General features: G+C 40.8%; 3 protein-coding genes across 3 annotated transcripts; 2 read left to right on the forward strand and 1 right to left on the reverse strand.

Annotated features, from left to right (window-relative positions):
• Nucleotides 1-977: 977 nt before the first annotated feature.
• Nucleotides 978-4850, reverse strand: LOC147904658 (uncharacterized). Its single transcript, XM_087395747.1, has 8 exons — nucleotides 3296-4850; nucleotides 3085-3151; nucleotides 2552-2731; nucleotides 2332-2451; nucleotides 2151-2249; nucleotides 1897-1956; nucleotides 1690-1784; nucleotides 978-1494 (listed from the first exon to the last, which is right to left on the reverse strand). The coding sequence occupies exons 1-8, from the start codon at nucleotides 4828-4830 to the stop codon at nucleotides 1410-1412; spliced, it is 2241 nt and encodes a 746-aa protein (XP_087251873.1). The 5' UTR covers nucleotides 4831-4850; the 3' UTR covers nucleotides 978-1409.
• A 19055-nt stretch (nucleotides 4851-23905) lies between these two features.
• Nucleotides 23906-34960, forward strand: LOC147904659 (N-(5'-phosphoribosyl)anthranilate isomerase 1, chloroplastic-like). Its single transcript, XM_087395104.1, has 5 exons — nucleotides 23906-24280; nucleotides 24808-24919; nucleotides 25038-25437; nucleotides 34276-34433; nucleotides 34543-34960. Exons 1-5 carry the CDS (start codon nucleotides 24238-24240, stop codon nucleotides 34790-34792), a joined length of 963 nt encoding a protein of 320 aa, XP_087251230.1. The 5' UTR covers nucleotides 23906-24237; the 3' UTR covers nucleotides 34793-34960.
• Nucleotides 34961-52797: 17837 nt separating this feature from the next.
• On the forward strand, nucleotides 52798-61161 carry LOC147904660 (potassium transporter 11-like). The gene is made up of 9 exons (XM_087387838.1): nucleotides 52798-53139; nucleotides 53343-53565; nucleotides 53721-53966; nucleotides 56145-56195; nucleotides 56276-56536; nucleotides 56650-56702; nucleotides 59422-59536; nucleotides 59673-59927; nucleotides 60029-61161. Exons 1-9 carry the CDS (start codon nucleotides 53026-53028, stop codon nucleotides 61102-61104), a joined length of 2394 nt encoding a protein of 797 aa, XP_087243964.1. The 5' UTR covers nucleotides 52798-53025; the 3' UTR covers nucleotides 61105-61161.
• The last annotated feature ends 10928 nt before the right edge of the window (nucleotides 61162-72089 follow it).

Genomic DNA, 72089 nt, shown 5'->3' on the forward strand with positions numbered 1-72089 from the left:
ATCATTTCTTCAGTGGGAAGTAGCACACAAGCATTTGAATGGGTCTTCTCAAAGCAAAAGAGTGTTTCGGTGTTGCCAGTTTACAAGGCTCAAGTTGATTGTTGTGAAAATCGCAACTAGTGTGTTGTCTAGCATAGTATGAGATTGTCCGTGGAAAAGACAATTGCAGGGTGATAGTCTGAATTGACATGCAATAGAGCCATATGAAATTATTATTGATCATGATTATTCTTATAGCAACATGTCAGCCACTTTACCAATATTCCAGATTTTTTAATTCGGATAAGGTAACTTTCATACTTGCTCAAGCAAACACCGGTCTTTTGAAATCCTCTCCTATTGGACACTTTGAGCGTTTCTTTTTTCAATTGCAGGGAGGTGACCATTCTATCCCAACAACTCAAGAGTTCTAAGAACTCAGAGATCCTCCATTTGAAAAGATAAATGTGCCATTGTTTCACTAGCGTGGAAGAATAGTAACATTATGAGAAAGTTTTCCATTTGAATTTCAACTTAGTTTTTAACCAAAAACTTTCTCCTTGCAAGCCTGTGCTTCAAGTACCGATTGGCCTTCATGAAATGGAAAATGCACAAACAATGATTCAATGAATATCTAGTTAGCTTCATGCAGAAAATATTCCTTTTGAAATCCAAAGTGTCTAATTAACTTTGACAATAAGAGGGAGAGTGTAAAACTTGGTATAGACACATACAAGTACGAATTTGGAGGCATGCATGAAAGGTATGCCATTGAGACGCGGTTGACAATCTTGACCACTGAATGAATGTTAACTTATTTGGAAGTCGTTTTTTCTTAAATGTCCAACCTTATTAATATTTTATATTTCATTGGCTCTTACAAACAAAACGAGAGGTTGGGGCGAAAAATTCCTTATCGCAAAAAATCTTGGCATGAAAAAAAGTTAGATACATCTCTAATAGAGAACCAAATTTGTGTCCATGGTTAAGCCATCTTTTGGAAAAAACGCCTGATGTGACAATAGCAGTTTCAAGCTATACATGTTGAGTGGTTTTAGGTGCCTTGTACAAAATACTTTCCTCATAATACACCCAGGTGGTCTGAAGAAGCTCCCCTCCTGGAGAACTCTTACACTTATTTATAATTATGTACGAATCTATGTAAATGATGTGCAAGTAGTGGGAGTGCACTTTATTATGTGCAGCTGCCTCACAGGAGAGCTTCCCTTGAGATGCAGCTTAAAAATTTCTGAACCACACTCTCCCCTAATTGCATAGACTAAATCATATGTCTCAAAAAGCTTCAGGAGATCTGTTGGCATTATGGAAGAATTGGGGAGGTAGATTGAATAAGTAATCGAGCAGTCCTGCAAACTGTCAAGCAGGAATGGCCTGCTGTGGCATTCATCATAAAATCAGAAAGCTACCTACTAGTGGTTTTCCGTGCATTTTGCTCGTTTTGCCTGTGCATGATGGAATTGAGGCTCCTTTGGAATTGTGGGCCGCTTTGAGGACCTGCATTCATGCATACCACAAGTAGCCACAGATCCACAAATCAGGCAAAAACACTGAGCATATGAAATGCCATGTAGTAACGCTAGATGATCAGTACGGTGCCAGATTGATCTCATGTATGCTAATTAACATGGAGGAAAATGCAGAGAGAGAGAGAGAGAGAGAGAGAGAGAGAGAGAGAGGGAGAGAGAGAACCTTCTTGGCCTGAAAGGTCGATCAAAGTAAGGCATCACTTGTGCCTTGGGAACCATCTCCTGTCTCATCCTTTTGATCTCCTCTTCCTCAGCGATCTATGAAGATCATCCATCCAAAAGATGTGAGAAAAAAGGACATAACAGAGCAGACTAATGTGTGCATTGTATGTACTGCAATCAAAGCCAAAGTATGATGGAGATATTTTACCTTTTGAAGCCTTTCTTGTTCTATTCTTCGTTGCTCTAGATAGAGGAGCTTTTCAGTTATCTGTCAATAAGCCAAAACATCTAGAAAATGATTCCATCCTTGCTGGTTACATAAAAGCAGCATGATGAGGTAGACATAGTTCCAATTGAAATTTGACCATTGAAGGGGATGCTGGAAGCGAGTTGAATACCCCATTGTCAAAACACGGAAGTGTCAACGGTATGCATGAACAAATATTGCTGCGTTACACTTACAAAGCTATCGAACTCTGCTCGATCCATGGCTCTGATCTCAGTGTTGAGTTGGACATCAAATGGTTGTGTGGGCTCCTTCACGGGGGGTTTCAAAAGGACCTGCCAGGTCCAGACATTAGCAATCCTTCAATAAAAAAGTATTGGGCCTTTTTAAAACAATCAAGTACTGTTGATTACTCACTTCTGGCTCATCTGTAGTCCATGGTAGCCCTTGTGCCAGAGGAACCCGAGACCTCTCTTCCTCTTCTAACATCTTCTTGAGTTTCATCACAAATTCCTGTTCCTTCATTTGCCCCCTTTTCTGCACAGGGTTGTACGTGCAATAAAGTAACATTGTGATTCGAAATTGCCCTTCTTGAAAATGTGGCCTGTGGAAAGCATTGTTAAAAGTTGTGCATTACCTCAGTGCGCAGCTTGAAAGGCTGTGGCTTGCAGATGAAACCTTTCTGTTGTTTCGATTGCGACTCTGAATTGTGAGCTTTTGCTGTTATCAATTTGGAAGAAGAAGGTTCGTACGCTTTGGAATCTGGGCCCTTAGAAGTAGGATTGGTTTTGCATGATTTATTCGAACTTTTAGGGCCCTGATATAGGTCAGAATTGAGAACAATAAAGGCCAAGTGAGTACACATGCAAGAAACTACCGATCTCTAAAAGTCAGACTATCCGTCTACTAAAATTGGGAGCTACAGGGTACTGGTCTAGGCAGCTTTATTTATTTTATTTGTTATGGGTAGAAGTAGGTCGGACATACAGTGCTTCTGTTAAAAAAGCGACAGCAGAAGTATCCTTTTTTCTTGAAGCCAGGATTGCTGATTGCAACGACGTTCAACAACTGCCTTAAGGTGGAGTAGACAGGACCACGACAGAGGATAGATGATGAGACACAACTCAAGGAAAATCTAAGGATTTAAAGAAATTAGAGGAGATAACATACTTGCAAACTGGGATTCTTGTTGACGTATTGTTTTCGAGAACCGGGCTGTATGCCATTACCTTTCCTCCTGTAAGGGGAAACGCAATCATAAGCTAGATCAGGATGTGAAATGCCAGACATTTGAAATTTTGATTTTATACTTTGAGCAGTTCTTTAGCTGGGTGAATTCCACTAGTATTTTCAGCGAAAGGAAACGGGCCAAGTTACGAACTTCGAAACTCGAGATTTCAACTCGCCAATTGTGGATTCATCCTGTCGCTGCGCATGCTGAGAATATTTCTCAGTGCTGTTACTTCCCCCAATGGAGTCATCGTCAAAGAAGCTGCTCCTTGGCCCTGCAGAGTCATCATCACCGAAGCCTGGACCTTCAAACTTGGCTTCATGCGCTTCATTACTTTCTTCAATCCCAGTTTCAATTTCCGAAGCTGATACATCATGCGATTCCTCGTAATTTTCCTGAGCGTCACCTTCTGATTGTATTGGAGTAACCTGTCTGCCTTGATAGGAGTGATTTTCCTCCTGCGAATTTGGATTATGATAACTGAATTGGAGTGGCAGACGGCGTACTTTACGGTCTTGTTCCTGGTTCTCAGAAGTAGAGCACATCAGGCTCTCGAAAGCCTTTACCAAGGTCTTCACCCGACCTTCTCGAGTTGGGGACAGGTTTTGAAAAGCTTGTAGCACCGCTGCAAGTCTCCAATTCCCAGTTGTCCTGTCCTCTTCTTCCGGTTCCGGGTCAGAATCTTTCTGAGAAGATTGGAGGGAACCACTTCCTGTTGAGTCTGTATCATCTTCCTTATTCCTGCATTCGCGTTCTGAGATCTCAAGTCTTTCTGGAGATTTTGGCACATCGATTTGTTCATCTTCTAAACCGCTGCGCCCTGAGAGTTGTGGGTGTCCAGACACATGTGTATCGAGCTTCTGACTGTCAGCATCTGACGTTACGGGAACATCGAGGGTGCGAAGGCCAACCTGAAATGTTTCAGGATCCAGGTCGCGGCAATCTGGACGATCGTGGAGCTGGTGCAAAGTAACAGGGTGCAAATGGAGTCCTATGTCATTTGAAACGACATCATCGTGTGTCGTGTTGAGCGGAGTCTCGACCTCCTCACTGGCACAGACGTCCTCTTCTCCAGGAATAGAAGTTGACATTTCCCTGTCCCTTGCGGGCAGCTGAGCAGGGGAGCTGGACTGCAATCTCGTTGCTCTACAACGCGGATGGTGTTTCTTCTTATTGCTACTGTAGCCCGGTTTGTCGTTGTCCTCTGCTGCATCACGAAGACCACATTTGCATACAGAAGTGTCTTGTGGCAGCAAAGCATGTCTCTTCGATACGAAACACTTTCTTGGCTGCACTGAGACCTGTGCTGCATGATCGGGCCCGTTGGAGGCGCATCTTCTCGACCTGCATACAATTTTGGATGGAGGCGAGACGAGGTTGGAATCACGGTCTTCCTCTGCATGTTTGGATGCGCTATCGGTGTCGCAAGCTGAAGAGCGCTGCTCCGTGTGGACATTTTGCCGCTGCTTCCCAACATGGAGCTCAGCTCCGATGGTGGGCTTGCAGGTCCGCTCCCGCTCCCGTTTGAGAGAGGCAGGGGGGGCGGAGGCGAGGTTGGGATCGCAATTCTCGGAACAAGAGACGGGAGGGGAGGAGGAGGGGGGAGGAGGATCGAAGCCGGCGGGGTGGATGAGGGGAGGGGAGCTACGAAACAAAGAGGAGGGGGGGCTGGGGCAAGGAAGCATGGTGAAGGTTGGAAGAGGAGGCTGGCGATGGCGAGGATGAAGACGAAGAAGATGAAGCAGAATTTGAAGAAAATCATGAAGAAACATAGACAAGACACACACCCGTTTTTTTTTTTTTTTTTTTTTTTAAATTTAAAATTATCCTCCCCCAACGGCTCCTAACCTTCAAACTCATCACCCTTCTCTTTTCGCCAGTTTTGTGACCTCGAGTCTCCTTTTGCTCCCCCCTCTTCATCCCAAACACCAACGTGCATATCATGACTCCCCCTTTCACACCACCCCCGCCCGCCCCCCCTTCCCTCGAGGAGCAACAGAAAAAAGTAGTTCACACCAGCCTCTAATAGCCCCCCCCCCCCCCCCCCCCCCTAAAACAAGGAAACGGCACCCATTAATTATTTTTGTGCATGCGGCGTTCGCTTGATTCAGGCATTAACATAAGCTTCGAGGCGATGCGATAAGTATTAATGGAAGGTTCGAGAGTATACAAGCAGGGAGCTTCTTGCACAAGCTTCTGCTCTCCAGAAAGTTATGCTAAAGGGCTGCTGCTGTAATAAGTAGCATGACCCGTCTACGACGGGTTAGAGACCTGCTCTGTTGGGTCTCTAAATGTATTTAATTTCCAAATATAAAATTTCTAAGTTTCAAGACACGGTCCACCATAGGCACTGCTTGGCTTGGTTGTACACGCAGTTAACTAAATGATGAGTGGCCATTTGATGTTGATGACAACCCCACCTAGGGGAAGGTTTTGACTCAAGCAACTAAATAATAATCTACTGCTCAACAATATTTCTTAATTTTAGACTTCCTTTGGGCACAATGAGTTCCATTTTGTTGAATTAACAATTCAACAAATTGTTAGTTTTCCCTCTAGTTGCTATATTCACATTTCAGCAACCCAAGCCCTGATTTTAAGAAAACCCAAAAATCTATTTGGGGCATTTGAGTATAGAAAGTATTGTATTTTCTAATACGATATAACGATAAGAGGATCCTCCCAACAAATGTATATTCTCCTTGGCTACTATGATAAAACAACATGTTTGATACTTTGGACATTGGCTCAACCCCTTGTTGTCGATAGTCAAACTATTGCATCACTTTTCTCATCATTTTTGACCACGCTGTGTCTAACTAGACAATTTGTGGTGTTTTTGGTAGCCTGCCACATCAACTTTTTCCATCAAGTCTTTGTCCACACGCACCACATGTGTGTGTGTGTGTGTTTATAATTATATTATTTACATTTATGTTTATGTTTATATTTATATTTATATTTATGTATATTTATATCTATACATGTATATATATATATATATATATATATATATATATATATAGATATATACATATAATATATATCTCTCTCTATATGTGTGTGTGCGCGTGCGTGCGTGTGTGTGTACGTGCGTACGTATATATGTATGTCTGTAGTCTATGTATGTATGTAACAAAAGACTTTTAATTGCAAGCAACATACTTTAACAAAAATTCCGAGTGTATTTCAAAATGTTGCATCGGACAGTAGAATCACATATGCCAAGATACCATATCTAGATGATCCCTGTGATAAAGTCCCCCTGATGAAGTGGCTACATAAACCTTCCTAATCAAAAAGTCTACATCTATGTACTATCCCATGCATGCATCGGTGACGGGTGTATCCCGCACTACCAATAATTAGATTTGTATTTGCCCAAGGCAAAAATATTATTCTAAGAAAGACTTTTATAACTATATGTTAAAATACCTAACTCATCAGTTAGAGTACTTACTATCAAGCACAAAAGTGTGGAAAAGCTACAAAAAGCTAAATGTATAATCCTCATTAGCCCCTTGGTAAAAAACCTCCCAATCCATACGCTCTTGTATTCTAAGAAGGACATAGAGATGCTATGTGCTCGATTGATCCTAGCAACTCGCTAAGGAACCACATCATAAATCCTACGTATATCTATCCCCAAAAAGTAGCTTTCGGGTCCCTCATTGCAGACATGGAGATTTACTATAAGTGAAAATGTTGGCATTGAAAAGCCAACACTTGCCAACCGATAGGGAAGCTCCCACACTAAACCACCTAAGCATCTCTCTCTCTCTCTCTCTCTCTCTCTCTCTCTCTCTCTCTCTCTCTCTCTTCTAAAGCCGACATAATGCTTTATAGTTGCAAAATCCATTCATGGTATATTCATTCCCTCCTTAGAGAAGATAATGCAAATGGAAAGCAGAGACTCTTCCACAGGATATCCTATGCCTACTTTGCTTTGGCAATAAGGTGTAGGAGGTAAGACCTAAAAAGCTAAAGAGTTTTAGAGAGCTGTGTCTCTCGAGGAGATTTCTAGCACGATGTTTATCACGGATGGGGGGCTTAAGCATGGTTGGGGGGCAAGGTGGGCGGAATGGCATCCTTTTGGTAGAGTACCAATGCAAATGCTCTGTTCAAAGTAAACTTGCAATTGGACTGTAGCTACCATGGATACACCATTTTGGTTCTCCCCTTCTATGCTTAAGACCGCATATCCCCTTAACGCAATCGTACTCTATATATTATATGATAATATATATATATATATATATATTATAGTTTACAAGATATTATATATTATATATTATAATATCATATATTATACCTATTGCATTTGTTTTTATTTATTTATTTATATTTGTATACTTATATATTGATATGTATACATATTATGTTCATGCATGTGTGTGTGCGTGTGTGTGTGTGTGAGTAGTATATAATATATAATGTGTAATACATAATATATATTAAAGCAAAAGGAATATTCTAAGAAAAATTACACAAAAAAATAAATAACATATATATATAATTATAAAAATATAGATACTCTCTCTCTCTCTCTCCTCTCTCTAAGTTTATTGATAGATGTATATACTTATATATATAAATAAGTATATATGTTATATAAATAGATATATCTACTCTCTCTCTCTCTCTCTCTCTCTCTCTCTCTCTCTCTCTCTACTGATCGTACATATGTTGTGCCACCATGTGGCATGCGCCGTCGTATAGCGTTCACCCATTACTTGATTGCCACACGGACCACGGTTGCTGACGTGCTATCTTCGCAAGACTTGGGCTACTGTCTCACGATCCCCCACTGCATGCCTTTTCTGGACCTTTGGATCATATATTAATCCAATGCTCCAAAGCCGCCTCACAGTTTACCTCTGCGTGACAATTGCGCACAGTCTAACTTCGTGCGATTGTGCAAAGCCACGTAGTTAGCTGCTAGTCTACTATGAGGCACGTGCTAGACCCCGTTCCGTGCCACATCACTACGATCGTTGCCATTGTGCAACTTGTTGGTGCCATGTCAGCACGCTTGGTTTGCTTGGTCGCAGACTGCATACAACTCTGTTCACCATGTGGCAAAATCTCCTATATCTCCAGGCCTTGCTAGACTGTAGCTCCGTCACAACAGGCTGTCGCAAACCTCTGGGGTGACACATGGTGTGATAGCGTGCATCCCCCTTCAATGAACTCTTCCAAGAACCTTCACCTACCCTCGAACCTCCCACGAAGCTCCCCTTCCTCTTCTCGAACCTACAAAAATGCTCCACGTGGATCCTCTCCTTAATAAATAGTACAGAAGAATAGGCCAAGCTGAAGGGAGAAGGGTGGGGGAGCCTCCCAAACACAAGCAAGAAGAGCAAGGGAAGGGAGAGGAGGGAGGGAGAGAGGGGAGAGAATGGGAGGGAGAGGGAGAGGCAGAGAGGGGAAGGAACACAGGGAGAGGAGGAAGTAGGAGAGGCAACGGGAGCAGAGCGAAGGCAAAAGGAGAGGAAGCGAAGGCAGAGGAGGGTGGAGGGAGAGGCAAATAATTAACAGAGATGAGGGAGCGCATTAGATTAGGTGAATTGTGAGTCTATGAGGGGGGGAGTTGAGTGTGATTCTAGCAATGGCATTTCTGCACGCTCAACAATGAGTTGCTCCCATGTCTACTTGAATGCTCCATCATATATGATTGTGGGTTGTTGGAGACCTCTCCATTTTTAGCGAGACTCGATGGAACAATATGACTAGCAAACAACAAAAAAAGAAACTAATTAATTTCAATGAGCCCCGAGCAACAAGACGAATTTTCCATCTCCAATGGAACATTCAAATGCCCAATTTTGGCACCTAACATTGTGAAGCAATGGTGGGAACTTAGAGAAATTTAGGGAGCTAAGCAAGAACAACCTCTTACAAAACAAAGCAATGCCTGCTGGTGTTACGAAAATTGGAATTAAACATGATCATAATTTCATGATTTATGAAAACCATAGAAACCAAGAACAAGGAAACAAGTGGGAGAGAGAAGAGAAAGAGAGAGTGACACTGCATGGGCTCCAATCTGCCCCCCCTAGATGGTGGCTCTTGCTTCCCATCTAGAGTATCGATTACTCAACATAGCTCCACGCACTTAAAATATCACAAGGCTTAACATGCCCTCATCCACAATTAACTAAAATAAAGTAGCCCATGGCTTTAAATTCATTACTTAACAATATGGCCAATGGCTTTTGACAGCCATTAGATACTTCGATCAACCCAAATCACCTTCACCATCTCTATTCCTCATTATCCAGCTCATCATCTATACTCAAGCCACCAATTATGTTAGTTGTTACAATCAATTGATGAATCATCACACCAACTAATCCCAACACAATTGTACGCTTGATATACAAATATCAAAATACACTCCTTGCAACCAATTGCAATTACACTAGTAACACTAGTGACACTAGTATTAACATGGAATCACCCACAATACTAACCATCTAGCCTGGCAAAAACACAAGTAGTTAGGCATCCCCAACTAAACCCCACAAAGCATCCACTAGGACCCCCGCCAGGTCCGGTTTGCTCCTATGGAATACTTTGCCATAGTCACACTTGACTAAAATAAAATAGCAAGAAATATCAAAAATACAATTCCATAACATCCCTCTTGCTTGGATTGCAACTGACCTCAGTTATGTATTTGACTTTTTGAGTCAATGAGTAGATATGTGAAGAGTAATCTCTTGGATATTCATCAAGTATCATCATGGTCAAAAGAAATCTTCAAGAGATCTTAAGGTCTCATTAACCAAAAGATAATGAATTTAGCCAATTCAAAACTTATGAAATATTATTTTTATTCTTATCTTGTCCAAGAGAAGTACTATACCACATCTATTCATTGCTTATATTATTTTGTTACAAGTCCAAGCATTATATTTGTCATATTCCTCAATATCTATACCATCCCATACCAGTATGATATTGAGAAATAATAACAAATACAAAGCATAATTCTTTTTCCTTTTGATGTGAGTAGTAATAAGTGACATATACTATTATGTGATCAACAAAAGGGTATATTTACATCATTGTCTAATCACACGTCAAAGTTTTCGATTTAACTTGGTAGCTAGTAATGATCCAATATGTATTTTCTTTAGATGCTAGAAAATACATAGAAGATATTATTTGACATACCAACTATTTTTCATTATCTATAAAAACAATTCCATAAGGAAATTATCAAAGCAAAGAGCTTATCAGCAAACAATCATGCCTTCCCTCTTGCTTAGCAAAAATGTCATATGCTTTTTCTTCTCTTTAATTTTCTCTAATTTAGTTCACTTTAGCAGAACACTTTATCGAAGCATACCATATGTATCACACAATAATAGTTTTGTTTACAATTAAGCTAGGATTGGCATCTATTCAAGCAAGCTATGAGGATACTGGCCCTTTAAGTGATTGTATTTCTTATGATATACATCTTCTCATCCTTATCAATGCACATAATCATGCTTATTTAATCATTAAAAATCTTAGGTTACCTAGATTATCCTAGATCTTATATAGGCTATCATATTTTATTATCTTTTTCATGCTATTTTAATATGATTTATCACTCTAAGACTTCTTCAAATTCAATTATTCCCTTCCGTCGCCATACCATTCTTTCTTGTCTCTATATGAGTATTTCTATGAGAGTAAGAAAAACAAAAATATGTGAATAGATACGTATCTCCTTTGTCCTTTCAAATCTTTACTTGCTTGGTTGAGCCCCAATCAACTTTCTCTTACTTCTTATTCAATCGTCGGTTTGATAACTTTGTGGTTCAAAAGAGATTTCTTGCAGAGCCTCTCTTTCATATAGTAACCTCATCATATGCAACTTAAGAAAAGCAATTAAGTAAAACAAGGAAGAAAGATAAAAGATGTATCTAGAGATGCCTTAATTGTCTCATCACAATGCTTGTATGCTTGATTGTGTCTACTAAGCTGACAAGAGAAATTATTGATTGTTATCCAAGCAATAACATGTAATATTGTGCATATATTTGTCCTTGTTTCATCTGCAGCTATCGATTCTTAATTTAGTCCTATTGCTTTCTTCCATATAAAATAGTTGTGGTCTTTCGCTTAGGAGAGCGACATCTGAGTTGCGAGTTTCATACGACTTTCATTCTTGAAATTACATGATGCTACTATTACTTTAAATATCATTAATTATATAAGAATATGATTCTTTACTATCCTCATGTCCTAAGGTTAAGTCATCTCTGGTCATGGCTGTTCATCTTCCTATCCAAAGACTGCTTCTACCAATTCATTGACAGTAGGCAATGAAAAGAAACAACCATAAATTTCTTACCTGAAGCCAGAATAAATTGATCTAGCCATTCAAAGGAACCAACACATACCCTTTAAATAAGACTACATGGGCCGTTTTTGTCAATCGCAATTGTAGCATCTAATTTTGAAGCATCTTTGATAAATTTTGCACACAAACTCAAAACCTAGCAATCACGTAGTTGAAACAATCACAAAGAACATTATGAGAATGATTGTGTCATCAGATTGGAGAATATCATGTCGCTTTCCTCCTGCAGTTAGGCTAGAGCGTAGCTAGGCTCTGATACCACTGTTACGAAAATTGGAATTAGACATGATCACAAATTCATGATTTACGAAAACCATAGAAACCAAGAACAAGGAAACACATGGGAGAGAGAAGAGAAAGAGAGAGTGACACTGCATGGGGTCCAATCTACCCCCCTAGATGGTGGCTCTTGCTTCCCATCTAGAGTATTTATAATTGTAATTCCAAAAAGCAAAGAGCCAATAATAGTACATTCGAAATCATCCCTTGTCCATAATTAGACAGATTGCTCAACATAGCTCCACGAGCTTAAAATATTACAAGGCTTAATAGGCCCTCAGCCACAATTAATTAAAATAAATTAGCCCAAGGCTTAAAATTCGTTACTTTACAATATGGCCAATGGCCTCAGCCATTAGATACTTTGATCAATCCAAATCACCTTCATCATCTCCGTTCCTCGGTTATCCAACTCATCATCTGTACTCAAGCCACCAATTGTGTTAGTTGTTATAATCAATTGATGAATCATCACACCAACTAATCCCAACACATTATACGTTGATATACAGACATCAAAATACACACCTTGCAACCAATTGCAATTACACCAATAACACTAGTGATATTAGTATTAACATGGAATCACCCACAATACTAGCCATCTAGCCTAGCAAAAACACAGATAGTTAGGTGTCCCCAGCTAACCCCACAAAGCATCCACTAGGATCCACCATGTCCAGTGCACTCCTATGGAATACTTTGCCATAGTCACACTTGACTAAAATAAAATAATTTCCATAGCAAGAAATATCAGAAATACAATTCCGTAACAGCTGGCTTTCTGGCCGGTGGGTACACCCCCTTTACAGACCAAAGCAGCAACGTGAAGAAATTAGAGAAATGGCCTTCAAGATGGGGAGAGATCACTGGCCTCCAAAAATTGAAACCCACCACCCTCACTTTTCCACCCCTAGTGCATGCTTGGACAAGGGACCTTGGCTACCCATGGTGATGGGCACACATTTTTTGCCTGCTCGAATCCACGTATGCACGCAACCCTTCTCCTCACATTGATCTATAGACAGCTTAAGGTAGTTTCACAACCATCCCAGTGGCACATGATGCTAGACCACGCTGGGAGTGTTTGCAAAAAAAGAATTTGGTCCATCCTCAGGATGCCACCCCACATGACCTCTATGGACCCTATAATAATCAAGTTGTGTTTCATCCAATAAGAATTTTGTAATGCATGCTACAACCAGCAGGGTCCATACAACTTTCTATATGCTCAACGACCGTGTGTGGATCTCATTACTGCTTTGATGATGCACTTTTATAATGTAGTCATCTAGATGGTTGTGAATCTACCCTAAGAGGATCTCTCCTCGATGCCCATGATTTTGTGGTTTCCATAGAAAGATCAATGTGTGTAGGCTAATCGCCATGCTTGGCTTGCAAGCCTTCAAATAGAGTTGCTAGGTTGGCATTGTAGAGCTTGGGAAACATAGGGTGCAATAGTAGTGCAACCACCATGGGGTACTAGCTAGTGGGGTTGGGATAGCCTCACTAATGGCATCTATGGGGAGCTCCTCTAAGACAACATGCATTCCTACACATGGATTCCTTATGAACACATTGAGCTAGGGTAAGCTTGACAATCTATGTACGCATGCCATTTGAACATCAATTATTTGGTGTGCTCACTTGCATGCCAGCATTCCCTATCTACTAGACCTCTCCCCTATCAATTCTTTGGTGTGCTTGCTTGCATGCCCATATCCCTTATCTAAGAGACCTCAAAACATTTTAGTAAAGATTCCACCGTCCATGTTTGAAAGTCTAAAACTATACATTATAAATCATAATCCATATGTTTAGCACACGTGCGCACACACCCACACACACACACACTTATACATATATACATACATATACATATACATACACCCACACCCGCATACATGCGCGCACGTGTGCACACACACAACATGCATTCATATTCTTATCATAATAGATCAAATTCAAAAACTTTTGTGTCTATAAAACAGAACATAAAGAACCTCTTATTTCTTTCCTTATAGGTCATAAAATTTTATAATCTTAAAACATAGAGTTGCTAGGGACCTTCTTTTTAGCTGATGCTAAACTTGGGTTTTTTGTGAACAAATAGTTTTTGCCCAATCAACCTACATGCTTACCATGCTCTCATGTTCACTTGCCTACACATGCATGCTCTTTGTTAGCCTTGCATAGAGTAGTGTACGGCCAATGGCTCATCATCCAAAAGAGGTGTGGTTGATAATGTGGCCTGGGTACCCATTTGCTTGGTGCCTATAGTCTTGGTGCTAGTTGTGGCTACCATCTTGGAACCGATCATCTTAGTAGATGTAGGCAATATTTGGATGGATGCAGAGTGAGGGCCCTTGAGCCAACTTGGTCTTCTTGATCCTCCAAGCCATGTCGCTTAGTGTGGTGCCTTCATGGCCGCTTAGTGTGGTGCTTGTGTGGCACTAGCAACTTCCTCAATGCTCATCAAAGATTGCATCTACTCCTGGGTATCTACCTTCTCTCAGAGGAAAGCATTCTCTGCATGTAACTGTGTGAGCTCATCAAATGAGAGTTCTGTAGATGCAGTGGCTTGGCTGCCCCAAAGTCATGGATGACTTTGTTTTGTGACTTTATACATCTTCGTGTATCTTTGAGTTTATACATCTTTGAGTTTGACCTCTATAGTTTCTGAGGCATCTTGATGGCATGTTTAGACTATAGCATCTTGTGGGAGTCAATCAAGGTTGCAAAGGCCACCTTGAGTATGTCGAACCCCACATGGAGTTGGGCTATCTAGACCTAAATTTTAGACTCAAGGCTGGAGTAGTTAGTGATCAACGGATGCTCACGGTCTTAGGTCTTTTTGCAATTGTAACACAAAATTTGAGGGTTCACTCAATGCTTTACAATGTGATGTAGGGTGCAAAGGGCCATGCCACCTTCATCCTTAAGGGTTTATTGAGATTTATATATCAAGATGGCTAAATCTACTTCTGTGTGGTTGGAGGATGTAGAGATTTGATAGAATTTGGATGTGGATGATGGAGACTTGGATCCTATTTATAAATTCATAGCTATCAAACCATTGCTCGTCTTGAATTCAAATCAATTGAAATTTGATCCTAATTTCCTAGACAAAATTCCTATGACCCTTTGAGAGGCTATTACATCTTGAATGACAACAACCAAAGAGGGATGCAGAGAGCGACATTTAATCTAATGGTACATTTATGGAATGGCACGAGAAATGAAGGGAGAGAAAGAGGAAGGGAGGCTGAGCGGAAAGAGAGACAAAGAGAGAGAGAGAGAGAGAGAGAGAGAGAGAGAGAGAGAGAGAGAGAGAGAGAGAGAGAGAGAGAGAGAGAGGTTGAGAGGACATATGAGAGATGAAGGGAAAGAAAGAGGAAAGGAGATTCATAGAGTAGAAGGTGGTGAAGGAGGACGCAACCAGAAGCTTCATGGCATACTAAGATTTCCATGTGTCTTTCCACTCCATAGGTTAATTGTGCCTTGCACCCTAAGAGACTAAATAATACACAAATAAATTTCATCATTGGGACCTACTTAGTTGGTGGTCACCTTGTATGGTGTGGACCACTCTTAGCATTCCCTTTTGATGAACGTGATCATCAATACCAATCTTTATGTGTCTCCTATCTTATGTGGTCTTCCATATCGCTCCTCCGTTTGTGATATTTCCTCTCCATTGAGCACTCTCGTTTGGTTTCCAACATGGTATTAGAGCCATGGTGACTCTTCCTTCCTCCCCTTCTACTTGCCACTAGTAATCTTGTGATAGTGTGCTATTTCAGCCTATCTCTTTGAAGCTACATGTGTGCTTTCTTTTGAGGAAACTCTTTACTTGAAGTGCTAGAAGATCTCTCTAAAGGCATTTACATTTTCCATTGAGTTAGTGATAGACTATCTATGTAGAAGATCTGCATCTACATTCTCCATTGAGTTAGTGACAGGCTATATATGTATAACACTATTTGGTTTGCGAAGAGGAGTTGTGCAACATTTTTTTGGGGACATTTTCTAGAAAATTTATTTTCTTCAGTAACTTGCTAAGAAGCTTCGCAATGTGTTTGAAGGAGGCATAACTCTTATTTTAGCTACTAAATTTTTTATCCTATGTTGTCATTGTTGGTTCTTCAATCGACTATTGGTCATCAATGAGCCACATGTGAACATCTTCTAGCAAGACATTGTGCCTAGAGTTGCTTATAAATGTTGATACCAAGAGTGTTACTAGTATACATGAAGGCCTAGTAAAGAGCCTATCTTTTTCATCTTACTTTTCTCTGGAAAATCTTGTATTTTTTAAAATGTATGCACTAGAGACTATAGCAACATTGTATCTACAGTTTTGATTGGTAAAGAGGGCATTAATCTCTATCTACATGAAATTATATGTCATCGTGTTTCCAAAGGTGTGGCTGAAAGGCTACATTTAATTCCCATGCAAAGATGCATCTCCAATCGAGACTCGTACATTCGAATAAGGCACCCCCATGCATGTTCTTTTGACCCTCATGTGTGACGGGTGGCAAAACAAAGGAAAAATGTGTCTCTGAACATGTAGCTGAGATCCGATGGGCATGGTACTTTGTATGATCCTTCAAGTGCATTAGATTCAGTCCCATGCAAGGCGATGTATGCAACGGAGACTCGCACGTTGGAATGATACATGGCGATGCATGTGTTTTTGACCCTCTCTATGAGACGTGTGGAAAAACAAGGAAGAATAAGTCTCTAACCATGCAAATGAAATCTGAAGCGCATGTTGGTTTGCACAAGCCTTCAAGAAGATTATGTTAAGGCTCATGCAAAGCAACATTCCCATCAACAAGGGTAATTTCTAAGATACTAAGGTGGTTCAAATCTTAGGTTGATCAACCTATTTCAGGCGTGGTTTTTTACCCTTTTGGCATTCATGAAAGGCAAGTAGTACGACTCTCCTTCTATTTGGAATGTATGGCAAACCCATGTGTGTTCATGCAAGCATGTTCATATCCATGTGTACATTACTTAGGTATTGTGTGAGGATGACTTACGTATAATGCACACACATTTCGTGGAGATCAAGAAATTTATAGAGTCACATTAATCAATAGACAACTCTCTTGATGTTGTGTATTGTCACATTAACACCATGTCTTCTTTAAAATCCAAAAACTTGTAATAAGCGTGTAACTAATAAAGGCTACTCCCTTAGTTGATATCACGTGATGTTAGTGCAATACTCTATCCATTTTACATTAAGGGGGTGTTAAAAATTATATAGCAATGTGATTGGAGTGGTTAAATCTGCTTTTGTCTGATTGAACAATGTACATATTATGGATAGGGGCTAGATGTGGATGATGGAGACTTGCGTATTTAGTGGGTGGTCAACCCTCTTGTATGGGTGGTCACCCCCTTGTATGGTGTGGATCACTCTTAGCCTTCCCTTTTGATGAAGTTGATAGTCAATACAATCTTGATGTGGGCTCTTACTTTGTGTAGTCCTCCATCTCTCTCCTCCTGAGCTTTTGTCTTTGTTGAGCACCCTCATTGGGTTTCCAACAGGATTTGCAAATTCTCATGTGTTTGGTCCAACAGCAAATTAGAACATATCGCCCTTCGATGAGAAGAACGTGGTCAGTTGCCATATAAGTTGTGAGAAGAGCTTCTATTATAATAGATTCCTTGACGTCCTTCCATGGCATCTCTACAAATAGTTGGAGACGATTCTGGAATCATAGCACACATCACCATGGTCATTTTGATAAGATGAGGAAGTGCAATGCAGCAAGAGGCCTTCTTACATTGAATAAGGGCTACTTAATGTTGGATGTGGAGGAGGCCATGGAGCACATCACCATGGTCATTTTGATAGGATGAGGAAGTGCAATGAGGCAAGAGGCCTTCCTACATTGAACAAGGGCTACTCAATGCTGGATGTGGAGGAGGCCATTGTGGTGAAGACAAAGACTATGTTTGAGAGAGGAAGATGAAGCTAGTGGTGATGACAAAAATTCAGAAGCAATAATAGAAACTATGAGGTTGTAAAAGAACTAAATACACACTACAAAGTGAGACACAATAAATATTGTACTCTCTTTTCATCTTGCATGAAGAAATGGCTCATTTGGATTGATTCACTGTGTCAAAATTAATTAAGCATGACACTTTGGAATAGTGGACAATGCATCTTGGTTATGATATCCCTTAGTCACGATTTGATTTGGATAATCTTGTTGATGTGGAGAGACCCCATGCAAAGTGGTTCTAAACACTACGGTAAGGTAGGTGGCTTGACTAAGCTTCCATTGAGAAGCTCGAGTATCACTGGCCCTATAAATTAGGTAGTTGTGCCATCCCATTGTTGAAGACTTTGATGAGTTGATGAATCGATAGGGACCATTTCAACCAAGTTTGAGACTGGGTTTTAGAAGACCCAACTTGAAATTATACAACAAAATAAGCATTCCCTTCTCAAATCCCTTGGAACAAATGTGCCTTTCATGCTAAGCCTTCCGACACCGTTGAATGACTTGTTGTGACCAAGCTACTCAAATCCTAACTTCACCCAGCTCTGCAATTGTTGTAGGCACTTTTTGATAACTTTTGGTTCTTTAAATTGATGCACAGAAACCACTCATAGACTTGAAACAAGAATGTCCAAAGGACCCACACCTTGTAAATGTGATACGTCCACAATGCAACCTGCAATTTCTAAACCAAATGCCATTTTAAATGGAGTTAAGTTCATAGTCACCTTGTATGCCATGTGATATGCCCACAATGCTCCATGCAACATGGTGTCCCAATCTGGACAATGTGTGCTGACTATTTTTGCAAGAATGGACTTGAGTACTTTATTTATCCAATTGGCTTGGCCATTGTAGTAAGAATAATAGGTGGTTGCCACTTGGTGTATGACCATGAAATTGGTTGTCGAAGAATTGAAGACTTCATTTATAAAATGGGTTCCTTGGTCACTCGCAAGCTCAATTGGGCAACATACTTACAAATAATATACTCATAGATGAACTTGGCCATGCTTTGCGCTGATGATGAGTTGTCTCTTAGTGTCTTAGCTTCTACCCACTTAGTGTCATAATTTGTGGTAACAAAAATGTACTTATTTTGGGTGTACTGAGCCAAATTCTTAAATGGACCTATATAATCCAAGCCCCAAGGTTGACTCGGTTGGAGATACATGTAATGTTGTGACAACAAGCAGCTTGTTCTTTAGCATACATCACATTCTAGACAATGAGCATGAGCACCTTGGAATAAGGTACTCCACCACAATTCTACTTGGAATACTTTTGCGCTATGAGTTCTCCATTGAAAGGTCCTCTTACAAGCCTAGTGTGAAATGTCCTCCTTCAAGCCCATTGTGTGCATCGTTTAGCATAATTTCTCGTTCATGATGTGGAAGGACTCAATAGTGTAGAACTTCGTTTGCTCCTTAGCAATAAAGTTGACCTCTTATTAAGCTATACTTCCAAGCTTTCAAGGAAAGTTATCTACGCTTGGCTTGAGGCATATTCTTGGTAAACATGGCCTATGCAAATACTAAAGCATCTCATCACACTCAGCTTTAAATAAATCCACTACAAATAGTTGAGCATCCGGGAGCTTGGTTGTAATTCCTTGAGTTTGGTCTAGGGTAAGAAAACATGAGAGATAGTCTACATGTACATGTGATTTCCTTAATTGATGGATGATCGTGAAAAGTAATTCCTATAGCAACAATATCAACACACTAGCTTTCCTTGGATGACTATTTGTGTTAATCAAATATAAGAGATCCTGGTGATCAACATAGAATATGAAAGTATTTCCAAGCAAATAGTGTCAAATTTATGAATAGTATAAACCAGCGCAAGAGCTCTTGCTCAAGATTGCTATAATTGCACTTGGGTGGTGCCATAAGCCATATTTTGAATGGAGAGGGATTCAAATTAATGAGCTTTAAAATATTCATTATGGTCTCTAAGATGATATTTGTTCTTAAGCCACCATCCACAATGACACCTAGAATTTGTTGCTTTTTAGTCTTGGTAGTGATGACCAAGATTGCTGCATCAACCATAAGGGTATCAACCATTGGTGCAGAATTCCCCTCGACTTTGAGCTTCTTGATGAGAAATTCATGGCAGCAAGGAGAGTATTACAAGAGCTCAACCATTCCTATGCCCACCTTCATATTTTGAAATGTTTCCCATGTTTGTATTATTTTGGCCTAATTTAGGGTTTACCCTGCTTGTTGAGGCTTCACCCTTATCAATCTTTGCCTATAGAATACAATTCTACTCGGTTAGTAATTTGATGGTAGGAGCCTTATTCTTCAAATCCTCAGCCACCTTGGATGCCACCTATATCTACTCTTTCTAAATGATGTCTTTGGCTAGTGCGAGTCCTTTCTCAGGATTGGTTACCATCCCTTGAGACCAAGTGACCACAAAGATGTTAGCTACTTTCATCACTTCAGCAAGGACTACGCGGCACTATGTGTTAATCTCCTATCTTTTAGCATTACTCTTAAGTAGCTTCATGTGATCCAACCACAACTTACATTTAGCCTTTGTATGACCATCTTCTTCATAGAAAAAGCATCTAATACTGGGTGCTTGAGGTTAACCTTTGTCTTACCAAGCCTTGCTCAGGCCTTGGAGGGTGCTTGTCTTTTGTCTTGGGTTTTCATGCCACCTAATTGACTTTCATTAGTCTTAGGTATTCCTTGAATACCTAGTTCTTGCAAGGCCTTCTTAAGCTTAGACTTGAGTTTGTCTCTTTTATTGATGTCAAGGCATCATCTTGCTCACTTTTCTCACCTTCTTAGTTGACCTATGAGTACTTGGTTCCAGCTGTTTGATGGTGCTCGGTGCTTCCCAGAGTGCTTGGTTCATGAAGATGCCCTCTCTTGCAGTCCTTGATTATCTTAACACACAACATTCTATCAGTGCTTGGTTGCATAGAAATGAGCATTGTGTAAATGGGTTGTGGTAACTTTAGGAGGGTCATTGAAAAATATGTGAGTCTCACGTGAGTTCAATAGAAGGTATTATTAAATTCACTTTTGGGATGTACATTTATAAGAGATTTACAAAAATATAATCACATAAATGGTTTTTTAAATTATTTTGGAAAACGTTGTTTGTATAGAAAAAGGGGCCTTCTTATTTACTCTAAATTGTTAGATTAGGGATTTCTAATATACCTCTGAATGCACATGATTACTCTAGTTTCCTATAAACTGAACCGCTAAGGGTAAGCAATAAGTGTGGATAGAACTATATGAAGATGATTGAATGAGCAAAGAAATAAACAGTGTGAGAAAATGTGTAAGGAACAAACCACTTGTATTACTATTACCCATTACAAACAATAGCAACTGCAAAGGAAGCGCTTGTGCAGCAAGTTGTTGGTGTAGCAGACTTCACACACACTTGCTTCGGCTCGAGGCACTAGCCTACCTCTACCTTAAGCAACACTAGCTTGATAGCATTTCTAAGACTCTAACTCTCAAAGACCACTGATTAGAAGCCATTCTACATCAAGTTTTAACACTTGAATACTAAAAAGAAACATCTAGACTTGGTGCTGCTATTATATATGTTTCAAAGTCTACCCACAATCATTTGTGAACCGTCTTCACCAATTGGCTTGTCTACATAGTTTCCTCCTGCTCCTTCTACTCACCCATGCCACTTAAGAATTGCCATTTGGAGCCTGGTAGCTAATGCCTTGGTGCCTGCTTAACCAGTATTCAAGTTGGTCAGTCAAACAAACTAAGGGCTAAAATAAAACAATAGGATCTACGTCCCTCATTTGCAATAGGTCATTCCACCATAGTGCCTTGAGTCCCTCATTTACAATTGGTCATTCCATGATTCCCTCTCTTATTGAGTCCCTCTTCAGCCCCTTATTGGAAACATTTAAAATTAACTTATCTTTGGGATCCAATAAATATGCTTAAAAAATAACTAAAAGCCTACGAAGGCATATGATTGGTGATAAAGACACTATCAAAGCCCACAAAAAATGCAACAAGATAGGAATGAAGAGGATCTACTAGCCAAGAGTATCCAATGGTATCATGGTCTTACCAAAGATGCCATGGGTGTTCACTAGAATAGAGAAAATATATGTGAAAAATGTTATGGCATTCCCACTGATTGAGACTTTGGATGGACCATGACACCCCCATATTTCCAGTTGGCGTGAGCTAGATCTCTATATTTTGGAGTCTTCCTTATCGGAAACATTTAAAATTAACTTATCTTTGGGATCCAATGCATATGCTAAAAAAATAACTAAAAGCCTATGGAGGCATATGATTGGTGATAAAGACACTATTAAAGCCCACAAAAAATGCAACAAGATGGAAATGAAGAGGATCTACTAGCAAATAGTATCCAATGGCATGGTGGTGTTACCAAAGATGCCATGGGTGTTCACTAGAATAGAGAAAAGATATGTGAAAAATGTTATGGCCAGGCTAAAAATCCCATAAGATACATACACTCATTGAATAATGCCTTTACAATGGTAGATGGAAAAATTAGTAGTATCAAGCCACGTGATTGGCATAATCTATTGTAGGTTTTAGTATTTATCATACCATATGCTTTCATTTAAATTGATATCAGGGTATGAGCATATAATATTATCCATATAGAGGGCATTAGGCACGTCGCATTAGCTAATACATATCTTGTATACCTACATAGCCTACAATGCTTATGAAACATCACAGCAAGCTAATCATATCAATCGGCTGCTTACTCCTATACTAATCCTACTCCCTTTCTAGTACATATCTTGTATACCTACATAACCACAATGTTTATCAAAGAGCATAGCGAGTTAGTAATCGCAATCTTATATAGCTACGTAGCCTATGATGCTTGTCAAAGAGCAGTGTGAGTTAGTAATTGCAATCAATCACTTACTCCTATACTCATCCTACTCCCTTTCAAAAAATGGGGAATCGACTACGTTGGAACCATTGCTCTGACATCTCCATCAAGAAAGAAGTATACCTTGGTAGAAACTTTGTGAAATGGTTGGAAGCAGTGGCCACTACTAAGAGTGATGGAACTAACTCCTCCATTGTCTCCTCAAAATTTTGAATGCAGCAAGATGGGCTGGCCTCTGTGAATACAATAATGTATAGTGGTCTAGCAACAATGGGTAATACTAAGTTGTACAAATATTCTCTTTGCAACTTTTGCTCAACGAGCCTCATAACCACTCCGAAATGGTTGAGTGGTTATCCTCCCCGGATGTAGTCTTTTGGGCTCTAAGGCTCTCAACAATTGTTGAGTTGTTATCTCTTTTATTCAACTTTTGCTCCATGAGGCTCTTAGTAATTGCTGAGTTGGTAGTTTCTATAAACTATCCTTGGATGTAGATGTAACCTCTTTTGTTCAATTTTTGCTTGATAAGGCTTTCAGCAATTGTCAAGTTGTTGTAAATTATCTTTGTTTCTCGTTGGTATAATCTCTTTTAAGTTTCAACTTTAATATAAATAATACTATTTATCGCAATCATTGGTTGGTAGTGGTTGTTGCTGGTTGTAGTTATTGCATGAGCATTTGGTGCACAAGGAAATACATTTTCCTTGGTTTTAGGATTAACTACAAGCAGTACTAAACTAGTTCCAGGAACCAGTGCGGTGGTTAATAGGAAACACATTTTCCTTGGTTTAGGATTTAACAGCAACCTGCACTAAAATAGAACTGAATTCATGAAGGCCATTTTCGCCATGGATTCCATATTACTGGCCTCCTTACCCTAGCACATGGTGGAGAGAAAAACATTTGAACTTTTTGGCCTACCCCTAAGGAGGGCTTAGTTTCGATTCCTCTTTTTCCAAAGAGAAAATCAGCGTCTTCTATTTGCGAAATCAAGGCTGCCAACTCCCGCTTATTCAGCACCCACTTGCTATTTTCTTCCCTCCATCTCTCTCTCTCTCTCTCTCTCTCCCCCCCCTCCCCCCCCCTCTCTCTCTCTCACACACACACACACCTTTCAATTCATCATCTCAGCCAAGCCTTATGAATGATTTATTGTTTCTATACCCATCATATTTCCTCACGTGCTAAGACCCTAAGGATAGGTGTAGGTGATAGATGCTCATCAAGATATTCAAGACCCAAGTCGTAGAACAATGTGCAAAGTGAAGACCCAAGATTTGTAGAACAATTCAAGACCCAAGACGTTCACACACGTACGTAAGTCGGAATTTTTCGTGCTCGGGCCGAGTTTGTCTACAAGATTGTGCACATTTGAAATACCCAGAAATTCACACATACGTACTAGTCCGTATGCTGCTTGTGAGAAAAGGAGGGGTGAGAAGCCCAAAAGCTCTTTTCCTCACAAGCAGCACACCGAGGAGTGCTGTTGTAACTTCCAAAATTGTTCTTTCTCAGCATCGATCACCTTACCTTACCTTTACGCCATGCTAAGCGTTTATGAGCTCAATCCACCTCTGTTCTGGCCCAGTAAGTGATTCTGCTGCTGCTATCATTAGCGAGAGGAAAATTTAGGCGTGGTTTGCTTGATTACAGTCTAGACTTCCGAAATCGAGGTTCTTCGGCATGTGCATGTGCGTGCAGTCCTTAATCTATCCTTTCATATGCTGGCTTTTTATATAAGTCTCGTCTCCTCGGGCCCTGCCTCAACCATTTTGGCAACATCCTCGCAGTGGGTGATGCTTGCACGAGCCATTACGCTCTACTGCTTTCAAGACTAGACGCAACATGCTAACACGTCTAGAAAACACATTGTTATTTATTTTTTCCAATCCACTGCAGTCGAAGTCTCAGGCTTGGTGTCAAAGAAGAGGGCCGGGTCTGCTGGGATGCCCTATCCCCCATCTTAAACAATAGCACCCCTATCCCCCATCTTAAACAATAGCACCTCAGTACATTTTTGTATTTGGGAACTGTACAGATTGAATAGGGGGATGGTCGCATTTTCCCTACTTAACTTTTATTAAAAAAAGTCTTAAGTTCTGTGTTATTCGCAGTCACAAAAGGGAGAGTGGGAGATTTTATGTCATGGAAACAAAGGCAGACTATGCAAGAGAAGAACATATTTACTCTTTGGGGAAATGGAAAGTGGATGCTTCGTACCTCCAAGTAATTGGCTAATTCACATACACAAAATTTTTATTGACGTCTTCATCCGTAGCACTTCATTCTCCTTTCACGATCACACATTATTTCAGTGATGTAATCTTTATTAATGTTATTTCAGAAAAGGGGAATGCCAAAATTTGGAGTATTCTCTGCAGCATGACAATTTCAGAATATTGCACTTGCATATATCAAGGCAAATGAAAGCTGGAAGGGTGAAAAGACCCAAGGCCACTAGTGCCCTCCATGATGCAACATGCGATGATTTAGTTAATGTGCCTTTGGTTAAGGTTTGTGGAGTCACAAATGTCAGAGATGCCATCATGGCAGCAGAAGCAGGTGCTAAGTATGTTGGGATGATTTTATGGCCAAAGTCAAGGAGATCGATATCCTTGGATGTTGCTAAGGAAATTGCTCATGCAGTTAGAGAGCACCAAGCAGAACCTGTAGGTGTCTTTGTTGATGAGAATGCGGATACAATTGTGAAATGCTGTAAAGAAGCAGACATTCTCATTGCTCAGGTAAGTTTTCTGAATGGTTTGCGATCCTAATGATACGCAAAAGAAAATATCTGGATTGATAATGATTTAAAATGTAAAAGCTTTGAATGATTGTGTCAGGTACCAATGCCCTAAGAGGTTTGTAAAGGAAATTTGTTTTGAGCTGTCTAAACTGGTTTGAGTTTCTCTATGAAAGCATTGCTTGAGATGTAATGATTTTAGAAAATTTCGTACATCAAAGGAAAGGTACATATATTTATCTACCATATGACAATCATATGCTGCCAATGCTCATTGGATATGTGCATTCAAGTGTTCTAACTGTCGCAATGAGAAGCGGCATCAGAGGTTCCCTCCCTGTTTGAAACTATGAGCTCTACCTTTACCTGCATTCGGTGGCTGCAGAGCCACCAGGCATCTGCTCTCAGGGCCTTCATATAGGTGCTGCTCCCAACCTGGTTTGTCCTTTGGGTTGGGCTAGCCCCCACATGAAGACATTTGTATAAATGGATGCTCAAGTGTGTTTGCATGTGTTATGCATGTGTGTGAGCATCTGTTTATACTATGGTCTACACCCATGGTTGGGGGCTGATGATGTTATAATAGCTAATCATGACATTGAAACTGCACTGTTTGTTGTAGATGAATTTGGGTATGTTTCTGGATTCATCTAGATAAATATGGGTTGGACTAGTGCCGATGTACTTTACCTGACCAGGTTGGCCATGGTTAATTGGTTCCCCTCCAACTAGGAAGTTGATCGGACAGACCTTAGGAATAACTTTTCTGGGGCTTGCCCCTTAGGAGTCCCTCTTGAGCACAGTGCCAATTTCCCACTAACGGTCTTGATAGAGAATGAAAGAAACCAGCAAGGCCTCTAGATCTGGCTGGCCATGCAAGCCAGTACTGGTCTGTCGTGGAATGCTTCATCCCATGGCCATCGGGGTGGCTTTGCAGAAGGGCCAGGGCAGCAACCAGTCCACATAGTGCTGCAGGATGGCACATGGACACCCACACAGGCTGCCACATCAGCTCATATGCAGTGGCTGCTATGTAAGCCAGCTGCCACTTCAGCAGTCAGCATAGCAATCAGGCCACATCAGCAGTCCAGCAGCCTATAAAAGGCCCCCAGCCCCTTATTCTACAGCATCAGCTTAAGCAGTTTCAACAAGCCTTCAGTCTAGATAAGCAAGTAGCCCCATAGTCTTGAAGAGGAATAGGAGAGGAGGAGCACTCACAAGGAGGCCCATGCCATCACCTCTAGATAGAAGTTGCACCGAGTATTTCATGCCTTCACCCTCACTGTTCTGTACATGGATGCTAATCCTCAGATTAGTAGACTTAATCTAGCAGGTTATGGATCCCTGGGATTAAGGGAAGTAGACTAACGTCGGTCTCTACAAATCCAGCAGGGTGAGGGGGCCGTGGGATTAAGGGAAGCAGGCTAACTTGGATCTAGTGGATTTAGGCAATACCAAAGGGGTTAGGGGGCCCTGGGATTAGGAGAAGTAGGCTAACGTGGATCCAAATTTAAGCAATTGCAAAGGGCCAATTGGCTAAATATAACCAAGAATGCTTTCCATGAAGCGGTATGCGCTTCATATAAGGGTGACCAAGGCTATTGTGAGTTCATTCAGTGTGCACACACCACTGGATGATCTGGTTTGGATAGACTCCTGCCATCTATATGGTGGATCATGAGATGTTGTGCTGAAGGTTCCTTGGGGAACAGATGGTATGGGACCCCAGAGCTCTAGGCATGGACTTGTGGGAGTCTAATCTCTAGCCCACATGCTCTGGGATGGCTGGGAGATGAGTTGCCTACTGATTATCTTTTTGTTTTGTTGATTGGTGTCTTGGACTGTGTTTAGGGTCAGATCTCATAGGGGACTCTACAATTGGTATCAGAGCAGCCCTCAAACACGAAGAATCGTTGCATGGTTTGCAAGCATGAGGTGCCAGGTATGTGTTTCATATATTGAAGGTGCTTTTGCGAGTTGCTGTTGTGTGTTGAGTTAGAAGCTGCTTCAATTCATGGAGCAGTTGAGTTTGAGGTAGTGTGTGTGCAAACGCCAAGTGGTGATTGGACCTGCAGGGGGGGATGCATCAAATTACTTGTGCATTGTGTTGGAGAGTGATTTGTTTTGTTGGTCTGTTTGTTACCAGAGAGAATCATTGCTGTAATAGATCGTTAAATAAGAATAGCTTTCAAGGGCAGCAACTGGCTAGAAGAAGAAGGTGCTGGTCCAGAAGCGGATAGCGTTGAAGACGAAGAAGAAGAGGTGGTGATAAAAAAAGACACCAAAGTTGACGAGGAGCTCAAGAAGCTTCTAAAAGAAATGGGCATCAGAGGCAGCACAAAAAAGGGAGAGGCCTGGTGCCACAGGTACAAAACCAATGGTCACACAGTGAATGAGTGTCGGTTGGGCACGAATTACAACATCTGCAAACCAGTTGGGGCACACGACAGAGGTCTACTGATTTAACAAGCATAAACGAAAATCAGATGTCCACCAAGTGGAGCCAGAGGTGAGAAGACCCTATCAAGGGGAAAGAACGAAGAGCAACAAAAACCGCATGCTCCTTCTGTGTGGCAAAGAGGGCCACTGAAAGAGCGAATGCCAGTTTGGAAGACGCAACTTGACATGCTACCAAGATGACGTATTTGAAGTGGGTCCTACCAAGCTTGATTCAGTACCAAATTCCCCACATTCCAGATATGAAAGCCATTCAGCAGTGATAACGAATGAATCCCAACTATGCCGAATTGGTGAAGGCGGAGATCTACCAATTGCTCAAGGCAGGGTTCATCTGCCAAGTTGATCGAAGCGATTGATTGTTTCTAATCATTATCGTACCGAAGAAGAATTGCAAGTTGCGAGTCTATGTCGACCACAGAAAGCTAAACAAGCATACCATCAAGGACCCATTCCAATTACTGTTCACGGACACCATCCTAGACAAGGTAGTAGGGCACGAGATGTATTCGTTCATGGACGGATAGAGTGGGTACACTTGGATAACACTGGCCAAAAAGACTAGGAAAAGACCACCTTCATCACCCAATGAGGGGCATACTCAAGCAAAGTGATGCCATTCAGATTGAAGAAGGCACTGGTGACATTTCAGCACGTATGGTGAAAAGTTTGCAAGAGTACATCGATAAATTTCTCGCAATATTATGGATGATTTCTCAATCTACAACACAAAGCGAACACACTCGGAATGCTTGCAAATGTGTTTGAGAAATGTAAGGAGATGAGAATTTGCCTCAATTCATACAAGTGTGTTTTCTTAGGGGGGTGTTGTTGGGATGCACGATCTCCGCTGGAGGCATCATGACTGAAAAATCCAAGATAGATGCCATACAAACGATGAAAGAGCTGAACAACATTAAGTATGCTCGTTTGTGGGATTGCTTCTACCGACGCTTCATCAAGAGGTTCACAGAGTTGCCAAACCACGTCATCAGCTGACAAGAGTAGATATGAAGTGAGAATGGAGCAAAAAGTGAAGCAAAGTATTCCAAGTCCCCAGGCAATGGCGATCAAGGCACCAATCCTCTGAAAGCCCGACTTGAATTTGATATTCCACATGAATGTTGCTACATTGAGGATGGGGATTGGGTCCATCTTAGCTTAGCTTGGATTTTCCAATCTATTACGTGATGAACTATCCAACGATGAATCGGGAAGTCATGGGGATGGTGTACAATGGCACTACCTTCGAGGCAACCGTCTTTTACGTGGATCATAAAGGGATGTCGTACTTTATCAACAAGAAGCCACAATTAATCTGGTGGATACCATTGATCCAAGAATTCAACTTCAAGATCATTCGCAAGCCAAGTTCATAACACTGTGAGCCGAGTACGTGTCTTGCATTGAAGATAAGAAATTGAGTGAAGGGATCAATGACAATCTTCTCAATGCTATCCTTTTCGTGGTGTTGATGTACAAAGACAAGCATGAAGAGATCATCTGGTGTCTCTTGACGGTGACAGTCCCCAAAGATGCAAGCATGGACAAATGGAGTAGGATTTCAATGAAATCCTACTCATAGGCAGCTTCTTGTATAGAAAAGGGGGACGAGAATGCCATTTGCCGAGTTAGGTATCCCATTGAGATTGTGTCCGACCAAGGGGTTCACTTCATCAATTTGGTCATCGATGTGATGATGAAAGAATTCCTCATTCCGCACAAGAGATCAACGACATAGTATCCATGTGCGAATGGTCAGGCCAAAGCTACGAACAAATGTTCTGAAGATGATCTTCCACAAGATGGTGAATGGGCACTAAAACGATGGGGTCACAAGCTCAGGCAACACTCTGGGCCTACCAAACAACATTCAAGGTCACAACGATGCACACCCAAGTCCATTTGCATTTGGTCTCGAAACAGTCGTACCAATGGAATCTCTTGTGCCAAGCCTAAGGGTGGTTGCACAACACAAAATGGCCAAGAAGAAGCCATGGCGAAGAGACTGGACAAATTGTTCAGAATTGACAAAGTCAGGTTGAGGGCATTCTGGATGAAAGGCGCAATCCAGCTAAAGAGGAAAACATGGCACGACCGCCACGTCAAGGAACAAGTCCTCAAAGGTGGCATGTTCGTACCACTGCACAATGCTCCATTGGGATTGATGAAGCAAAATCAAAGGACCATATCGAATCAAAAGTGCTTTGACCATGGTACTGTCACACTGGAAGACCTAGAAGGTAATGAATTGCTGAAGCGAATCAACGGGATTGATGAAGCAAAATCTACATGACCATATCGAATTAAAAGTGCTTTGACAATGGGACCGTCATAACGAATTGCAGCTGTAGTTCGTGTAGGCGAAATTGGCTGAGGAAGTCTCGGAGTGCCGAATTGTGGGCATCTGATCCAGAGAAGTCGTTACATGTCAAATTGGGATTAATGGCTAGATCATGCAGAATCATGATTAGGCATAGACTTAAAAAAAATACGTCCTCAAATGTCTGCGATTTCGTGTGGGAGTGCCTAATCATGGAAAGGAGGGGGATAAACTGACCATCAACAAACTGTTGGCGAGGCAAGCCCTGGAAGTCTGCATATATAAACCCCACAAGCCGAGCAATAGCTTCCTCCACAACCCTCAAACACCATCCTGCACTCTCTAGCCTCCCACCCAGAACTGACATGACTACAAGCCAGCCATTGAAGCATGAGGGTGTGAGGGCCGGAGGGCTTGCGCCGAAGAAGCGGAAGTCAGAAAAGCTGAGCTAAACCCACCTGCAGTTTGCCAATGGCCGACAATGTCACTTAACTGGCTACAATTCACCAGGATCAATGGACTCCACGAGCTATCTAGAGTGGAGCATTCAATGGAAGCCTCATTATCTAGGTCATTGAGTCCTACAATAGCCAAACGAAGATGTTCTGCACAAAGAGGCACACGGTACCACTTAGTGACAACGAAGTCACGCGAGTCGTCAAGCTCTCGAAGATTGACGATGACACACCCGACCCTATAGCAATCGATTGTGATGCCTTGTTTAACAATGATGCATGGCTGCAAGGACGAGGCTATGTGACCAGCAATGCGAAAGATGCAGACATGAATACATTCTTCCGGTTTTCATTGGAACAAATTCAATTGAAGACACTTGCCATGGATGCTCGTCTAGAAGGCATTGGGAGGAGCACAAGTAAATTGGGCGAAGCTCATGGCTTCACAAATCGACGACTAGGTGACGAAGACCAATTGGGATGGTAGAAGGTAGGACAAGGTAGGCCTACCTCTGTTTGCTTGCAAGAAGCACAAAGGAGCTCAAGAGCCCCAATCGTCACCCCCACCCGCGAATGGATTGGATGACCTGCTCGGGTGATGCCGAAAAGGAATCGACAAACGAACGACGATCCCACCTGTCGAACCAAGGCCAGAGAAGTAGCAACAAGCACCGCCAGCACCACAAGCACGTCTAGCGGCACAACAGCCCTCACTGCCAAGCCGTAAAGACAAGAAAGGGAATTGCCTAAAGTAGAACGAGCAAATCAAGCTGCAAGAGAAGGTCATCAGAGCGGCATCTTGAAACCAAATACTGACCAACAATTCTACCAACTGAGCATGAGTGGTTCCCCTATGAAGTGTCGATGACTCTCCTTCTCCCCAACTTCACACATCAACATGGGCAACTTGGTTGAGCTGAATCAATATAGCAACATGTACACATTGAAGGTTCGCCACGCAATAAAACATGGTGTGCTACATTGTTGGAACTTCCTACCTCCTAGAGCTACAACTACCGATCTCAAAGGCTCGAGGAGGATAGCGAATCGCTCAGGTTGCAAGCAATAAAACATGGTGTGCTACATTGTTGGAACTTCCTACCTCCTAGAGCTACAACTACTGATCTCAAAGGCTCGAGGAGGATGACAAATTACTCTGTGCAACTTGTGTGCCCTTTGAAGAGGACCAAATGTCATGGAAAGCCGAAACAACGAAGGCCATTGAGTAGAGAGTCGCCGCCATCCATGAGGCTGATGATGCGAAGAGGGAGATAGGGGTAGTGCACGAGGAGGTCAAGAAGCTAAAGCATCAGAACCGGCACTGAAAGACCCTAGCAAAGGATGCCTAGTGAAAGAAAACATTGAGTTGAAAACACGTCTTGGCATCCTGAAGGCGCAATGTGTCAAGGCCAAGGACAAGGTTTCCATATGAAAGCAAAGCTGATTGAGGTGCATGCTAGACTCGAAAGAGAAGGAAAGGGGGGGGGGACAGTCGAGACAAAATAGGTGGTCAAAGCCGAGGAAGATTGAGCAACATCAGAGAACAAAGGGATGAAGAGAGCTGAGCTACCAAGGAAGAGATGAATCAAGCGGCCAAGTAAGCAAAGAAGCAAGTGGCCAGCGAAGAAGCGAATCAAGGGATCAAGGAAGCAAAGAAGCAAGTGGCCAGTTAAGCAAAGAAGCAAGTGGCCAGCGAAGAAACAAATCAAGGGATCAAGGAAGCAAAGAAGCAAGTGTGCCAACAATGAATTTTGTGATCAGCCAAGCAAACAGCCTGTAGGTGTCCACTTACCTGCATCAGCCATTGATGCTCCAGGTAGCCTTAACATTCTCAATCAATTAGCAGGCCGTACAAGTGTTCTGGCTCCCGGGCATGAAGGTGTAGAGGGGCTGGAATTCTGCGCAATCTGTAGGCTATGGGAGAAGGCAATTTGGCCAAACTAATAGCGGGAGAGCAAGCTTTTAGTAAAGCCCTGCTTTTCCAAAAGCTCACCCTCCAAAAAACGAGGGGTAGCACTTTTTTAAGCCTCTAGCCCCCCCTGAAAAGCAACTGGCCTAGATTGCGATCTAGCCCTATTCTGTTGCGCACCTTCCTTTGCTCCCCTTCTACCTGCCATCACAACCCTTGAGCAGCGAGCCGACATGCGGGATCCCCTTGGTTCACCCCAACTCTACGCTCTCTCCTGACTCCCTTCTGACGCCTCCTCACTACTTCCTCCTAACTACACCTCTCTCCCTCTCTCTCAACCTGTCACTTCTTGCAACGAAATCACCCTGCACTCTCTCTCTCTCTCTTTCTCCTTTCTTCTATCCCAATCTAATACCACTTCCCTTAATCGATGAACCAGCAGACACTTGCAGGGTTTGAGCACGAATTTCGAAATTAGGGCATACCTCGAGAAAAGATCGTCCAAAATTCTCGCAACAGAAGTTCCTACCTCAGGAGTTGGCTCTGATACCAACTGACACGACCCCAGCACTCCTGAAACCTCTGATCTGCAAGCAAACACAAGAACACACCAACGTGAGGAACCTAAGCAGGTTGCTCACCACCCAACCATGACATCTACGAGATGTGATCCCGAATTAGGAGATGTCCCCTCCGAGCCACGAGCTGAGCTACTGGCATGAACTCCCAACTAGATCCTAACCAGCCTGGTGTCCCATACCACTAGGTGGCGTCGTGAAGCCTGGGATTTGCTGCTGGGCCTTGGGCTACGCTATGATGCAGGTGCGCGTCCGCGACTCAATCCAGGATCAAACCTATTACCTGGGAACGGAACTTGCTCCCATCGGCTCCCTGAGAATTGAACCTCTGGGCCCCTTATATAGACTCGGGCCCCAAGCGCCAAAAAAGCAAAGACCTCTAACTGGTTCGTACCCTTGCCACTCAACCTGAGAATCAAGCTTGGCTAGCTCTAAGCCTCCCCAGGCTACCTGAGCTAGTCTTGTGTACCTAGTACACGTCGGGTACCAATCCGTGCACATGACACAAAAGCTAAGCTTTCCTGCTTTTAGTCCACCTAGGACCCGTGGGTCCTTTAATGGCGCCATCTCCCGGGTCTTTTTTGCCTTGTGGGACTTGCTTTTTGCCACTTGCTCCAGTTTTTTGAGCCTTTCCAAGTCCTACACAAACTCCAACACTTTAACCCATTAAATGCTAGCGAAATGCATACATTCCTAGTTCTTGGACTAATCCTAGTCCCTTGTTGGCGTCCCTACAGTTCTCTTTTACCAATGCAAAGCAAAAGTAAAACAATGAAACTTATTCTTAGTCAATTCTAATAAAGTTTATACTTTAGTTCTTGGGAGAAGTACCAAATGATGACATGATCCTTAGACCGTGCAAATGCTAGAGGGTGATTCTCGTTGATGATCTGTAGGTTATTGGGGTGACTGTCAAAATCTTGAAGTCTGCATGTTTCTTGCATTGATCTGGTAGAAAATTAACATAATGCTTAGTAATCTTCACTACTGACTCAAGTGCTGAACTGCTCTTCGTATTCATTTACATTGGAAATAAAAGCTCTGATTCTACTTGAATAAATTGTGTTAGACCTTTCTTTTTGTGGACACTGAAATGTCCAATCTTCATTGTTTCCAGCTGCATGGAGAGGGGGCACGATCATCACTTTTGGATTTACCCTCGTACCTACAAACAATCTATGTTCTACATGTCGACAAGGATGGTGTCGTGCAGACAACATTGCCCACAACAAATCAGGTTGACTGGATTTTGCTGGACAGCTTGCAAGGAGGGAGGTATGCATATGATTTGAAAGGTTTGGTTTTGCAATGCTGCATGAAATACATCTAGCTTGTTTAAGAATGATGAATCTATTACTAAACCTTTTTGCTATCGTCGTTGCAGTGGGGACGCTTTTGATTGGAAGAATGTCAAAGCTCCATTTCTGAATAGCAAACAGGGATGGCTTTTAGCTGGTGGTTTAAACCCAGGCAACGTCGCTGCAGCCATCTCTCTTCTTCAGCCAAATGCTGTGGATGTCTCTAGTGGGGTTACAGGGCCAGATGGTATCTTCAAAGATAATGCACGAGTTTCGGCATTCATAGATGCTGTAAATAGTTGTGCCACATATGCACAAAAGGAGCATGCACTTTGAGCTCATGATAATGCAACAACAAACTGAATTTTGTATTAGTGATGTTATCTGAGGGGGTAGCAAGGTTTGAGATGTCCTAGTTCAGACCAACTTTCAATATCTAATATTTATGGTTGTAAACCCAGCTCACTTTATTGATTATTTTTCGCTAAATTTTTGTTGTTCTCTGACCATTTAAAAGCTTGCCTGCTTATGTTGGGATGATGGTAGGTTTTCTTCTGATGGGAAAAGCATAGATAATTTGTATTTTCAATTTGTTAAGACCTCCAATAATTACAGTGGGTTAAACCATCGGGTCCAAAAGGCAAGCACCTAAGTGACTGTGTGCGCACTGTGCTTATAATGGCAAGGCGCTATAAAAATGTCAATGCTGTTCAAGGAAAACATACTGACAAAGAGTTATCTAGAGTCGAGCTGTTTCCTCAAGAGGCCTGGAAAGGGTGGTCCAAAGAAGGGGCGACAAGATGGCCAATTGGTTTTTTAGTCAAAAGATTCCCTTGTTTTCTCTATCCGTTTTTTACAATTTCCATGTAATACTAAGAATTGGACTTTCCAAATCATGATCGTGATGAGCATTTAGTCATAATTTGGGAAGAACAGTCATACCAGGTCACTATCCTGAGTTGGTAGCCAAACGAGAGCTTTTACAACCTAACCACAATACTGTTCTGCACACATGTATACCTGAGAAACACATGTACAGATCTGGAGAAATACACAGCTTGTAGGAACAAAATTGAAATATGTATTAAGCTCCACCATGTGGACAATACCAAGTACAAAGTAGTCTCACAAGGCACCTCACATCTGCAGCTGATTGCTGCTGCCAGACCAGCACTGAGAATGGGGGAAACCCTGCTCCTATCCATGCCAAGAAACAACTCCTTCCTTGTGCCTCTCCTGGGGTTTCAGTAGCTGTTGGAGGCTCTTGGCTGGACTTTGGTTGTGCCTCTTCTGGGGCATCAGTAGCTGTTGGAGGCTATTGGCTGGACTTTGGTTAATGCCATGGTGAGCACTTATCCTGCTGATCCTATCTTCCAGCCACTGACCTATTTCTGCCCTAGGCCTGGCTAGAGGCCAACCTGCGCAGGGCCTATATATGCCCCATTGCACAGCCCTTTGGTTCCAATTTTTCTGGGCATACCAGCCCGTATGGCTGGCCCACTACAGCTCTCTATCTTTGGTTATGCTTCCCATGTGACTGGGCCCTCAATGCAGCCCTATCTTACCACCTACCCAGCCCACATGTCTTATCCATGTTTTCCATGGTGCTCACACGAATGAAGTATATGCAAACCATCGATCATGGCTTGGTGATGGTGGTGCTTCCTATAGAAGGCTTATCTAACTATTGCATATGGTTCTCATCGATGGAGTCTTATCCATATTGCTAATGATGGTGGTTCTGTAGAAATCTTATTCAAATTGGTAGTCTTTGAACTTGATTTTCATCTATTGAGACTTATCTATTTATTGGTGGTTTATTCTTTGCTTGAAATCTTACTTCCACTTGAAGAAGGTCACCTTATTGACGTTGGTTGGCAACCCTTTTCTACCTATTGCATGTAATGTAATTCATGACATCACGTGAGAGTGCTCTCAACGGAAGCAAGAATGGAAGAAGGAGAGAGAGAAACAGAGAGCCACACAAGTTTTGGTGGGTGCAGAACCACCCTAATCTTCTTTTTCATTCATTTATATATGTGTTTGAGTATTGTACATAACCGGGGTAAAGGCACAGTGACCTTTAACCTCCACAACCTCCCACTTAAAGGACAATGTGCCTTTAAGGGAGAACAACCAGTGAGCATACTATCCAATGTCCATCAATACACGACAATACTCAAATCGCTGACTAGGTAGACTCTTCGTCAGCATATCTGTAGGGTTATCATCTGTATGAACCTTGACAAGCTCTGTGCGCTTGTCCTCAAGTACCTCCCTGATGAAATGGTACCTGACCTCAATGTGTTTGGTCTTTGCATGAAAGACCGGATTCCGTGCTAGCTGAATAGCACTCATGGAATCACTATGCAATGTCGGTACACCTGTATGAATCCCCAAATCTCCCACTAGCCGATCAAGCCATATAGCCTCCTTGCAACCCTCTGTGGCTGCAACATACTCAGCCTCTGTGGTAGACAAAGCAACGCATTTCTGTGCGCTAGACATCCACGACACTGCACCACCTGCAAACGTGAACACATAACCAGAAGTGGATCTCCTACTATCCACATGCCCTGCATAGTCTGAATCTGTGTACCCAAGTACACGCATGTCTCCTCTACCAAAGCAGATGCACATCTCCTTGGTACCCTTCATGTACCTCATGATGCACTTAACTGCCTCCCAATGCCTCTTTCCTGGATTAGCCATATACCGGCTAACAACTCCCACTGCAAATGCAATATCTAGTCTAGTAGCTATCATAGCATACATAAGACTCCCAACTGTTGATGCATAAGGAACCTTGGCCATCATGGCCCTTTCCTCATCTGATTTGGGACTATCTGTATGACTCAGTTTCACACATGGAGGCAATGGAGTACTCACTGCCTTCCCCCCCTCCATATTGAAACGCTGCAATACTTTTGTAACATACTCTTTTTATGAAAGCCAAAGGAGTTTCCTACTCCGATCACGCGTGATGCGCATACCAAGAATATGACCTGCAAATCCCAAATCCTTCATATCAAAGGCCTCATGCAACTTGGCCTTTAATGCATCTAGCTCATAAGTATTCTTGCTAGCCAATAGCATATCATCCACATATAGTGCCAAGATTATCAGGCTATTATCCTTAGCCCTTTTAGTGTAGAGGTAGTGATCAATTTCACTCCTTCTACCCTGGGACCAAATGAAAGCATCAAACTTCTGATACCATTCTCTAGGTGCTTGCTTAAGACCATAGAGACTCTTCTTCAGCTTGCAAACTAAATGCTCTTTGCCCTTTTCTTCAAAGCCTTCCGGCTGCACCATGTAAATTTCCTCATGCAAATCCCCATGCAAGAAAGCTGTCTTGACATCCATCTGCATAAGCTCCATATCCTCTAATGCCACTAGTCCAAGCATGCATCTAAGTGTGGTCATCTTCACAACCGGAGAGAATATCTCATCAAAGTCCACACCCTTCTCTTGCTTGAACCCTTTATCGACCAAACGGGCCTTGTACCTAGGCACATCATCACCTGTGACCTTCATTTTGTAGACCCATTTACATGGCAATGCTTTCTTTCCATGTGGCAAAGAAACCAAGTCCCAAGTCTTATTCTTCATAAGTGAACTCATCTCTGATTGCATAGCATACTCCCACTTGCATTGATCCTCACGCATCATAGCCTCTCTGTAGCAAGAAGGCTCCCCGCAATCAGTAAGCATCACATAGTCTACCCCTGGAACAAACCTATCAGGCGGTCTAAACACTCTAGATGATCTTCTCAAGGGCATTTCAGCTTGCTGTCCCACTTGCATATCAGCCACATTTGGCTCATCATTTCCACCAATAGATGATCCATCATCTACCCTTGATTGTCTACCTGTGGGAGTACTTGGTGGTACCATTTCTTGCACATTTGGTGCATGGACAACTTGCTGTCTATCAACATATGCAGGTGGATTCACATCCTGGAAAGTGATTCTCCTCATTTCCACATCCCTCATGGGTGCCTTATGCATCTTCTTCTCATTGAAGACGACATCATGGCTACGTATGATCTTCTTTGCTTCTGGATCCCAAAGACGATAGCCCATCTCTCCACTTTCACCATAACCCAGAAAGATGCATTTCCCAGACTTAGGATCTAGCTTTTCGAAGCTCTTTTGGCACATGTGCATATGACTCACACCCAAATATACGCAAATGAGAGTAAGAGGGCTTCTTGCCACTCCATGCCTCTTTAGGAATACCACCATCCAAACTCTTACTAGGTGATCTATTGATCACATGCACTGCAGTCTTCATTGCCTCAGCCCAAAAACCACCATAAAGACTTGCATTGGAAAGCATGCATTGCAACCTTTCTTGAATGGTACGGTTCATCTTTTCTGCAACTGGATTTTGCTCTGGAGTACGAGGGGATGTGAGCTCCCTCTTAATCCCACGTGTATCACAGAAATGCTGAAAGTCATGAGAGAGATACTCTCCACCATTGTCAGTCCGTAGTCATTTAAGCGTTTTACCTGACTGATTCTCAACCAAGGCCAGCCATTTTTGAAATACCTGGAACACATCACTCTTATAGCATAAGTCCACACTTTCCTAGTTGCATCATCAATGAATGTCACATAGTATTCAGCCCCGCCTAATGACCGTGTAGGCATGGGACCACATACGTCTAAATGCACCAAATCAAGCATTTCAAAATCTTTCTTTCCCCTTGTTTTATGGGCTGATTTAGTCTGCTTCCCATAGAGACAATGCTCACAAAATTCAAAATCAGAGAAACTCAAATGCGGTACATAACCCAAATGGCATAAGAGTTTCATTCCATTCTGGCTCATGTGCCCCAACCTGCAATGCCACAAAGGAGTGCTTGGCTGCTCGGTTATTGCAACAACATGATCAAATACCCCTGATACATGTAAGGGATACAAAGTCCCACACTTGGCACCCCTGGCCAAAAGCATAGAGCCCTTCTGAATTTTCCAACTTTGAAAGCCAAAAGTGGTGTGAAAACCAGCATCATCTAGCTGACCCACTGAAATAAGACTCTTGGTCAGCTTAGGCACATGTCTCACATGTTTCAAAACAAATGCAAACCCATTTGCAAAAGAAAACTTGATGTCATCTGCTCCCACTATGTCACATGCATAGTCATTTCCAAGATGCACACAACCTGTCTTTCCACTGTCATAAGTGGAGAACCATTCCCTATGGGGAGTAACATGGAATGAAGCACCAGAATCCAAAATCCAATCCTGGGAATATGCATCATCTGAAGTGGTAAGCAACTCTGCAGATAAACTAAACATGAAGAGAACATCATTGTCACTATCATGTGTGACTACATTGATCTCCTCGATCTTCACTTTTCCTTTGTCCTCCCTTGGACTCTCTTCCTTTTGATTTGCACCCCAATTTGCATTCTTTTTCTTATCCTTTTGCTCTCTTTTCAGCTTGTAGCAATCCTTTTTCATATGGCCCTTCTTGCCACAGTGGTAACACTCAATGTTCCGTGCCCTGGATTTGCTACGAGACTTCCCTCTTTCTTGGGACTTCCCCCTGAACTGTGATCTGCCCCTTTGCACATTTAAGGCTGCATCCTGCTTGTTGCCATCCATAGACTTTCGTCTAATCTCCTCGGCCAACAAGCTACCCACAACATCATCAAATTTTAGTACTCCACTAGGTGCAGAGTTACTGACAGCTGTACGGAAGGTATCCCATGAGGATGGCAATGAAATAAGAGAAATATTGCCTTAGTCTCCACATCAAAATTCATCTTCTCAGCCTGAAGCTGGCTGAAAATAATATTGAATTCATTCAAGTGAGAAGCAATGGAGACCCCTTCCTTCATCTGCAGCTCAAACAACCTCTTCATGAGGTAAACTTTATTAGAGGCAGTTTCCTTCTCATAAGTGGCACACAATTTCTTCCACAAATCTTCCGTAGTCTGCTCATTTACTACTGTGAAATAAACTGACTCTGCAAGATGAAGTCTAATAGTAGACTTTGCTAATGCATCCAAGTCATTCCAATCATCCTCAGACATATTTGCAGGCTTAGCTTTAATCCCTGCCAAGGGTTTAATCTGCTTCTTTTGAATAAGCACATCCCTTATTTGTTCTTTCCATAAAGAAAAGTTTGTCCCATCAAACTTTTTAATGTTGAAAAACTCCTTTTCAGACATGGAAGAGGACGCCATGATGCAAATGAAACAAAATCCCAAATGCTAGTACCTGCAAGAGAGAATCACACCAAATACTAGGTGCACCCAAATGTGTATGCCACAATAGAGTGAAATATCACCAAAACTCAAAGCTCAAAGCATTAAAAGATGCATCTGACTCATGTGCATATACTATGCATCCATATGAGCAAATCTGGCCCAAAAGAAAATGCCAATAAGTGCCAAATGACTCAAGCATGAACACTGTCCACTAGCATATACATCAATAATGTCTCATCCAAGAGAGCATAGCACTATCAGTGCATCACCTGCAATGTTTCAAAGCTGTCCCTCAGCATAAAATAGCATCCATGTGCAAAGCGTCCATAAAAATGGCATCCCACAAGGCAATTTGTGCCTATCAACACATCCAATAAGGACCGCAATGCATCCAAATGGCCTATAAATCATCCATTGCAACCCAATGCATACCACGAATGAGCACACACTGCTCAAACTGCAACCAGAGTGATCTACATAAGGTATGCTCAAGAAATCATAGTCCCACGGTAATGACCGCTACTGAAAATAGAACCTGAGATGCCTCAAAACATGGGCGCCATTGCATAATCGGACTCAGTAAGAAAATCTGCAAGTATCTCTCTTCTGCAAGAACTCCAAAAATCCCAACCGATGAGTGAGAAATGGGAGTCAACACATCCACTGCCATGTGGCATAAATCTAAGGTTTCAAAACCTTAGAATGAAAAATGCATAACAGAGAGATGAAATCGAATACACAGAGATCTATAACTCTGAAAATCCTCCACCGAATTGCACAAGAACTGACAGGTAGGGGTTTTTGGGCGTCCGAAACGCAATGGGACAGACGGTTTTGGAAACCGTGGTCTCAATCACTGGGTCCAACACACGGACTGAAAAACGTTTTTGGAAATAGAGCTGTTTGTAAACTCCACCGGAGTGCGAATGATGAGCAACATAGAAGTTTTAGGACCTCCTGAGTCCACTGGAACTGACAGATCTGCAAATGGTTGCTCCAAACTTGAGTTCCAACACCCGAGCAAAAAACGCAGAAATTGACACAGTGAGTCAGAAATCCAATGAAATGACCCCAGATTCAAGAATGAAGGTGTTTCCAAGCTCTTGAAGTGAAGTGGACACTAAAAACAAGCAATAGTTGCCTCTACAAGTCAATCCAGAGTCTCTATCATCGAATGGAACAGGGAAAAGCTCAAAAAACGACTTTTTCTTTGAAAACACTTAACAGGCTTACAAAACCACTTCGAAAAGCCAAAGTGACTTTTCCAAAGGTTCCTCCAAGGTCTCTGCACACTCGGATGCAAGTAAAGTCATCCACAAAGCTTCCCATAGAGCTTCTCCTTCTTCCCACAGAGCTGCTGAGCTTCAAGCATTCACGCATGCTCAGCTAGATCACCCGGGCTCTGATACCAGTTGAGAGTGCTCTCAACGGAAGCAAGAATGGAAGAAGGAGAGAGAGAGAAATAGAGAGCCACACAAGTTTTGGTGGGTGCAGAACCACCCTAATCTTCTTTTTCATTCATTTATATATGTGTTTGAGTATTGTACATAACCGGGGTAAAGGCACAGTGACCTTTAACCCCCACAATCACGTGCATGCTTTCTTAGCATTTATTTGTAATGTGATGTTGCCTTTAACTTTGAATGGAATACTTTAAGATGTCCTTCTAGACTCTTTGATGTTGAGCTGCTTCCTTGCCTTTATAGAAGATTGTTTTTTTAAAAGTACATTGCTGCTACTTTGCTTTTATGAGGTAAAGTGCCATTTGTAAACTACCAAATGAAGTGTGCTAACAAATGATTACAATGAATGGAGGGATGCAAGTAAAGTGCAAAAGAAAGACAATTGATCATAATGAATGGAATATAAGAGAATGCTCTTTCTATTGCTTAGAGTTATTCTACATAAAGGTAGTACAATTGGCTCACTAGTTGAACTCAATACACCCACTAATCACAATATCAGTATGAGGACCCTTCCTCTATCAAAAAATGGAATCCATACTTTGAGAACTTGCAGGACATCCCTTGCATTCAAGACATTTCATCTCCATGGGCCAAGATGTCAAGATGTGTTATTATGGCTGAGTCATTAAGTAGGCATCAATGTCTTAGCCCTATCCAAGAGAATTCAAACATCTTGGTATGTTAGAGTTTTAAGTACAAGCGAATGTAGAGAGGAGATCCTAAAAGTAACATGTGTAGCCTTGTAGGATGAAAGGTTGAAGTTTTACCCTAAGTGGACAAAGGTGATAAAAAATCGTGTTCTTTGTCAAGCTAATGGGAAAAAGCATAAGGTCACATTGCTAAAACAAGAGTTATGACCCAAGGTCACCCCCCATCGAACTATGAATACACAAACAGCCTAGCCAAGCTTGGTAGATGCAACAAATACAAGTGATGAAGGGCACAAGATCTACTATCAAGTGAGAGTGCCCACTTGACATGCCTTTTGTTTGCCCAACCTCAATGTTTTGGTTTGTTTGTCTAAGATGTTCAAAGTCAAAAGCTTCCCCAATTCACATGCCATACTATACCAGTTTCCTTCAATGCCTTTTGAACTAATTGCCTAGGCATGCATACATCAAAGGTCTTCAATTGGATCCTTTCAAATAGGAAGCAAACAAATTAGTTGGCTTTTAGACCCCTTGCCTTCATGGGCAATTTACCTTTGGCCTTGCATCCATGCTCAAAATTTATCACATTGCACATCTATTGGATTTAGTGAGGAAGTTTGTACATTGATGCCACTTCTACCTCATTGATGGTGATTTGAATTTAATGTATTAGAAATCTTCATAAAGTCACTATCTAGTATCAACCTATGATGGTGGTAGAGACTAGTTTAGAAAACATGTAAGAACATCACATAACCTAGATGATCTAGATAAGCTTTGCCAATCACATATTTGGTTGGGGAAGGTTATTATCGAGATGAATCAATCAAAAAAAGTGGGCCATCATCTGAATAAAACCCGGCTCTACTTACACCTATATATATAAATAATAAATGAATAAATATGGTATGTCATAGATCAAAGAGGGGGGATTCCGATTGGTGAAAGCGAGCCATCACCCGACTTTGATCGAATTTATCACAAGTGAACACGTCAGTGAAGGCAAGGTGATTTTGGCTGGCCGAAGCGGGCCATCTCCTAGGAGAGAATGCTCATTGTATGACTTAAAATTATTCTATCCATAAGTAGTACAACTCACTTGTTGGATGAAATCAATGCGCCCATTAATCATAATAGCAATATAACGATCCTTCCTCTCTCTTGTTGTTTTCTTTTTATACAACTCTCTCTAACAAGGTGTGGTGAGTAACATCTTCCAAAATTTACATTCATTTGCATCTACCCATCAATAGGGTAGGTGCCTTTTAAATTCCTTTTAACAAGTCAAGACCCCCGACCATTTGGATCATTCTTCTAACTCAATGGTCTTATTTGGGTTAATTCCATAATATGTTGAGCAAAGCAAAAAAAAGTACTTTGATCTTCACTAATACCAATGATTCATTGTGGTGCATTGCTTCACCAACACCCTTTTCTTGGCTATATCCCTTATTGAGGCCCTTTATTTAAAAAGTTTAATAGTATTTCTTTTCAAGTTGCATTTGCTATGAAAATATTGCAATTCTTTGTTTGATTGGATGTTATGTCTTTGTATGTTTCATGTTGTATGTTGCCATTTTGGATGGAATTGCGACTTTGCATCTATATTGCCATGTTGGATGTGATTTTGACTTCTCCTTTCTTATGTCAGCTTGTATAAGGCTGCATGGTCCTTGTTCTAAGATTTTCTTGATTCTTTTGATGATACTTGCCACCTCAATGATTGAGGCAACTTGCCACTTGTATATTTGAAAGTATTTCTTAAGTGCATTTGGATGCTTTCAAGAATGTTTACTGTCTTTTTCCATTGACTACTAGCAAGTAAACTTTTGCATGCATTTCATTTTTTCTTTGAATATGGAATTCCTTTGCATTTGATATGGTTTCTAGATTTCACTTGTGCCTACCCGCATGTGCCGCTTAGATATTACATGAATATGATGTGAATTGGGATGATTACAAGCCATTAGGCACAAATATTGATGCATAAAGTCATACTTTTAAAGGATATGAAGAAACTTGGAAAAATTGCACAAAAAATCTCACTTTGTGTGCTAAACATTCTAGTAAAGACACCATTAGATTTTAATAAAGGTTGAGCAAGAGTGGGCTTAAAATGCCTTATAAAGTTTTGATAAATGGCACTTAACTAGCCATAACAATAACCCCCATAAATGGTCAAAATAGTCTAAAAAATATGCCAAAGAATGCTTGAGTTCTAGGTCAAAATGGAACTCAAAATAAACCTCAAATGACCAAGATACAAAGGCTTAAATTTGAGGTTTTTAGGCTATAGAAGCGAACTAGTTTAAACACCAATGTTGCCACTTTGATGAAAAGGACTTTGCGACAATGATATCCAAATCAATATGCACAATTGGAATTTTGGAGTTTAACCTCTAGATTGTCATATGGGTCAAGTAGGCCTAACCATACACTAGACTAATTGTTAGATATACCATGAAAAAACATTGAAAATTGAGCATGCTATAAAAAAGGCTATGATGTGCCCTTGAAACTTTTGCAAAGCAGATAGAATAATGCAAGTAGCAAGACAATGCCATTTGACAATGGAGAAGTAGATTTGGAAAATCACTGCCCTCTAAAGGTTGATGTGGTTGGAGCAATTTAGAGGCTAATGTGATGCATTGTAATCACATGTGACAGATGGGTAGGTGCATTGCTATGAAGTAGGTGACTTTGATGGTGCTACAAGAGACATTTTAGACTATTCACTGTGAGGTTCTCATAGTAGGGATAGGTTTCATAGATTGACATAATGAATATCTCAGCAACTGCTACTAACTTTTCTTAATGAATATTTTAGCAATTGCTACTACTAACTTCTCATAGTGCAGAGGTTTAAAGCAACATAGGGTAGAGATGGAACATGTAGGAGCTATCCAATTACCTTTCAAATGAGGTAGAGGTGCAATGGCCACATGGGTTTTGGGGGATCTATGGAATTGCAAAGACTAGAAACACTTCTTCAGGTAGCAAAGTGGCCAACATGTGTGCATGATGTGGGATTTTTGAGGTTTGACAGGCTATCTGAGATGTTTGTAGTAGTGAAGAGGCAAGCATAGGAAATTTTCCTCTAAACTCAATGAGAATAATATCTAATTTTCCTCTAAACTCAACGATAAAATAATATCTAGTCTAAGGAAGCTTTTGGACTTCAAGGTTGGGCTATCAGCATTGATGTTACAAGCACAAAAACGTGGTGATGCACATAGAAGGGCCACCAAAAGCAAAGTCAATGCAACATGGCAAATTGGATATAGATATTGTCATATGTACCTGATATAGTCCTCATATCCTCCTTAAGTGTAGCAGCTTTGCATAGACATCTATAGGCTCTAAAAGTGTTTTTAAGGGAGGGAGACTTGATAGACATCCTTCGTAAGAACAAGGTCATGATTTTCAATGGGGCTATATTGCATCCACATGGTTTTACTTATTGGTGGGAGTCAATGGATATCGTGCACTCCTACGCTTATCTAGGGTGGTTGTCACAAAAGTAGAACCAATTTTCATGATGATTCATGCATCTAGGGGAACACAAGAAACAAAGCCTGTTTAGACAAAAGCCTGTTTAGACAAGAAAGATGCCATTGGGTGCCTATTGCCATGGATGGAAAGCGCAAGCAGGAGAATTGGGGGGAAAATAGGCCCAATCGACAAAGCAAACCTGAATCTTTGATTCATACAAGCGGGAAAACTAGTTGAGCAGGGAAATCAAATTTGAGTCCATGATCTTTTTTGAAAATGACTCATTGTCAGGTTTATACAATTGTATATCCATAAAGTTTTGTTAAATTATTTTGTATTTTCTCTATTTTCCCAATGTTACGGTGGCCTCTTGTGATTTGTGGAGAAGGATTTTTCATTTTGGGCAAAAGCCCCCAAAATGAGTTCCATTTTTTCCTAATGTATGAGTGCTTGGAAACAAGAGAGAGAGAGAGAGAGAGAGAGAGAGAGAGAGAGAGAGAGAGAGAGAGAGAGAGAGAGAGAGAGAGAGAGAGAGAGAGAGAGAGAGAGTTTTTACTTTGTAGCAACAATGCCAAGTAGCCAGTAAGGCTGATTCAAAGTCAATCCGAGGATCAAACACGCACACATGCACACATGTGCACACGCATGCGCACACAGAAAGGGTGACAAGGCGATATAATCAAGTCTACTTTTAGTGGGTAGTAGAGCTGTTGGTCATGATGTGACTACACATAGAGTGATAGAAAGTTGTTTTACTTCTTAGCAACAATGCCAAGTAGCCAAAATTGACTCATTTGAAGTGATTCCTAGGATTCAAACACGCACATACCATGACATGAAATAGAGCCTCAACCACCAAGACCCACACTGGTTTTACAAACCTTGGTGGAGAGATGGAGAGAGAGAGAGAGAGAGAGAGAGAGAGAGAGAGAGAGAGAGAGAGAGAGAGAGAGAGAGAGAGAGAGAGAGAGAGAGAGAGAGAGAGAGTTTACTTCTTAACAACAATGCTAAGGAGCCAAATCGACTCATTTCAAGTGATTCTTAGGATTCCAATGCACACATGCTACAACATGAAATAGAGCCTCAACCACCAAGATTCACACGGGTTTTACAAACCTTGGTGGAGAGAGAGAGAGAGAGAGAGAGAGCACTTCCCTTGCCTCTCTCAATCCTATGCGATAATCTTCAGCTTGATGAAATACATAATTAACGACGTCATCACAGTAAAGCCTACTTTATGTAATGATGGTAAGTTTTTATTCTCCCTAACTAACTTGTTATGGTAACTACTAAACTCAAATAGCTCATGGTAAGAAAAAACCAACAAAGTTTCACTCTTCTTCTCTTACATGTTCCTTTAGTCTGCAAGATAAAATTTCAATTCGACTCATTTTCAAGGCAAGATAATATGATAAACTGAAACAAATTTCTTTGACAGACCATCAATCTTTCTTCTCACATGTTGGCTGATTTTTGAAAAATGACAATTGAACAAAATCTCTCTCCCCATGAGTAGGCAATTGTATTCATCAAGGCACAAGGGGCTCATTACAGACCACTTTATTGGGAAACTCGCAGCTCAAAAAGTATGTCAAGTAAGATTGTGGTGGAGCACTCTATTCTGAGATGTTGATGCTTATTGCATGGAGTATGATGCATATCACAGGGTAGGTCATTCAACCTAGCCTTGGGAATTATTCTAGCTTTAGGGCTTAGATTTTATGGGTCCATTCAAAAACTTGGCTCACTATACACAAAATAAGTACATCCACGTTGCCATGGATTATGTTACAAAGTGGTGGCAGTATAGGTTAATTCGACTTGAAAAATGGCCAAATTCATCTACGAGCATATGTTTAGCTTGTATGACTACGCGAAAGATCTAGAAATGAAGAATTCAGAATCGGAAAATGTGAATAATTAATATGGAAAATGAAATCATGAATCTTGCATACCCTTCTCAAATAGCCCACTGCTAGTATCCATGGATCCTCTCGACATATGTTGTGCATCATCCAAGCCAGCCGTCCGTGCGAGCAAATGTTCTCCAACGATTATCCAGTCGAATTCTCTTCTTGATTGCTTCAAAAAATTACTTGAAGCGTGTAAACATAGTGCTCCAACCTGCATGTTTGACCAAGACTTATATGAGTAGACAAGGATATAATGTTATGGGATCCCACATGGTCGTTCCTAGCAATCTATCGCACCCATATCAACGCTGTGCACCACATCGTCAATGCTCTAGGAGACATCGTATAGGTGAAGGTGTCCATGCATGGAAGGGGTAGGCCTCCATGCAGAAATAGACAGGTTTACAGACGGAAGGATTATGGAGCAACAAGATCGAGCCATGTGGCTTGAGGGTGGCCTAAAGACGCTGATGGGGGACGGAAGGATCACGGAGCAACAAGATCATGCCACGTGGCTTGAGGGTGGCCTGAAGACACTGGCGGCAGGCCAAAAACTCGAGTTGAGAACAACACAAATTTTTTTGGCCGTAATTTGTGATGATGCATCGTCTAAAGCTTCTTTTTTGGCTTGCCCCTAGGCATTGGCTTAATTGATGGCGTATTCTCTAAGAAGCTAAATTCCCACTTATGGGCCCATCATTTTCTCCCCCTTTCTCTCTCTTTCTCTCTCTTCTTCTTCTTCTCTCTCTCTCTCTCTCTCATCTGGAAGCTAAATTTCCATATGGCCCCATCATTTTCTCCCCCTTTCTCTCTCTCTCTCTCTCTCTCCTTCTTCTTCTTCTTCTTCTTCTTCTCACCTTCCAATTTGCATGGGCAGGCCTCTTGAATGTATTCAACTTGTGAGCACTACCTTCCAGGAAGCACTCTACTTACACTTTCATAAAAAAAGTGTCCCACACAACCTTTTGCCACATGGATTCTTTCTATTTTTGTGCGCTCTCTCTCTCTCTCTCTCTCTCTCTCTCTCTCTCTCTTCCCCCCCTCTTCCCTTTCCCTCCCCCTCCCCCCTCCCTCATGAGTAGTAAAGGAACTCCTTCTCTACCTCCATCCCCCTCCCCCTCCCTTCCTCCCTCTTGTAGTAAAGGCAGTGCTCACGAGTACTTGTAACTTGTCTGTGAATGACAATATTAAGTCATTCATTTTTATGTGGATGGGAGCAATGTTCCCCAATTTTTTTTTTGGCTACACAATGAGAAACCTGCAAGCTTAGAATTTGGAAGTTTCTAAATCAACATAACAATCACAAAACGCTATGATTTGCCCTTATGAAAAGGGAAGTTTGAGCACTTAACCATATTAAAATTTTATCCTTTATTATCATGACCTTTAAAAACTTTCAAACACATTTCCAAACGGTTTAAATAATTCAAACAAAATGATCATGCATCGGAATGCATGACAAAGATTCAAACCAAAACTTGGGCTTTGAAGTCAGTTGAGGAAGCTAATATTGCAGCCCACTGTTCATTGAAAAAATTAGAAACTATATGCAAGAAAGTACAATAGAAGCAAGGAAATAATGGCCACTAATATAACCACTTCTAACTCCATAATCATAAGAAAAACCAATTAAAAGTAGGAAACCTACTAATATAGAGTTAATCTAGAAATTGCAGCAACATAGCTAGTTACAGCTCTTAGTAGAGCAAGCTTTTGAATAACAAATGAAGAGTTAACTCGATGCATCACTACACTTCTGAGTATCATATGTCGACATGTTTTTGCTGCATTTTACCATAATTGAATTGCTGGCATGAAGTCAAACTCTTGTAAAGGTGGTCCATCAATTGAAATCCGCATTAGAGCATCCATGCTTTTTGACTCCAGCCTGTTTCTTAACTTATTTTAGATAATGTTATGAATGCTAAAGCCCCTTTCACAGATAATAGTGCTAGACATTGCAACATGGCAATTTCTGCAATTCAAAGAAGCATAGGATACTTCTCACACAACACTTAATGAAGCACCATGTGTCTTTCAAAACTTTCCCTTTCCAATCTGATGTTTCTTCAAGGCTCTTCCATCAATCATAGCTTTTGAGCTCTTGAGTGGAAGGAAACATAGAGGGAACAAGGACTTTCAAGCTCTCCATCATTTTCAGAAAATCTAGCTTGCAAGTTGCTTCTAACCTTAACACAAAATGCACGTTGGAACTCAAGAGCTTCTACAAGGTCACCTCTAATAACACATCTATCTATTCTCACTCCATAATACATATCACCTTTCAAAGCCCTCCTCATTGTGCATAACCAGCCATCTTGACATCCAAGTTCAGGTATAGAAGGAAAGCCACACCCATCATGACCTTGCATGTTCATATCGATGTCTTGAGCACCCATGAACTCCATCTCTATCGGAGTGATCGTAGCAGCCACAAGTGTCACATCCACGTAATGCTTATGAAAAGTATACGTCAAGCTTGCAAGATCATCCACAATGTCTCCCAAAAAGTGCAGCATGTATATGAACTTGAAATTTGCTACCATTTTGAAAACTCTCACACTTTCTTCATGCAAGCATACCAAAAGTGGTTCTCTTCATGCAAGCATACCAAAAGTGGTTCCAGCATTCCACAAATCTTTGATATTACCTTGAATCGGCTCAGCCACCTCATCATATGTATAAACCCAAGAAAGACACTTCAGGCTCATGATCATACATGTAAGTGGCATAAACAATCAAGTGCTCAAATTGAGATGTTTGTGGATTCATCGACCAAGAGACCAAAAAAGGAAGAGGACTCCATAGTAGTAAAGGCACTCCTTCTCTACCTCCCTCCCTCCCTCCCTCCCGCTCCCTCTCCCTCCCTCCCTCTTTCCCTCCCTCCCTCCTGAAGTAAAGGTAGTGTTCAGGAGTACTTGTATTAGCTGCGTGCCCTTGGCTTGGCCTTATTAAAGGTGTTTCGGTTAAGAAGCGAATTCGGAACCAACTTTCACTTACTATTTCACACACACACACACACTCTCTCTCCCTCTCTCTCTCTCTCTCCTCCCCCACTCTCTCTCTCTCCCTCTCACTCTCTCTCTCCCCCCCCCTCTCCAATTCATCTCTCACCCCTCAAAACCCTTCCCCCCCTTCTGTGTGTGTGTGTGTGTGAGAGTGAGCATGCGCTTTCAACCCTCTTTTCCATGCTATGCATCCAATTCCTTTGTGTGCGTGTGTGTGAGCGTGCGCTCTCAAACCTCTTTTCCATGCTATGCATCCAATTCGTTTTCTTTACGGTAGGCAACCTAGGGAGATGTTTAGGTTTTCTCACAACCCCTTTAGCCACTTGTCATGAATCTAAGCCCTTCAATCTTATGCCCTTGATTTTGTTTGATGTAAAAGCTAAGCTTTTGACTAAAGCACTAAAAGCATATAGGTGCTTTTCACAATAAGAAGACTATATAAACTTTTCAAACCTATTAGATTTGAAGAGATGGTCTACTTGATTTGCAAGTTTGGGCTCTTTGGCATGTGAAGCTTTGGAAAGCCTCACGATGACCTTATGCTGTACTCTCACAAGCCTAAAAGCTCAACTTACTACAGTACTCTCACAAGCCTAAAAGCTCAACTTACTACAGTGATTAAACTCCCATTTTCCCGAGGTTGGAGAGACACGTAACGCTAGCTAAGTGGAGAGGGAGAATGTAACGTTGGCTAAGTGGACTTCTTCGGGCTTCCTCTAATGATAGTTGTTTTTTTGTGCTGTCCAGAGAAAGTTGGAATCATCCCGCTCAAGGACACACACAGATCCTCTCAGGGTCACATTGGCAACTTTTCGCGAGATTGTCTCTTGGCGTTCGACTACGATTACGACTATTGACATTCAGGTAACATGCCATCAAATTTGCAAGACTTATCCTCGGTGCTAATATTCTCGATGTTTATATTCTCGGCATTATCTCGGCACCCAAGGAAGGGCCTGTTCCCTCGGAGTATAACTTTTTGGGGAAGGAAGCGCACCACCTCCCCGTCCACACTACGTGTGGTTATAATAATTATATATTATATATTTTAATATAAATATTTTCAATTACTAGTCCATTCATAATTTCTTGTTTTCAATTTGAATTCTTACAACATTCCTCTTGTTTAATGCATGTTATCGATACGAGGGAGCAAGGAAATCTAAGATGGATGCAACATTGAAGGATGACTACACCTTTATTCAGATGGTTGTAGTCCATGTGACAATATTGTAAAAACTGCAATGAGGATTAGTTACTGTATCGTCTTATTCATGTATTTGTTGGACTTCAACTTCCAAAATAGACATTTGCAGGGAGGATTGGGTCCGAACGGACCCGAAGTTAAGTCTCATGTCCACTATTTTACTCATTCTCTTTTTTCCTTAAACAATTGATAAAATAGTAGGCTGAGGCTTCAATAATTTAGAGTTAGTAGTTACTTGCTCCACGATGGAAAGAGTGAGTAGTTTTGTTTGGATGTGGGACAAAAGTAGGCCTCGTGAAGTCATTGATTAATTTGGATGGGGATCCCATGATGAGAGAAAGTTGCTAAATTGGAAAGGATGGTGGGAAGCTTTTGGCGTACAACGCGCTTTTACAAACTTAGCATGTCGTCGTCTTTCTATCGTCAACGAGCTACCTCTCTTCGCCTTTACTCTCTCATCTCCATCTCCTCTTTCGATACTCTTCCTGGAATGCACTTTGCAATCTCTCATCTCCAACTTCCTCACAACATGCACAGTTTGCCTCCAGGTTGACGGATTTTGCCTCTCCTCCTTAGTTTCCCATTCCATCGCGCTGCACTCCCATCGTTATGGACCGTTCTGACCTCCCCTCCAGCGGCAATATGTTTGAGCTAAACCAACGTCTCGACAAGCCCTTGGATGAGGAGGCTGGACGCGTTCGGGGCTTTGAAGGCGTCCGCAAGGTCTGTTGTCGCTGTAGCTTATCCAAAAGCTTTCTCTTGCCTTCTGTATCTGTATCTGTTTGATAACGAGCTGCCTCAAATCAAAGCAAATGCCTAGAATGCTACAATGTCTTACAAAGCTCGTGACGAGAAACGCTGCATGCTTTTCCGCCTTCTTTTTCTTCCTCGCTTGCAATGTTTTGATTTTCGAAAGTTCAATACAGGTCTCCCCAATCGTTGTTCTGCGCTTGGCTTTCCAGAGCCTTGGCATTGTATATGGAGATTTGGGGACGTCCCCGTTGTACGTGTACAATAGCACCTTTCCCGATGGGATTGGTGGGAAAGAAAATCTCTTAGGAGTGCTCTCTCTCATCATTTACACCTTGACAATGATCCCCTTGATCAAGTATACGTTCATAGTCATGAGAGCAAATGACAACGGTGAAGGTATTTCTGATGTCCTTACATTCCTGTGCTGATTCGCGTAAATTCATCTCAAGCGGAAATATAAGTGTATGACTGGTCAAAATGTTTTTTATAGGAGATTTCTTTTAAGAATAGATTCTTCTTTTGATTCAAGCAATTAGCATGTTGCAATGCAGGAGGGACTTTCGCACTCTATTCTTTGATTTGCCGGCACGTGAAAGTCAATACGATTCCTAATCAGCATCCCACAGACCAGGCGCTCACAACATACAGTCGACGTGAACATAATGACAAGTCATTAAAAGGGAAGATAAAGCGGTGGCTGGAAGAAAAGCCATCCTGCCAAAGGCTTCTAGTCCTATTGGTTCTTTTTAGTACTTGCATGCTAATAGGTGACGGAGTCTTGACACCCGCAATCTCAGGTATTTTTTGTGGGTTACGATATTTCAATTTGGTACATGGGAGAAGAACGTGAAGATTGTCTGTGCCTTGAACATGTGTCAGCCATTGAAGAGATAATCTTAAAACCTATTGCTGCTTTGCTTGAAGCTGTGGCTTATGAGGCTGAAGACTGAACATTTGATCACGTGTATTCGCCTGTCTGTTTGAACTACCTTGCTTCTAGTGACAAAAGGATGAATTAGAAAGTGGAGATGCTCCCATGGTCAGACGTTAACTGGAAAGAGGCATTACCCTGTAATGTTTGAATCCGCCCTATGGACTTATTTGCTAAAAAGACTTACCGCGGTAGGGTGATGCAAAAGCATACGGTAGATCAAAAAGTAACATCTAAAGGCTCTCCCTTTTGTAGGAGAGGGTTTCGAACCTCGGCAGAAAAATGGAACCCTTCAGTGGCTGTTTGAAGAGCAACAAAAGCATTTTCAGTTAAATCATAGTGATCTAGAGTTATTGAGGAGGATTCTGGGTCAAACTGAAGGGAGGTGGTCTTCTGATATAGGTTTGAACTCCAGAGAATGGTGGGTAGGTTGAAAAGAATGGCCCCCAGTCAAAAGCTGTCAAAGTGTAGTGGTCACCTCTCTAAGGGATAAACTTTTAAGGTGATGTCTATAATTGATTCTCCCTCGGTAGGCCACAAGGGAGTCCAGCATGCATCTTTTCTTCGTGTGCCCAAATGCCCAAATACATGGAACCCTTCAGTGGCTGTTTGAAAAAGTATTTTCAGTTAAACCAGAGTTATTGAGGAGGATTCTGGGTCAAACGGAAGGGAGGTGGTCTTCTGATATAGGTTTGAACTCCAGAGAATGGTGGGTAGGTTGAAAAGAATGGTCCCCGGTCAAAAGCTGCCAAAGTGTAGTGGTCGCCTCTCTAAGGGATAAACTTTGTAAGGTGATGTCTATAATTCATTCTCGCTTGGTAGGCCACAAGGGAGTCCAGCATGCATCTTTTCTTCGTGTGCCCAAATGCCCAAATACATGGAACCCTTCAGTGGCTGTTTGAAAAAGCATTTCAGTTAAGCCATAGTGATCTAGAGTTATTGAGGAAGATTCTGGATCAAACGGAAGGGAGGTGGTCTTCTGATATAGGTTTGAACTCCAGAAAATGGTGGGTAGGTTGAAAAGAACGGTCCCCGGTCAAAAGCTGCCAAAGTGTAGTGGTCGCCTCTCTAAGGGATAAACTTTGTAAGGTGATGTCTATAATTGATTCTCGCTTGGTAGGTCACAAGGGAGTCCAGCATGCATCTTTTCTTCGTGTGTCCAAATGCCCAAATACATGGAACTTAGTGCGTTCAAAAAATACACTTGGGAAAAGATAGAAACATGTGCTGTTTTCTGATGTGTCACTTACCCTAAAGCAGATAAACAGCAGGGAATGTATAGTGAATCAAAGTACAAGTGTATGCATGGGTGCCATTCAAAAGCTGAAGGCTGAAGCTAGAGCATGGCATAAGCTCTTGCGCATGAACCAAGATTTTATGGCCTGGAGAAGAGCTGGAACGAAGATGAATGAGCAAAAAAAGGCAAATCTAGTGGGCTACCTAGGACTCTACTTATATACAAAAAATTTAAGAGTTACCCTCTCCCTTGTCCCTTGGTCATAAATCCAGTCACACAAGTGGCCTAATTTACGGGACCCACCTTTAATGTCTATGGATAATAAGCCTAGGTCTGTGTAAGTTGTTTTGGACTCCATAAAGTAGGGCTATAGTTCTCCAAGTCCATTGCATTCGCCTACTTAAGCATTTTCTCACCTACAACATGGGAATAGTGCACTGCTGCATAGAATAAACAGTCCACATTCGTCCACCATAAGTGTCTCTTCTACCATGACCATAAGCTCCCGCCTGTAGCTTGATTTACTTGTTTGCTACCTTGTGAGCATATTTGATTCCTTAGCATACACCCACATGTAACCATTGGCCTTTTGGAATGAGTTTATCAAGTCATCCTTGGGGTCATTTGTGGTTAGGATAATCAAAGGTAGAAAAGAGTGGTAGTGAGGGGGGCAAAGATAGGGGCAAGGAGGGAGCACAAAAATACCACTGCACTACTTTTGAAATGCGTTTTCTTAACATGATATCTTTCTCAAGAGAAAACTTCATTGAAGATTTGGTGATGCTGACAATTTCTTTCATGGTGCAGTGCTTTCCTCCGTAGATGGGATCAAGGTGAACTATCCACGAATCAGTAATGGTGAGTGTTTGGTTTTGTATTCAATGCAACGCTAAATTTTTTAATTGATGAATTCTAAAATTTGTTGCTGTCTCTGCCAGGTTGGGTGGTGGCAATAGCTTGTATCATCTTAGTAGTCCTGTTCAGTGTGCAGCGCTTTGGCACAGACAAAGTTAGTTGGTTCTTTGCTCCAGCAGTTTTGGTCTGGCTCCTTGCGATTGGTTCTATTGGAGTATACAACACTGCTAAGCACGACCACTCTGTGTTAAAGGCATTTTCACCAGTTTATGCTATCCGGTACTTCATCAGAAATAAACGTAAAGCATGGGTGTCCCTTGGGGGTGTCTTTCTAAGCATAACAGGTAGGGTATTTGTGGAAGTAAATTTGCAACTGTATGTTGAGGAACTCGAGCAGGATTTGATGAAGTCAATCCTGTATTCAGATGCATTTAACTGATCCTGTAAAGTTTTTCAGGCTCTGAAGCTTTGTATGCTGATTTGGGACATTTTTCAGTATTATCTGTTCAGGTATTTCTTTTCAAAATCAATCAATTCAATATGCCTATAATTTTATCTGCATGCAAAAGATTTGTGCTTTTTTAAAGTCTCGTATGTTGCAAAAGAGGAACATATCATGCATAAGCCGAATGTCTTCCCGACAAATTTCAAAATAAATTATTATTTTCAATTATAAAAATTTCAAACATTCCATCCAGGTTAACTCTAAGAAAAAAGGGAGGGAGGGTTATAAATGATGCTTTATTTTTTTTAAAAAAATCTAAAAAACAAAGCTGCACTAAACATCTCCATGCAACGCTGGGCGCAGGCAGAGCCAGCCATGGCCCTTGGATGCAAATAGATTCAATCGATCTCAATGCTAAGGCATGAGGGCGCTTGATCTTCTTGGATCCAATGGCCCTAATTCAAAGTAGTAGAGCAAGTGGGGGGCGGCTGCGAGAGACATTAATGCAAGAAGGCAAGTGGGCAGAGCATTCGATGTTGCACAATGCTGTCCAAGGTGCAGCAACTGTCCACGACAAAGCCGATGTAAGACATTAGATCTACTTAGATCTAATGTTCCAAAATAGTTTGCGGGCGCAGCTGCCAAGAATTCAATGCCATGCACCATGTGTGTGTGCAATTGGCATGGTCACACCCACCGCCATGTGGAAGATCATCTCCACCATTGGATCAAGCTTATGGACTGTGGTGGCTATCCATGAAGACTATGTCTACTCTTTCAAGATCACAAACACCCAATTGTGGCTTGTTTTTTGTGCCCCTTCTTGCCCTTGTCCTTTTTGGACTCTACTTCTTCAAGACCATGAACACCCAATTATGGCTCGTTTTTGGTGCCCCTTCTTGCCCTTGTCCTTTTTGGACATGAAACTAATTTAGGAACATATTTTCCTTCAATGGATTAGCATGCGTAATCCTAAACCATAGCACAACAATGGAAGTCTCGTGCTGTTTCATAGGCTTTTGAATTTCCGCCACTTTTGCAATTCATAATGGATGTCTGAGAGGGTTCTTTTGAGCAAGAGTTGCATCATGGATCCAACCTTCAAAGCTTGTATGGAACCTGCCCACATTTCCGTGAACTCTTCTTGTCTTTGGTGAGATCTTCGTGCACCAAGATACATCTCTCGTGCAGGTACAGCTTCTACCTCAAGTGGTATATTCTGAGGTTATACAAGCTATTCGGAAGGAAGAGAAGATGTTGGCCATACAAAAGGATGGCACAGAGAAGTAGTGTTACTCTTTAACCAATCAAGGAAAATCCCATAATAAAGGTCAATTTTCATGGGTCAGTGCTAATCTGAATTAATGAGACGTTGTTCAATTAGTTATTTGATATGGTTAAAGGTTTAGCTATTTTTAATCATACGTTCATCTAGGTATATGCTTCTGCCATATTAGCGGACATGCAAATTTCACCTTGTGAAGTTTTCGTCCAAGTTGCGGCCTGCTGGTATTGTGATAATTCTATCTTAAATGGTGCGTTGCCCTATCAGCTAGATTTAGATTTAGATGCTCGTTGGGGAGAGACTAAAATGAAAACGTTTAGACTTCACAAGCAGTTGTAGCTTGAATGAAGAGATTTTGGACTACCTTTTGATTAGCCTTCTCCTTTAGTGCTAGCCTTCGTCATGGCTGAGTCTGCCCTTCACCTCCGGTGTGCCGACAGAAACTCAGCACGAAGACTTTGTATAAATGGATGCTCAAGTATGTGTGGGTGTGTGGATTTGTATGTGTGAGAATATATTTTTATACTATGGTCTACACCCACTGTTGGGCGCTGATGACGTCAGTGGGGATGTCATAGTAGCTAGTCCCTGCTATGCATGATGGAGTTTATGGTTTTCAACCTTGTGAGTGACTATCATGAGATTGAAACTGCACTATGTTGTGTTTTTAGAGGATGAGTTTGGGAATGTTCCTGGATTCATCTAGGTATATACTTTCAAAAGGTTAATTTGTAGCTCTCTATGGAATTAATTGTCTATTCCATTAAGTTAGGTTTCTAAAAAGTGACCTAGGTTCCTAGATGTCTATCTCCTCAACATGCCAATGCATCAAGTTGATATTAATGGAAAGATGACTAATAATGTGTGCATACATGAATGTTAGACACGTCAAGAATTTGGTGAAGACTGTATGGTAGCCACCACATGCCACAAAAAAAGTTACCAAGTAATTGGAATAGTATTCATGAATACGTCCCAACTCCAGATGCAGCAATGAAATGTGACATGTACGGACATGTGAGACAGAATTGTTGGCCCAATATCTTTCAAGCCTGGGAAGAGACCTTGTTAACAGTACAGCTGTGAAATAGGTCTATCCCAAGGGGACTGGAGTCAGGTTTCAGATACAAAATCTACAAAAATAGGGGAGCCCAAAAAAACTGTCAGTACAGCTGTGAAATAGGTCTATCCCAAGGGGACTGGAGTCAGGTTTCAGATACAAAATCTACAAAAATAGGGGAGCCTGAAAAAACTGTCTCCACCTTCCACTGTTGAGGGAATCTAAGGGCAGCAAGCCACCATGAAAGAGTCTTGATAGCACTGCCTGTAAGATGATCCTAATCTCTATTGGAGATTGTACTGGATGGTTACAAAGCTCTTTAAACCGTGTACTATTTGCTGTAGTGATTCTATTATAAATAGCTGGATATTAGAGTGGCTAAATTTGGAGGCTGTGGAGCCACAAGTTTCTGATCTGTCTGATTTAATTGCATTTTCAGCTTGCATTTGGTTTTTTGGTGTTCCCGTGTTTGCTCTCCTCGTATGTGGGCCAGGCTGCCTATCTCTCAAGGTTTCCTCGTGATGTCGAGCAAGCTTTCTACGAGTCAATCCCTGGTGATGATCCTTACGTCATGGCTTGTGTTTTCATCTTTATGTTCATGTTTAAAGATGACTGCTGTTGATAGTTTTATTTATTCTCATTGCAAAAAGAAAAATTATGAAAAGAGGTTTTTGGCATTTGTGTTTTCAGATTCTGTGTATTGGCCAATGTTTGGAGTTGCAACACTGGCTGCTATCATTGCAAGCCAGGCAACTATTTCTGCTACCTTTTCCCTCATCAAGCAATCTCTTGCACTTGGTTGCTTCCCAAGGGTGAACGTGATTCATACTTCAAAGAAGTTCCCTGGACAGATATATATACCAGAAATCAACTGGATTTTGATGGTTCTGTCCATCCTTATCACTGCTGGTTTCAGACAGACTGTCCAAATTGGAAATGCTTATGGTGAGTCTTCTTACATCGTTACTCAGCAGGCGTTTTCAAAGAAATATATTTCAATACAACTCTGTTGATCAATTTAATACTGATGGACCTTCTTTGTACAGGGATTGCTGTTGTGCTTGTCATGATTGTAACAACAATTCTCATGACTCTAGTCATGCTATTAGTTTGGCGAACCAGGCTGATATACATCATAATGTTTGCTGCCGTCTTTCTTACCGTGGAGTTGATCTTCTTCTCATCCATGCTTTTCAAATTTACTCAGGGTGGCTGGGTACCTTTAGCCATTGCTGGTGTCTTCTTACTTGTTATGTATTCTTGGCACTATGGCACCCTGAAAAAATATGAATTTGAGATGCACAATAAGGTGTCCATGGGTTGGATTTTGGGTTTGGGTCCCAGCCTTGGACTTGTAAGGGTCCCTGGGATTGGATTTATTTATACAGAATTAGCACATGGTGTGCCGACAATATTTTCTCATTTCATGACTCATTTACCAGCCATACATTCAGTTGTCATCTTCGTTTGCATAAAGTACCTTCCAGTAAGCACTGTTCCCCAGGATGAGAGATTCCTCGTCAGGCGTATAGGCCCAAAAGACCTCTGGTTATATCGCTGTGTGGCAAGATATGGATATACAGATCTGCACAAGAAGGATGATGGATTCGAGGAGAGCCTTCTAGAGCATCTTGGTTATTATATTCGAGAAACTGCACTTTTGGAAGATGCACCTGTTTCGGAAGAAGGGAACTCTATAGATCCATCACAAGCAAGTTCAATTGATTTTCCGCACCCGGAGACCTCCATTAGAATCCCAACTGAAACTTCATCCAATTCAAACTTCATGCAAGGATCTGCTAGCGACTCAATTGATTCAGAAAGGTCCACAGCAATGGTGCCATCTCAAAGGAGACCGGTTCAGCATGTCAGATTTGCTTGCCAAATGGAAGGATTGGAGGAAGAAAACGATCTGAAGTTCTTACATGAAGCTAAAGAGGCTGGTGTTGTTCACATTCTTGGAGATGTCATCGTGAGAGCAAAGAGGGACTCAAGTCTGCTGAAGAAGTTTGCAGTTGACTATGTGTATGCATTTTTGCGTAGGATTTGTTGGGAGAATAGTGCAACCCTAAATATCCCACATGAAAGTGTTTTCAACATCGGTCAAGTGTATTATGTTTAACTAGACCACGTGGAAAGCGGAAAGCTGTAAATCAACTGTACATAATCCAAGAGAGTTTTGAAGAGAATTCTACTTTTTGGATAGCTATGTGTGGGGCATGTTTGGGAGTGTGCACATCTCTCTCTCTCTCTCTCTCCAGTTGTGTAGGGGGTGCGTTCTACTTTTTGGATCAGCTATGTGTTGGGCATGGATGTTTTGTTCGCATTCTTGGAGATGTCATCGTGAGAGCAAAGAGGGACTCAAGTCTGCTGAAGAAGTTTGCAGTTGACTATGTGTATGCATTTTTGCGTAGGATTTGTTGGGAGAATAGTGCAACCCTAAATATCCCACATGAAACTGTTTTCAACATCAGTCAAGTGTATTATGTTTAACTAGACCACGTGGAAAGCGGAAAGCTGTAAATCAACTGTACATAATCCAAGAGAGTTTTGAAGAGAATTCTACTTTTTGGATAGCTATGTGTGGGGCATGTTTGGGAGTGTGCACATCTCTCTCTCTCTCTCTCTCTCTCTCTCTCTCTCTCTCTCTCCCCCCAGTTGTGTAGGGGGTTGCGTTCTACTTTTTGGATCAGCTATGTGTTGGGCATGGATGTTTTGTTTTGGGGGTGTGCACACGCGCATGTGCCCCCCCCCCCCCCCCCCCCCCCCCGGGTTTCTCTCTCTCTCTCTCTCATGATCACCTTGGCAGACATCCACCTAAAAGATCACTCATGTTGAGGGCTTAGATAGAACCCCGTCATCACTGAAAACTGAGTGCCATGTCATATAAGAAGTCTCTGTCATTTTGTAACACATCTATATTTGTACCTATATAAAGACAACTTCCATGTGATTCTTTTGAAAGGTTGCCTTATGTTTATGGTGTTAGGGTAACTTGATGTGGTCATTAGGTCATGCTTCCAATATCATGGCATTTCAAAAAAAATGTTAGACTTGGACATAAGATTTAAGCTCTTAAAAAAACCAGCAGCAGCAATCATCATCTTGAGGCGTGCATGCATGTATGGCCTCTTTTTCTTGCATTCATCATCTCTTAAAAATATTATATGTAACTACCTTTAGTCAGAGAGAGCTTGCAAAAATGGAGTCACTACTTGTGTTTAAGCATCCAACAAATCAAGACAATGGATTAAATGTATCTTCTTGAGACGTGCAAATGGGGTGAAAGTTAAAAACCATTTAGTTTTCAACAAAATTGTGACAGTTGAAAATGTAACTCTACAAAGAGCATGGAGTATTACATAGCTTATTACGTATGTAACAATGACATGCATCTACGACTTCTTCAAGTGTTCCATTGTGTTAATAAGCTTCTAAAGACTAGTGCTTTGGAATATTTTTATGATCCTTGTGTATCTTTGTTCCTTTGTGCCAAATATGCTTCATTTTGGAATGGAAGACTCAAGGCATAATGCTTGCCATGATTGATTGTTCTAGTGCATCAATCTTGTGTGCGGGTTAGGTACATGTGGTGGACACGGCTAATTGCATAAATGGACACCACAAAAAACAAAGTTGAATGAGTTGACACAAATTTATTTTAACACAAAGAGGTTAGCCTCTTCAACATCGAATTCCAAGTATTTTGTATTGCGTTGTTTGTTCTCTTGGGTAGAAGGCGCGCATTGTAATTTTAAACAATGGTATAATAATTCAAACACCATTGGAATTGTTGTGCCTTTGGATAAGGAGCTAAACTTGATAACATTATAGCAATGGATCCCCCAACTCAAAAGTCAAAGCTAGAAAGAGAGACACAATTAATGTTTGAGGCTATGTTCATAAATGTAACTTTCTAACTCTTTCATAATATATAATGTCAAACAACCCAACTCAGTGCCACATATTGGAATGAAAGGTCCATGGTATGTCCAACTACCACAAAAATGCCCACATATTGATATTGTTTACTTTAAATAATATCATCAGAAAACCAAACTGCAAACTTGTGTATTTATAGCAGATCTGTGGAATTTGTGAATTGAAGTGGAGACCTATGAAGGAAAACAATCAATAATCTTTAAAAATAGGTATATATCTCAACACACAATGATTAATATTGAGTATAATACTGTTCATTAACACACTAGATACCAAGGGGAGTGCCCAACTTAGATGAAAAACTCAACAAAAAAACGTAGCAATAGCAAAGAGCATGTAAGCTATCGAATGCTACTATTGGCATAGATCTAAAGTCTTCGATCCCACCACTAATTTGCATCAAGTGTGGATCGTATACTACAGCCATAAGTTCATGCTATGAACAATGGGGCTCCCCAAGTTGATCTATGGCTATAAACTTGATAATTTCCACTACACTAGGGCAAGACTACAATGATGCACCATTGGGGAAGGGCTTCAATGATGCATAAATGTCCTTATGTGGAGGGATGATATAATGATGTGAAGCCATGGTGATAACTAAATCTAAGCATGATTCACTATAGCATAACTGAGCCAATGATAAGATGTCTTGAGGATGGATCTACTAATCACAACCAGAGGAAATTGAGTCCAAGGACATGATATGCTCCATGCCAAAGCTACAAGCACTAGTGGTGGATGTTGAATGAAACCAATCGAGGAGCCAGATGCACTAAGGCATGTATCTTTGCATGCTGTAGGAGATGTGAAATCCTCATACTAAGTACTTACTTGCAAATCTACATGGTCACTATTGATCTCCTGTTGTGTATCTGCATCATTGTTGTGGCAAAATAAACTCAAATCCATGCATAAATGTGATGCATGTACATCATAAATATTACTCTGTGCTCATGTAGAAGCCTCATGCTAAGGGCTTACCTCCAAATGTGTATGATCAAACATGGAGGCTGATCCATGCAAGCATGGGATACATCTATTTCCATTCTCTCAGGACCTATGAGGTTCAAATCAGCATTGGATACCAGTACAAATCCTTTAGCAACAAAAGGTCAAAGTAGATCTCATCTAGATTCACCATTGGAATATCATCAATATGATTTGAGTGTGAATCTATTCCACTGCGCCGCGTGTAATTTAACAATGTAGACAGTGCTTATTGGTTAATCCTCTTACAAACGCCCCCTATTTCTTTACCCCCTCCTACATTTCTACCTCTTGCTTTGGACCAAATATTTCTCCCTTGAATTCATGGCTATAGCTTCCTACACTAGCTCCTGAGTGCCCTGCTATCCCCTCTACCTCTAGGTTGTACCCTCTATAGCCTCTCTCTCTCTCTCTCTCTCTCCTATCTCTATTGGAGTTATTCTCTCCCTTAAGCTGTAACCTTTTCACTAACCCTATATTGGAGTTTTATTCTTTCCATTTTGACTCATATTCCTTTGTCTTCTCCCTGTTATAAGCCTTAATTTCCGTGCAAATATGGTGAGGAAAAAACTCCATGACCATGCAATATTATGACCTCTTGTGTGTTCCACAACGCCAAAAATGCATTGAATGAGTGGATCCCTTGCACCTATAGCTTGAATGAGTGAATAGTCATGAAAGGATCTCCCAAAGGTCCACCTAAGCTTCCCAAGAGCAAAAGGGGTAGTGTTTTGCATGATTGGAATGGATACATATTAAAGTTAAAGTTTGGGAAGAAAGGATGGCTTGCCAAGGTGCAAGACATCTACATGGGAAAGGATATGTGCCTGTCTCCATCACTCAATTGATCTATGATACTATCACATTGTAAGTCTTTGTTCCTGTGTACCTTCTTTGTGTGTGAGTGTAATGACTCCATTTGAACATTTTATGATGATTTTGGAAGAGCACTTATTCATGGAATATGCTTTCCTTTGGAATTTGAAGAATGGGAGTCGGTCGTGTCTTTCATAGTAGGTAAGTTTATTGTCATTCATGAGGATTTAGATAAGTAAATGCATGCCAAAGATAAGTCTTTCTTTTTGTGAAAGAGATATGTCTATTGACATAATTCAAGATCCATTACACTAAGGACAATAGATATCGGAGAATTACACCACCACAACTTCAAGACATGGACTATAGCATAATGGAGTCATGGACATTGCAAATTTACACAAGGACAAGATTGAAAAGGATGTGGGCATGGACATGAAGTCCATATTTGGATCCAAATGGGCAAGGTTAACTTGATTTATGCCTTTGCACATTTTTATTTCTTGTATTCAAAATATCCACATGCATAGAGCAAAACTATGTGAGTGGGTAGATGAAAATGCTACTAAATACTTGCTCGAGATGAATTGAGAAACTAGGTGAAGTGAACAGAATGGTGATGTGTTTCAATGTCATGCATGTAAGGCCGATACAATTTTTAGGTACCACATATCATGCCAAATGCTGTATTTAGCTTTCCAATATAGGCGTTAGAAGAAAACAAGCAGCCATTTGACTCTAATGATGATGACAATACAAGGGTAAGTTTATCTATTGATGTTGATCAAGGACATGTCAAGAATATGAGCATTGATGACAATACACAGTCAAGTTTATCTATTGATGTTGATCAAGGATATGCCAAGAATGTGACCATCACATCACAATGGAATCTGAGGGATGTGCGACAATGCATGTTGTTCATGGAGGATGAGTCCTTCAAGTTTATCTTAAATGGTGGAAAGGTAGGCAGACATGTAGATAATGCATGCATGGTGCCAATTTCATCCCTCTTGTTGCAAAACAATAAAGAAAGTAAAAAATGCGTTTGACTAGTGCAAGTATCCAATTTAAAATTGTGGATTTTGACATTTGGAAGTCTGTGTTTCATGAATTGGAGGACATAGAAAATAGTGGTGCAATTTATTTCCATGTTTTTATTATGTGGCATGTATAAATTCTCAAACAATATTTGGCATTTATTTTACAATTTGTTTTCAATCATAAATATTTGGCATTTATTTTACAATTTGTTTTCAATAAGAATTATTGTTTATAGGGGTTGGGTATATATAGGGGTAAGAGGCAATTTCAATTTCACTTTTAATTTTTTTTTTAGAGAGCCATAGTGCTTCTACTCCTAAAACTACCTCAGTCTATTAATTGCTATAGCAACCGTTTGACTACATCTTCCATGGATTCAGCAAGAGCTGCATTCCTCCATGGATCCAAAAAGAGCTGCATTCTGTGGATTCAACAAGAGATGCATTCCATGGATTTAGTAGGAGCCATAGGAGATGCATTCCGTGGATTTGCAAGAGCAGGATTCCATGGATCTAGCAAGAGCCGCATTCCATGGATCCAACAAGAGTCCTATCTTGGAGATTACTTTCACTTTCCTTCTCTAGCAAGGTCAATTGGAAGAAGAGGCTTCATCCACAGATACTCGCTTTGCCATCTCTGCTAATCTCCTAATGACTTAAACCTATACATGGAAGAGCCTCTTGACCATGAAAGCAAAGAGAGGAAAGAAATTGAAGAATTGGAATTACTCTAACATGCTTCCATGGAGCCCTCATCAATCTCGAAGCATTCATCTACCTCGGAGAGCACTTCCTTTGGTCCAGAGATATTATCCTTGTCCCTGCAAGATGTTAATGGACAACAATACCTATTCTTCCATGAGATCAAGGTGCTTTTTGGTTTACCAAAGGATGAGACATTGGGGTTCTTTTATTCTAAAAACAAGATCCTTAAGAACATAGATTTGTATTCAAAAGTTTTTTGTGCATTGCTTCATGAAATTACTAACTAGGACATGTGCCTTGCATGCCTTAGACTATTCAATTGAGTAAAATAGAATGAGTCAAACACCATGTCCATATCAATGTCTCCAAGCTATAAAATCATAGATCCAACTTCCAAAGATGCACCATTTTCCCATAGCCTTTGGATCTCCTCAACTTGGCATGACTAGACTTGGTCTTATAATTCTTGTGTAGTAAGATCCTTTTTGACCAAAGGGATGATGACCTTTGCTAGATTGTTCATTGTGCTATAAATACACAAGGATTGACTTTTAATGCTTATTCTTGCTACTTGCAAGCATTCAGGGGTCAACCCCTCCCCTATCTTGTAGAGATGGTGCTTCTCAAACTAATGCACATACCTTTGCAAGGCATCGTGGATGCACACTTGTTGAATAAAGTAAGATATATATTTTCTAGTTGGTGGACATACTCCTTCCTACTTTGATGAAGCATGAAAGTAACATGCTACTAAATGCCTTATTCCATAGATTAAATAGTTTGGTTGATTGTATGTGTTTGCTCTAATAATCTTGAATTAAAAACAATGCCTACCCAAACATGTAGAGGGGCATAGCTTCACTACCTCTTTAAACCCAATGGTGGAGAATTGCTTAAGCCTTGATGTGATTTATCTTTACTTTCAAGTCTAGTTTGAGGGGAACATTGTATTAACTTTCCATGTTGATAGCTTATGTTCTAAAATCCAATGTATTTTTCTCATCTTCTAAGACTTGCCCTCAATTCATTAGTGAGTGCACTCAAAGAATCCATAAAGTAGTGAATAATGTGCTATGAAATGTTTTGAAATATCAAAATTTTACTTAGAAGATTGGACAGAATTATATGCAATAAAGAACAACTCTAGAACATGAAAAATACAATTATTTTGTGTGCAACAATGGAATTCAAAACATTCAAAAAATACAAAATGATGGTACATAAAATAATAGTTGAATTCTAAAGAGAGCACATCACACATAAATTAAAATAGAACAAAATTTATATTAACACACATAAATTAAATTAAAAGAGAGCTCATTGTACATAAATTAAAATAGAAAAAAATCAGCATTAACAAAATCAATTCTACAATATTTACCAATCATTCAATATTTGAACCAATGAGATCAGTTCACAATATCTATGCATATACAAGATAAGGGTTGGAATTTTTTTAAATAATCATTTGAGATACTAGAAGATTTTGTTACAACAAAATGATTCAATCTTCAATAGGCCTAAGGCAAGATCTTGGTTTGGTGATAATGACCACATGCATCCTAATGTAATCTAAAAAATAACATAAAACTAAGATTTGGAGAATGTTGAACATCGATTGACTATTACAGTCGATGATTGTGCAGTGCTACTGCATGCAAAAAATATACCCATCAAATTTTGAATATGATGGTATATTATGTGACTCACTTCCTAGGTAGTAAAAAAGGGAAATGGTTGCATGCACAAAATATTCTAGTGCCCGATGATCGAACCTATGAAACTATCTTTGGTATTGCTATTCAACAAATGAATTTGCCTACATCCTATGGGCATCATCATGTCCCAATCACAAATACATACATACACCTCCTCTATTGTCTTGCAAAATTGGAAAAAAAAGAAGACATTTTGAGCATGTAAATAATTTTAGAGAACATTGGGTTGATGCATGTACTCAACTGTGCACATAGCACTACAACCATTTGCACTATTATAGACAACCCTTTTGATGGAAACAATATAGATTTTCTATCTATTTTTGCAAAAGACGTAAAGTATTAGAAAAAACAATATAATACTCTACTTAAAGATCGATATGGTGGAAGCATGTTAACTTGCTACATGTTTTGTTCTTGTAAGGGAAGCACACATACATTTGAGAATCAATGGTGATTTTTTAAATATTTGATATAATAATGGTTCTTGAGAGTACATAACTAATAATTTTATTGCATGGCTAATTGTGTGCACATAGTCAAGTGAGAGTCAAGTTCAACTTCCATTGGGAGCTATGCATGGCTATAATGTGAGGAGCATAGATAGTAGAAGAGAAGTTTCATGTAAGGAATGAGGCTTGCACTGATGATTGGTCGGAAGGAGGCTGCTTGGCATCCTTGGATCCACAACTCCACATAGGGGAGGAATGGCAAGGTGCTAGGTTCCAATGAGGGAAAACAAGTTGGGAGGAAAGCGCTAGGGCCAAAGGAGAGTACTATTTAAGAGGAGACTACTTCCTCAAAGGTGTCAAGGAGGTCGAAAAGGAAAAGAAGAGAGCTTGATTCAATGGAACATCTTGCTACGAGCTTGGAAGAAAAGGAAGAGAGACATTGTAAGAAATGAAAAGTCCACATGTATAAGTGTGTAGATAGAAGATCCTCCATGTCAAGCTCATTGAATTCTAGATAGTTTCATACAATGTCTCTTTCTCTAGATTGTGCAGGTTTATGTTACACTGGTGGTTTCATACTTTGCCTTTGCTCTTGATGAGCTGTGCAAGTTTTCTTGACTTATGACATCTGCCTACTCCTCCATAGCATCCACATTGTCTGAGCACAAGCAAATAGGTAGTCACCATTGACACACATAAATCTTGGATTTTCAAAACTCTCTCTCTCTCTCTCTCTCTCTCTCTCTCTCTCTCTCTCTGTTTTATATGTATTGAAAACTTGTGATTCAAGGGCTTCTACCATGCCTTTAATCTTTGATAGCAATTTTCAACCGGGAAAAGACATTGCTACCTAGCAGTAGTATTTTTCTTCTAAATCACAAGGACAATCTGACTATGTGATTTGTTCTTTGTATCTTATTTTCTCATGAATGCACCTCAAAAACTACTTATATGAACTTGGGTACCTATATCATGAAGGAAATAAGTAGTGGAATTTTGAAGCTAGCATACACATGTTAACTAGCATAAATAGCATAGCATGTCAACCTGCTTTCACTCATTGCTCTCTAGCTATTAACCCACATATATACTTCCAACATTTCTCCTTATATTCTTTTGTAGGCCGATGCAAAGCTCCCAAAGTTTTGTATATGAAGCAATCCAAGTTGTTCCTTAAGGAGGAGTTCCACATAAATATGGTCTCAACATGATAGGAGCTATTGCCAAGTGCTTGAAGGAGACAGAGAGTGGCTTGGTTTTTTTTTTTTTTTGGCTTGGTATTTTTGCAATACCTAGAAATTCCTCCTAGTACAAAGTAAATCGCAACACTATACATCTTGAAGTATAAAGATACTTCATGTTTTTTCACAATAAATTCTGCCAAAAACGGTGCCCTACAAACATGGAAGTAGCTGTGGCCTTTGCCAGGGCATATGCAAAGAAATTCATCATAATTCTGAGTTGAGCATCCACTACAAAGCATCACATTGAAGTGTTAGAGAAGAGTGGCTGTTTTGATAGCCACTTCATGATGTGGAGGCTAAACATTGAAGGAATGCACATGCTTTAGAGATACTAAATGACATAAAAGAACAAGAAACATGTAGCGTTTGTGCCATCCCCACCTCTTTCATGTTGATGCTAATTGGGACTTGATCTAGGTAGATCCTCCATTCCTTCTAATCACATGCACCAATTTTAGGTCTATGATGCCCAAGTGGGTGAACTTATATTTTAGCCGGTAGCCTCGCGCTCTTGGTCCAATTCTCAACTTGCCCTTTACACATGTTTACGAGGTGTAGCCACTTGATCTCACCTCAATAGTGCAATCACGATGATCTTCTCAATAAGTCAGAGAAGGTTGGTGAAGTAGGCCAATAGGGTTTTAGTCATCATCGAGATCAACACACTCTAAGATTTTTGTCATTATCCCCCATCATTCTTTCTTGTAGCATGCATGTTCTCTTTCCACCTTCTCCTTGGTGTAGAGGTCATGGTTGTGGGCTCTATCAAATAGGCTTACCTCTAACAATAGACACTGCTCATCATTTCTATTTTTTGCTCTTTCTCTTTGTAACATGCATCCATGTCTATTTCAACTATTGTTTGACGTTATTTTGTAACGTCCATTCTTTGCATTGATGAGAATCCCTACATGGAACAATGTTTGCATTTCCCTTACTCTATTGTTGATTTTTGTTTTCTTTCTTTACATATCCATGTAATTTCCTCACGCCTTCTTTATTTATCTCTTAATTAAGATGTTGAATTCAATGGAGGAATTTGTGACACGGTAAATTAATCTCTATGACAAGAGTCACAATTAACAAAAAAGATTGGTGTCTAAGCATTGATGTTTATCAAAACTTATTGTACAATAATTTCATGACATCTATTTAATATTAACAAGCACTTAAGAGGTGGCCATGCAATATAAGGCACACATTGTATAACAGAATCCCTTTGAGAATCCCTCAAAGCAGAATTCACAAAAAATGTGGACTGGGACTAACTAGAATTAACATGCATAATGATTTGCGGATGCAGAAAATGGGTGTCTCAAAGAGAATGTGATAGGTGATAGAAGATGCCACACATTGGGAAGGTTCTCAAAAGGTTGCATCAAGAAGAAAGAAAGTTAACTTCTATCACTCTTGATGCTTAGGAGAAAGACAATCCTTGATAAGTATGCTTACGATCCAACAATAAAAACATTGATGACCTATGAGTTCCAAGAAATAAGGTCAAAGTATCTAAGCAACACCCAAATTTTGACATTTGAATAATTCTAGAGATTAAAGACCCTTTGGAATGATGATGAAATGCAAACCTAAGGGTGTAGGGGACAAGGGGATTGTCAACAAGGTTTTCTCCCCCACCTCCTCTTTGTCCCTCCAACTACTTGTCTCTTCACCCACTCAACTAGATTTTTGACACATGGAGAGAAAAGTTCCATATAATAGGTTCATCAAATCAATTTGAAGACAACAGATTGTGATAAGGTTGAGTAAAATCAAGGGTGCGACTAATGGTAATAAGTGGTCAATTATATGAAAATGTACAAAACCTAAAATTGAAAACCTAATGATTTGGGTGAAGGAATGAGTACTTTTTAATTGCTTGATACTTGTAAGGGAAGGTCTGTTGCATACTATCTACTCGTATGCATACAAAATCCACTTCCTTCCTTGCTTTGGTAACCACCATTTTGTCTACTTAATGCCTCTTATTCACAAGCTCCTATCAATCATGCATTGCTCTATTGCTCCTCAAATTAGTTCTTACTACTTGCAAAGACTTATAAATGCAATACTAGTGTGGAATTGTTCAAGAAAAAATAGTAATAAAAAATAATCTTTGAAAAATTATTTGACTTGTATTTCTTAAAGAAGTAAACCTATGTTAACATTGTGTTGATAGGTCAAAACAAAAGTCAAGTAC

This window comes from Dipteris shenzhenensis, chromosome 2 (genome assembly GCF_047967505.1).
Source record: "Dipteris shenzhenensis isolate YYH24624 ecotype China chromosome 2, Dip_SZ_1.0, whole genome shotgun sequence".
In the NCBI taxonomy this organism is placed as follows: domain Eukaryota; kingdom Viridiplantae; phylum Streptophyta; class Polypodiopsida; order Gleicheniales; family Dipteridaceae; genus Dipteris; species Dipteris shenzhenensis.

Coding starts and splice junctions, on each gene's coding strand:
- LOC147904658 (XM_087395747.1), bottom strand. CDS start 4,830: ATGCTTCCTTGCCCCAGCCCCCCCTCCTCTTTGTTTCGTAGCTCCCCT. Junction 1,785..1,896: donor AACAAGAAAGGCTTCAAAAG/GTAAAATATCTC, acceptor TGATCTTCATAG/ATCGCTGAGGAAGAGGAGAT. Junction 1,495..1,689: donor CGACCTTTCAGGCCAAGAAG/GTTCTCTCTCTC, acceptor GCATGAATGCAG/GTCCTCAAAGCGGCCCACAA.
- LOC147904659 (XM_087395104.1), top strand. CDS start 24,238: ATGCTAAGCGTTTATGAGCTCAATCCACCTCTGTTCTGGCCCA. Junction 24,920..25,037: donor TGGATGCTTCGTACCTCCAA/GTAATTGGCTAA, acceptor ATGTTATTTCAG/AAAAGGGGAATGCCAAAATT. Junction 34,434..34,542: donor GACAGCTTGCAAGGAGGGAG/GTATGCATATGA, acceptor TCGTCGTTGCAG/TGGGGACGCTTTTGATTGGA.
- LOC147904660 (XM_087387838.1), top strand. CDS start 53,026: ATGGACCGTTCTGACCTCCCCTCCAGCGGCAATATGTTTGAGCTAAAC. Junction 56,703..59,421: donor TTTCAGTATTATCTGTTCAG/GTATTTCTTTTC, acceptor TTGCATTTTCAG/CTTGCATTTGGTTTTTTGGT. Junction 59,537..59,672: donor TTTCTACGAGTCAATCCCTG/GTGATGATCCTT, acceptor TTGTGTTTTCAG/ATTCTGTGTATTGGCCAATG.